This window comes from Carassius auratus, chromosome 18 (genome assembly GCF_003368295.1).
Source record: "Carassius auratus strain Wakin chromosome 18, ASM336829v1, whole genome shotgun sequence".
Taxonomy (NCBI): Eukaryota; Metazoa; Chordata; class Actinopteri; order Cypriniformes; family Cyprinidae; genus Carassius; species Carassius auratus.
Window position 1 is genome coordinate 990263 of NC_039260.1, and position 72089 is coordinate 1062351.

At 34.1% G+C, this 72089-nt stretch overlaps 5 protein-coding genes across 15 annotated transcripts; 3 read left to right on the top strand and 2 right to left on the bottom strand.

Annotated features, from left to right (window-relative positions):
- Positions 1 to 2967: 2967 nt before the first annotated feature.
- On the bottom strand, positions 2968 to 19063 carry LOC113118079 (calpain-5-like). Of its 3 annotated transcripts, none has more exons than XM_026286970.1 (13): positions 18952 to 19063; positions 17242 to 17414; positions 14884 to 15015; positions 13687 to 13895; positions 12244 to 12436; positions 10908 to 11101; positions 9858 to 9935; positions 8453 to 8648; positions 8262 to 8378; positions 7685 to 7881; positions 6497 to 6618; positions 5059 to 5195; positions 2968 to 4131 (listed from the first exon to the last, which is right to left on the bottom strand). In XM_026286970.1, the coding sequence occupies exons 2-13, from the start codon at positions 17404 to 17406 to the stop codon at positions 3952 to 3954; spliced, it is 1920 nt and encodes a 639-aa protein (XP_026142755.1). In that variant the 5' UTR covers positions 17407 to 17414; positions 18952 to 19063; the 3' UTR covers positions 2968 to 3951. The 3 variants fall into 3 exon arrangements, with proteins under 3 accessions (XP_026142755.1, XP_026142753.1, XP_026142754.1); XM_026286968.1 differs by having other exon boundaries at positions 17242 to 17480; XM_026286969.1 differs by lacking the exon at positions 18952 to 19063 and having other exon boundaries at positions 17242 to 17748.
- A 1232-nt stretch (positions 19064 to 20295) lies between these two features.
- Positions 20296 to 22723, top strand: LOC113118761 (uncharacterized). Of its 2 annotated transcripts, none has more exons than XM_026288178.1 (3): positions 20296 to 20370; positions 20558 to 20776; positions 21681 to 22723. In XM_026288178.1, the coding sequence occupies exons 1-3, from the start codon at positions 20298 to 20300 to the stop codon at positions 22568 to 22570; spliced, it is 1182 nt and encodes a 393-aa protein (XP_026143963.1). In that variant the 5' UTR covers positions 20296 to 20297; the 3' UTR covers positions 22571 to 22723. The 2 variants fall into 2 exon arrangements, with proteins under 2 accessions (XP_026143963.1, XP_026143964.1); XM_026288179.1 differs by having other exon boundaries at positions 21684 to 22723.
- A 993-nt stretch (positions 22724 to 23716) lies between these two features.
- On the bottom strand, positions 23717 to 27629 carry LOC113118080 (DCN1-like protein 5). The gene is made up of 9 exons (XM_026286972.1): positions 27523 to 27629; positions 26617 to 26804; positions 26443 to 26534; positions 25952 to 26022; positions 25763 to 25854; positions 25578 to 25686; positions 25336 to 25440; positions 24075 to 24177; positions 23717 to 23994 (listed from the first exon to the last, which is right to left on the bottom strand). Exons 2-9 carry the CDS (start codon positions 26685 to 26687, stop codon positions 23939 to 23941), a joined length of 699 nt encoding a protein of 232 aa, XP_026142757.1. The 5' UTR covers positions 26688 to 26804; positions 27523 to 27629; the 3' UTR covers positions 23717 to 23938.
- Positions 27630 to 28891: 1262 nt separating this feature from the next.
- LOC113118083 (stress-associated endoplasmic reticulum protein 1-like) lies at positions 28892 to 30421 on the top strand. The gene is made up of 3 exons (XM_026286980.1): positions 28892 to 29123; positions 29326 to 29401; positions 29946 to 30421. Exons 1-3 carry the CDS (start codon positions 29040 to 29042, stop codon positions 29984 to 29986), a joined length of 201 nt encoding a protein of 66 aa, XP_026142765.1. The 5' UTR covers positions 28892 to 29039; the 3' UTR covers positions 29987 to 30421.
- Positions 30422 to 32042: 1621 nt separating this feature from the next.
- LOC113118081 (leucine-rich repeat and calponin homology domain-containing protein 3-like) lies at positions 32043 to 58439 on the top strand. 8 transcript variants are annotated; one of them, XM_026286973.1, is made up of 21 exons: positions 32043 to 32409; positions 40675 to 40819; positions 41806 to 41932; positions 42026 to 42131; positions 42380 to 42516; positions 42656 to 42765; positions 43954 to 44047; positions 44148 to 44274; positions 44354 to 44499; positions 44580 to 44656; positions 45755 to 45800; positions 45888 to 46028; positions 47068 to 47115; positions 47242 to 47295; positions 47687 to 47767; positions 48823 to 48856; positions 48961 to 49041; positions 49632 to 49732; positions 52041 to 52178; positions 52254 to 52331; positions 52518 to 53094. In XM_026286973.1, exons 1-21 carry the CDS (start codon positions 32154 to 32156, stop codon positions 52713 to 52715), a joined length of 2325 nt encoding a protein of 774 aa, XP_026142758.1. In that variant the 5' UTR covers positions 32043 to 32153; the 3' UTR covers positions 52716 to 53094. The 8 variants fall into 8 exon arrangements, 7 of the variants coding, with proteins under 7 accessions (XP_026142758.1, XP_026142760.1, XP_026142763.1 ...); XM_026286978.1 differs by lacking the exon at positions 52518 to 53094 and adding an exon at positions 55563 to 55732 and having other exon boundaries at positions 32044 to 32409; XM_026286979.1 differs by lacking the exon at positions 52518 to 53094 and adding an exon at positions 55566 to 55732 and having other exon boundaries at positions 32044 to 32409.
- Positions 58440 to 72089: the final 13650 nt, after the last annotated feature.

The following is a 72089-nucleotide window of genomic DNA, read 5'->3' on the forward strand; positions in this document are numbered from 1 at the left end:
CTTATTAATAACAAATCTTATTTGTTGAACATGTAACACATTTAAGTCATGCATAAAGCCTAATTGTAAAGCTACTGTCAGACTGAAAATTTATTTTCTTGCCCCTGAATTTAAACTTGAAAAAAAACATTAATGGGTATATGAAGGTTTAAACTAAGTATTATTATTATTTTTTTAATGCATGGTTTACATACAGTAATTATTATTATTTTTTTTTTGCATGTTCATGAATTAATTTGGAATATGAAAAAAATATTATGCAATTCTTATTCGTTTTTAAAACACAAAAGCTGGGTTTTTAGGAGGGTCCAGTCTGAGTCAGAATATGGGTATCCTTCTTCCCTCTAACTTTGCTCTGTGTGTTGAACTCCATCCGTCCTGTCAGCAGCTGATGAGCGGAGGAATACGTCACTGTGCTGCCTGTTCCCTCTGATTATTACTTCTCAAGGTTTCTCCAGTCTTACGAGAGAATCTATTGAGCTCCCAGTGTTCATCTCTCACATATACAGCACCGCTGTGTGCTGTTTGACTGTGATGTCCGATCCTTTGCATGATGTGATACATTTGCCAAACCTTTACAATCAGAAAGACAGTAAAACATGATCTGAAAGGTTTTTTGAAAGTAGAAAAGTGCTCAATCAGCGTCTGATTATACAAGGTTTGTGATTAATGCGATCAAATTAAAGATGAAAGATGAGGGTTCGCATGTTTGGGTTTGCATCCTTGCTTTGTGCTCCATCAGAGGATGTCAATGTCAATGTCAATTTTATTTATATAGCACCATTTCCACAACACATGGTTGACCAATGTGCTTCACATAAAACACACACCACATTTGCACAGTAAAGAGTAAAAGTTAAAAATTAAATTTAACAATTAAAAAAGTACCACAGCCATTTAAAATAATAATAATAAATAAATAAAAAACTATAAATAAAATCATGGTAAAATACAGTGCTTCAGCCAGAAATAAAAGCTTTGTCAAACAGATAGGTTTTGAAAATGAACACAGAGGGAGCTAATCGAAAACGCACGATCGCCCCTGGACTTCAGCCTCGTCTTTGGTGTAAACAATAGTCTCTGGTTTGAAAGATTTTTCAAACCAGAAGATGGAAAGATTTTACTTTAGCAAGAAGCCGTAGTTGAAAAAAAGAAGATTTAACCACAGTATTAATCTGTCTATCAAATTTCATTTGCTCATCAAATACAACATCCAACTTTTTTACATGTTGCTTAACATACGGTGATAACTCACCCAAATTTGGAATTGTAGAAGTCACAGAAACAGAGGGTTTAAAAACAATCAATTCTGTTTTGCTCTCATTGAAATTTAAAAAGTTTAGAGACTAAAATTTCTTTACACCACTCAAATCAAGCAATAGTGCATTCATTCAGGATGCTAAACATTCCTGTCTGTAGAAAGCACAATGCCTAGTGATTTCTATTACTTTATCTTAATGTAACTTATGTCTGTAAATATGATTGTAAACTGATCTTAAATTATATTCTGATCAAGTTTTTTGTCTTTTTTTGTTACTCTATCATCAGCACTGGTAGCCTAAATAAAAATATTTTTTTTTCATACTCACTATATTCCTCGATACATAGTCTCAAAAATATATTTTGATATGTTACAATGACAGAATCACATCACAACATAAGTAAAGTGTTGTTCGTGTTTAAGCTTCATTCATGTAATAAACATTTGCTGCACTTTTTACAGGGACATTTAATGTTAATCAAATATTTGTGGAAATATCAGGAATGGCTGGTCACACACACACACACACACACACAGCTAGTATCTCACCAGCGATTAAGTGCGTTACTGATTAAATGTCACTGCATTCCACAGCATTTGATTTGAGATGAAGTTAGTTCTTTTTCAGTCTTGAGATATTCATTAATATGCAAACAAGAACTTGTAAAAACAGGGGAAACTATTGTAATAATTTACACTACCAGCAGTCAAAAGATTGGAATAAAAAATTGAGAGAAGTCTCTTATAATTGATCTCTCTTATTAGCCTCCAAGGCTGCATTTACAGTATTAAACCAACAATAGAGTAATCAGTAATATTGTGAAATATTTGTACTTTTTTATTGTAATATATTTTGAAATACTGTATAATTTTTTCTTGTGATCAAAGCTGAATTTTCTGAAACATTACTCAAATCATTCATAAATATAAAAAATCTGACTGTGTTAAAGCTGCGGTAGGAAACTTTTGACGCTCTAGCGGTTAATAAACAGAACTGCTTGCGTCTTGCTGAAGAACATCGTAGCCGGATCTACTTCTCTCTGTTTATGTCTATGAAGAATCACAAAGGTACTGGGTTACTCCGCCGCGGTACCCCCGAAGCAATCTAAAATAGTCCGAATATAAACACTTATTATAGGTGCACCCTAGTGATTCAGGACAAGCTAACATTAGCGATGGAGTTTCTGCAAATGGCAATAGGACACTGGGAGGAGCCAGAGGAGCTTGATTTATTCACAGATTATCTGTCTCATATTCTACTGTCAGGACATAATGACAGGTTTAATAAATATGTAAAAAATATATTTTTACAAAAGTAACCTACTGCAGCTTTAACTTTTAACCAATAGTGTAAATTGTCACAAATACGCAGAATGGCACAAATATTTAAGATGATGACATTAAAATAAAAAAATAAAAACGATTCCCACTTTTTGACAAATTAAATTCCATCACATTTCCAGTCATTCAAATTACAAATTACAAATAATAAAAATAAAAATAAATTAGACTTTCCAAAGCAGTAGATAAAATATTTTTAAAGCAGTAGATAAAATATTTTTGAACCAGGTATATCTAAAAAAAAAAAAAAAAAATTCAAATTATTACAAAAAGTTACAGTTGAAATATTCCAGGATTCTATAAACATGTGAAAACCACAAATAAAAGTAATTTAATGTGCGTCTGTAGAAATACAGGCAAATAACTGAACATTCAATTCAATTTTATTTCATTATGTGAAACAGTGATAAAAACAAAAAGATGCGTCACAGAATATGACCAGACTTCTTTGGCTATTTTACCCGTTCTGATAAGGCACATCTTCATCTGTAAACAACAGGCTTTACACACAAAGAAACAGAAACAGAACAAAACACAAAACACAAAACATTCAAAGTGATCGTAAATGGCACAGTTGTACTGAGATTCTCATATTCCCAGCTAAAAAGCATCTTGGCGTTTGCTAATCGGAAGAATAATGCAGATTTGGCTTGATGACATTTACATTTTTCAAGTTTGTTTTTCTCAAGGCAGAAAATGATTTTCACATTCATGTGATTATATACTGTGTAATATTTTTTGAGATAGAACTAAACCTGCTTCTTCTTCTTCCTCAGTTGATATACTGACACCTTGTGGCTAGAATTGGTCTTTACACAAGTGATGCTCAACATTTATATTCACTGTTCTAGCTCTGAAACTGATTTATACTCATCATGCATGTTAGAGACATAAATGAATCCTGGATTCAGATGAAAACACTGAATAAAGCTCCTCATCGTCTGAAGAAATGTTTCCTTTAACAATAGTCAAGATAAAATCAAGATAATAGCAGATATTTGAAAGAGAAAAACAGGAATGCCCTCCATATTTCAACATTTAGTGTAAACAGATTAAACAGAAGTAGTCCTTGACCCTCCATTTCAGATAAAAGTTTGAAATATGACAACAGACAGAATATAAAACTGAATTCATAACTACATACTTGAATAAAATATATATACTGCATGTTAAATCATAATGCATGTCCTAAACTACCTTGATTTATATATACTGTATATATATAATCTCAGAATTGATTGATTGATGAATCGTGATGCATTGATGTTTTGGCCCCAGCGCTGATAAAGAGCATGTAAGAATAAGTGTGTAAAGTACAGACACAGAGCATGGTCAAGAGCGTGGAGCGGTCAGATGTTGGTCAGGACGTCGCTGGTGGTCAGGCTCACCGACAGCAGACCTGGAACCTCGTTGTTCCGGTTGGTTTTGTCCCGCAGACGAAGCGTGTGAAGCGTCTGCAGGTCGGACAGATCGCCGCTCAGGACCACCTGACCCATGAACGAGTCCTTCACGAGGTTCCTGTTGTAGATCTGATGCACGGAGAGAGTAGATCAGCAGCGTTAGGGAAAGAACGTTCACTTTAAACGTAATGCATTACCATATTGCGTTGCTTGTGTTAGTTAGTTAGTTTTTATGGAAAGCGATGTGGTGTGTTACTTTGAAGTGACTTTTTAAATCTGGGCGGGAAATGCTTGTTTGATTTTAATATAAAAAAGTTCATGCAAAAGCCTTTTCACAACAAACTTCTCGTCTGTACAGTAGAGGGCACCTCTCAAACTAATGACATGAAAGTGCAACAGTATTCAGAAATAACAAAAATGAAACACAAATGTGACCCTGGAACGCAAACGCAGTCATAAGTAGCAAAATTGTATCGGTCAAAATTATCAATTTTTCTTTTATGCCAAAAATCATTAGGAAGTTAAGAACTTCATTTTTTTGCATCCCTCAGATTCCAGATTTTCAAATAGTTGTATCTCAGACAAATATTGTCCTCCGAACAAACCACACATCACTGGAGAGATCATTTATTCAGCTTCAGATGATGCATAAATCTCAATTTTTAAAAACAGTCACTTACTTGCTTATTATTATGCTTGTACTGGATCATCGAATGTCAGTAGCAAAGACATTGGTTAATAAAATGGGATTAAATACATAAATGATATTTGTCTTAATATATTTAATCATTGCCAGTTTGTATAATATTCAGAGTTTGTTTTTGTGCTGGTGAGATCTAAATAAATTCTAGAACTACAGTAAGGTCACGTTCACACACACCTGATTTCTTTCAACATGGCAACACCAGAGCTGTCACTCAATACATGGAAACAAAGTAACTGGTGTTATTTATTTTTATATTCCCTTCTAAATTAAAAAGTAATGTGTTACTTTACTAGTTACTTAAAAAAAGTTACTTGTACTATCATCCCTACTGATTCGTGAAAGAGCGGCACCTGAATGCGGATCGGCTCCTTCGGCTTCTTCCTGTAGAACACAGCCTTCACGTCGAAGTCGGGACTCGTTGTGTTTTTGTGCACCGGAGAGCGAACCTTCTGTCCCTCGCAGCTGATGATGACGTACGGATCGGACGCTGAAACAACGGAGACATTCAGTCCATCAGAAACTGCCATTTACTGGGACACATGAGATCTAAAGGAACTCATTTTCAATTTGTTGGTCTCATCGAAAAAAACTGAAATTCTTTAAAAAGCATTTATAAATGTTTTAAAAGTTGTTTGATTCATCCTTTTCTCCAATGTCCAGAAATGATCTATAAAAATACATTAGGGGATAAACAGCGAAGAAAGAAATACATTGATTAAAACATACGCTATTATTTGAAAGAAACTGACACTTTTATTCATTAAGGTTTAAATTGATAAAAAGTGACAGTAGAGACATTTCTAATGTTACAAAAGTTTTCTATCTTAAATCAATGCTGAACTTTCTATTCATCCGTGAATCCTGAAAAATAAAATGTATCACTGTTTCCACATAAATATTAAGCAAAAAAATATTGATAATAATCAGAAATGTTTCTTGAGCAGTAAATCATCATATTTTCATGATTTCTGAAGATCATGTGACACTGAAGACTGGAGGAATGATGCTGAAAATACAGCGGAGCATCACAGAAATACATTATATTTTAAAACATATTCACATAGAAAGCAGCTGTTTTAAATTATAATAATATTTTACTTTTTTACTGTATATAAATTTAATCTTAGCTAAACACAAGCAAATTATTTCCAAAACATTCAAATATCTTACTCACCCTAAACTCAGCAGTTTTTACTCTACCCACACATATTACACAAATATATCAAAGTTGTCCATTTTTTTTAGTTATTATAATTTTACATGGTAATTATAACACTTTTAAGAGTCATTAATGGTTGTAAATATTTTATCTATTTTTCTAAAATCTATAATACTGATATAATGCTTCAATAGAAACAATGCTTGAAAACATGTTCAAAAACATAATGAGATGTGCACTCAGGAAAAAAAAAGGTACAAAAGCAGTCACTGCGGCGGTACACCTTTGTACCTACACAATCCATAATTGGGTACCTTAAAGATATATATTAATACCTAAAGCGTACATATTAGTACATAAAAGGTACAAAAGTGTAACACCCCAGTGACAGCTTTTGTACCTTTTTTCCTGAGAGTGTGTTATAACAAACACATAATAAAGATGACTGTATATTCCTAAAGATTGGCCATTGCAAATCTCGAAGCAGATCGTTTTTATTTCCATGTTATAGCCTCAGATGTCTGTGGTGCATCATGAACATGTCAGATCAGACTGTTAGTGAAAACTAGCGGAGATCTCTGCTAGATGCTGTTCTCCTGAGCATCTCTGTGAGGGGTTTGTTGACTCACCTCCATCTGAGTCCTGAACCTGGAGTCCATCTGCTCTGTGGACATGCACCTGTGTGACCAGCTTGGGATATCCACAGCATCCTGTCCAGCAGGTGTGAGGCGGCTCGTCTGTCATCAGCTCCCTAAACACCACACAGTCAATACAGCATCACAAAAACACTACTATTATATATATATATAGTGCCACTGCTGTCAAACGATTAATCGCATCCAAAATAGAAGTTCTTCTATGTATATATAAATACACACACATGCATGACCATATTTAAGACAATTATAATGTGTAACCCTGCAGCACAGAAGAAGTCATCAGTAGCACAGGTGTATTTGTAGCAATTGTTTAGGTCAAAATCATAGATTTTATTTTATGCCAAAAATCATTAGGATATTAAGTAAGATCATGTTCCATGAAAATATTTCCATCTATAAATACATCAAAAATTAATGTTTAATTAGTGGTATGCATTGCTAATTTGAACAACTTTTAAAGATGATTTTCTCAATATTTCGATTTTTTTGCTCCCTCAGATTCCAGATTTTCAGATAATTGCATTTCAGCCAAAAATTGTCAGATTCTTTATTCAGTAAGGGTCATATGATGTGATTTCAAATTTTACTATCTTTTTGGAGTGTAACAAGCTCTTGGTGCATGAAGAAGATCTGTGAAGTTGCAAAGACTAAAGTCGCAAATCCAAAGAGATATTCTTTATCAAAGTTAAGACTCTGCCACGCCCCCTAAAACACCTCGTTTAGACACGCCCCCACATCTCTACATCACTGTGTGGAAATATTTCTGTAATGCCTCCCCAATGTTCACACAAAGAAAGAAGGCATGGTTTCAGAAACACAGTTAGAGAGTGTGTGTGAGAGAGAGAGAGAGTGTGTGTGTGTGTGTGTGTGTGTGTGAGAGAGAGAGAGAGAGAGAGAGAGAGAGGGTCACACATTGGAGTCAGCTGTCTTAACCGTCGGTGGCTTGTGAACTGAAACACATAAGATCTTCATCACTGTGTCTGTCACAAACTTTGGTTCCTCTTTCAAGCTTGAACTGATGGTAAAATTAAGGACATGTTAAAAGCCTCTACATTTATTTTGAGAGATGAAGCTCCTGATTTCGGAAAGGGGCGTTACATTTGGCCAATCAAATGCATCGTTTGACAGCACTAATAATATATATTTCTGATGTATTACTTGCAGGCAGCAGGTACATCTGTGAAGATGCGCAACAGGAAGTCTCTCTGCAGGCCGGGGTCAAAGGTCGTGGGAACAATGACGTAGCGGCCCTCCTTCAGGTCCTTGCGCAGAAACACGCTGCGGGAGTTAATGTAGATGGAGCTGCCCGCTGTTTTCTGGATGGTGTGCATGCGGTACGTCCGGTTGAGCTCCACCTTTCAGAAACACGTCTCACTTGAACCACATGCTGAATCAACACAATTCTGTGTGTGTCTGTTCTGCTGGATCATGTCACACATTTATTATCACTCAAACAGCAGAAAAGCACCACAAACACATGATTCCTGTCTGAATTTGAGTCCGATTACAACAGTTTGTTCAATTCTCTGCCCATTTTCACATGTAGGAATGATTCGGAACACATTAGTATGTCACAACATTAAATCAACACATTAAATAGTATTTTAACAATCTACACTCTTTTGACATTTGACTGCTTTTTATTTTCATAAGAGCATCTTTAATCCTATTTTTTTAACTTAGCATCATCAAATGATGTAATATTCGTCTTTTAGAGATTGGTTTGTGTACATACTCTTTGGATGTCAAAGCCGATGGCCACATTGTCTCCTTTGACATCTTTAGCTCTCTTGTCCTGCTGCTGAAGACAGATCAGAACCTCGTCCTCTGGCTTCGTCACATTGAACACATACTGAAGAACACAGAAACAGTCTTCAGTACACCTCTACACAGCACACACACACACACACACACTCACACACACACCTGTGGGTTCTGCAGGAACGTGGCTTTGTGGTTGATGCAGCCTCCTGATCGGTTTCTTAAAGGGTCGTCGTGGCGACACCAGGAGCCCCGCATCACTTCCTCCTCCCAGGTCTTGTGGATGCTCAGGTATGACGTGTTAATCATGCGGCACAGAATCAGGTCTGTGAAATACTTGCAGAAATCCTCAAAATCCATCCTGGAAAGAGAATGGACAGAAGAAGGATGGAAAAGAACGACCATCAGTAAAAAATTTAAATAAAAATAAAAATCAAATACAAACTGCACCATTTTAAGAAGAGTTTGATTCTGAAGTAAAATATTTCCATCAGATGTACTTCACATGCATATAACTCAACTATGGATGGATGGATGATGCATGGAAGTATGGATGGATGGATGGATGGATGGATGCATGGAAGTATGGATGTATGGATGGATGGATGGATGGATGCATGGAAGTATGGATGTATGGATGGATGAATGGATGAATGGATGGATTTATGGATATATGGATGGATTTATGGATGGATGATGGATGGATGGATGGATGGATGCATGGAAGTATGGATGTATGGATGGATGAATGGATGAATGGATGGATTTATGGATATGTGGATGGATTTATGGATGGATGATGGATGGATGGATATATGGATATATGGATGGATGGATGGATGGATATATGGATATATGGATGGATTTATGGATGGATGATGGATGGATGGATATATGGATGGATGGATGGATGGATATATGGATATATGGATGGATGAATGGATGAATGGATGAATGGATGGATTTATGGATGATGGATGGATGGATATATGGATATATGGATGGATGAATGGATGGATATATGGATATATGGATGGATGAATGGATGAATGGATGGATTTATGGATGATGGATGGATGGATATATGGATATATGGATGGATGGATGGATGGATGGATAGATGGATTTATGGATGGATGGATGGATATATGGATGGATGGATGCATGGATGGATGTATGGATGTATATATGTGTGGATGCATGGATGGATGGATTTATGTGTGGATATATGGGTGGATGCATGGATGTTTGGATGAAATTTATCGCTGGATGGATGGATGTATGTATGGATGGATGTATGGATGGATGTATGTATTGGTGGATGGATGGATATTTGTAAAGAGGATGATGTGGTTTTGAAATGAAGAATTAATTAACTGCTTTAACAAAAATGCAAGCCTTATATTTTAAACTATTTTTAATGCTGAAAATGCTAAATGTCAGAAATGGTTTGTATTTGATTGCATTATTTCTTTGTTAAACATTTTCTGATTGCCCTTTACAATTTCAATGCAAAAAAATAAATAAAAAAAAACTCTTGAAACAGAGCAGAAGCAGGGCAGAGTCTCACCAGAACTCGCCATCATCTTCCACAGTCACACCCAGCCTCTCTCGCTCACCCTTACTCACTCTCTTCCACTCCTCTGAGCTACAGACAGACAAAAGAAGAACAAAGATCAGAGTCTTTTAATTACATTTCTACTCCAAAAATGACATCAATAAAATGATAATAAAAAAATTATCTATCTATATATACACACACATTTAAAATAATGCAAGATTTTTCAAGAGTTTTATTGTCATATGTACTAGTACAATGAAATTCTTACTTTGTTTACTCCTCAGGAGAATGACAGGATAGAAGGGAAACAAACATAACTTACTAGGATTATACAAATTACATAAAAATACAGTAAAGTATAAACCAGAAAGAATAACAAAAAAAAAAACAATAATAGCTTAAAAAGGAATATACAATAAATATGCAATAAAGAACAATACAATTTTAAAAAAGCAACAATTAGGTGACCTTCAACCTAAGATAAAATTCATTTAAATACCTGTATCTAAGTGTCCCACCCAAACTCTAATGCATTTAGTAAAATTAAAACACTTCCACATCAATCCTGATTATTTTAATGAATTTTCCACATTAGCATCATACAAATAAGTCAATTAAAAAATATATTAGGCCTCTACTCAACAACTGTTCTTTGGTTGCAAACATTTGATCCTCAAACATTTAAATGTATTTTTGTGACTTGATGTTGTGTTTGTCCTGCAGTATGACCACAAAAACACATTCAGCATTTAAAAGTCACAATCTGTGGTTTGAAACAAAGACTTGCTGTGTCTGCACAGTTTTTAACACCAGAGAGTCATGCATCATGCTCATTAACATTTATACTTTAATGAAGCATGTTTAGCTCACAATCATTTCTCTTCCTAACTGTTTAGCACATTCACTGGAATTTTTAACTTCAGGCAAATGTTGTCCAGCAATTCAGAAAGTTGTTTCCACGATCACTTGAAGTGCTTCTGTGCCCTAAATCAAACTATTTATATGATGCATTTATATGATCTTTATAACCTTAATAACAGCTTCCAGATGTTCACAAACCTGTCGCTCCACGCTCCGTTCCACTCTCTCTCACCCCACGGGTTCCTCATGCGGATCATGGAGAGCTTCTCTGATTTGAAGAAGGCCAGCAGTCCGGTGCCCAGACGCACTTTACGCACATCAGTGACTGCATACGCGTGACCTTTGACCAGACCGCAGTCTAAACGGGCTTCTATGTCCGCCTGATTCGTGGCCTAGGGTAAAGAATCCAGATATGAACACATGAGGCTGGATAGATGACTAACCAATTAAAAATCCATCACCGATTCCAAATTACATGACAAAAACTGTAGGTATTATAGTAACATAATTCCTTACATTGCACATTATAAATGACCTATCTCATTTATTGCATTGGTTAAAATATGATTATCATGAACCATACTGATATAAAAAAAAAAGACTAATAAAGCAATGCGCCCCTAGAAGCCGTGGTTTACAGTGAATTTATAACAGCGAAGGGGCGTTGTTAGACACTAGGTAAAGTGGAACACACTTATCTGTTATAAATTCACTGTAAACCACGGCTTCACAGGGCTTACTGCTTTTATAAAACGATTATTCCATTTAGGTGGTAAGGTTTCAAAAACTAAAACGGAGCAAATAAAGTGTAATGATATATTAATAAACACAGTATTCTTCCACCGAACAATGTAGCTCCTCAGAAACAGTTGTGGTTGCTACAAAGTGGTTGCCGAGCAACACACAAACATAAACAAAGCTGCATGTTACTTTGTAATTTACAACAGCTTTGAACATGGCTCAGCCAATCAGAATCAAGGACCGGAACTCTCCGATTCATAAGAAGAACAATATTCATTCATTGTTAATGACAACATGAAGCGCATTAAACATTATATCAATGTTAACGTTTCTTAAACTGGGATTTTGAGAAACTGCAGGGGGTTCATGAGTTTAATGAAAAGCTATAATTAATTAAATCATAAAAATGTTTAATTAAAAAAAGTCATTATAAAATCAATCAAAACAAAACACTTACTAAATATATCTATATAATTAGTTTACCCACATGATACTTAAAATCTTCTTTTAAAATAATATTCATTGAGAGAAAACTTAATGAATTTGTGAATTCATTTTAATGTGTTTGAGCGACAAAAGCCTTCTAAAGACATGGAAAAATCAAACAGATATTGTCCTCCTAACAAACAATTAATCAATGGAAAGCTTGAGTTAAATTTGGAAAAATGGACCCTTATGACATGTTTGTGGTCCAGGGTCACAATTATTAGAATCTGATTACGTAATCCAGGTTAGGAGCCAGCTCTGGACCGAACTCATAGCTGCATGAAGCAGAGATGCATGCGAGGCTCACTCTGATGGAGCAGCTGATCAGGCCTCCTCTGTTGTGGACCTTCAGCACGCGCTCAAACAGCTGATTTCTGGCCTCCTGCTCCTGGATGAACTTCCCCTCCAGCAGATCCATGGGCTCCGAGACTCCACCGGTGAAGTCCACCAGAGCGTCGGCCGTGTTCCCGCCATCCAGAGCCTCATAACATCCACACAACCTGAAACATGACGGACACAGAGGAGTCAGAGGAATCAAGCTGCTCATTAATGCATGCTCATATTACACATATTCAAAATAAATATATGAAGTAGCGCTGTCAGGCGATTAATCGCGATCAATCGCATAATATATGTATGTGTGCTGTCTATATTTATTATGCATATATAAATACACACACACACATATGCATGGATATATTTCAGAAAAATAGGTTATGTTTATATATTAGATATATTTATAAATATAATGATATAAATATGTTAATATTTTCATCATATATACTGTATGTGCATGTAATGATATATGCATAATAAATATACACAGAATATATGCATATGCAAGCTATGCAAACAAAACGTTTATTTTTGAATGCAATTATTCGTGATTAATCATTTGACAGCGATAATATTTGATATATTTACATACATATTTATAAGTGACTATTAACCTTTTCTTTGGTATTAAATGGAAATTAATGAACCTAAACAAGATATTAAAACACACACACACACACACACACACACACACACACACACACACATATATATATATATATATATATATATATATATATATATATATATATATATTTATGAATTGTGTCATGACTTTGCATATAATATATATATATATATATATATATATATATATATATATATATATATATATATATATATATATATATATATATATATATATATATTTTTTTTTTTTTTTTTTTTTTTTTTTGCATATTCTTATTATCACTGAATTTGGTGCTGTAATAAATGTTTACATTTTAAATGTAAGTTAAATGAAAAACATTATTTGTAATTTGTTATAATTGGTTTCTTGGTGTCAATAAACATTTATTATTATTACTACTACTGTTATTATTATCAATGATGCAAACCATTTCTGCAGCTTAATATTTTTGTGTAAACTATGATTTATGTTTTTTTTCCCCTCTCAAGATTCTCATATGATTATAACATTAATTTTAAATAGCAATCTCATTTTATATATAATATACAGATGTCTTGTTACAAAACTTTATGCATGATTGTTTAAAGTAGTAATAATCATACTTTATATTGTTTAGAACACTAATAATAAAAACTGTTTCTTGAGCACCAAATCAGCAGATTTTATATTCTTTAAAAACAAATAAATATACTACATAATAATATACTATTTTATATTAAATAAGTGCACGCTCCACTCAATAAAGCATGATTTATTCAGTTTTTCTGTTGGCTGTGTAATTACTTGGCGTAGGCTTTCTCCACCAGTGCGCTCCAGAACTCGTTACTGTCGTTAGAGTGGCAGTAGATGAGCTTCCCGTTTGCGGTCGGCAGTCTGTCATCGATGACAACATCCACCCATTCTCCAAAACGCCAGAACCGAAAGTGAAAAATCCCAGCATAGCTCTCCGGCTTCTGCTCGTCCCATTCCTGGTCCTTCCAGTCTGGGATAACCTGTGAACACAGAAATACTGCTTTCGTTACATTACATCCGGTCAACCTCTGCTTCCTTCTTTCTATTGCATTAAAAACACGTCACCTCCAATCATCTGAAGATGTGAGATCGGTCCTCCACTCTGACCACGTGTAATATTCTCCAATGTAATGATAATTAACCCCGCGGGGCTGAGCAATGATGATGTTTCACTATCAGTGCTGGTCTAGACTGAGGCAGAATGATTTCCCAAGGCATATTTGTGACCCTGGAGCACAGTCAATTTTCCATTTTTAGAAATTAATATTTATACTGAATAAATAATCTTTCCATTAATGTATGGTTTTTTTAGGAGGACAATATTCGGCTGAGATGCAACTATTTGAAATCAGGAATCTGAGTTGTGACATTAAGAAAATCATCTTTAAAGTTGTTCAAATGAATTCTTAGCAATGCATATTACTCATGAAACATGAAGTTTTGTTATATTTACAGTAGGAAACTTACAAAATATCTAATGCAAACTAATGCATTTTGGCATACAAGATAAATTAATAATTTTGACTCATACAATGTTTTGTGTACAATGTATTTCTACAAATATTCCCCAGAGACTGGTTTTGTGCTCCAGGGTCACATATATAATGAACGCAGTCTCTTATGCTCTCCAAGGCTGCTTTTTAAAATTAAAATTACATAAAAAATGTGAAATATTATTCCAATTTTAATTAACAGTTGTCCATTGTAATATATTCTAAAATGCAATTTATTCCTGAGGTGCAAAACTGAATTTTCAGCAGCTGGTCTTCAGAGTCACATGATCTTTTTCAAACTTTCAACCATAAGCGTATATGCATCTGGCAGATTGTTTTTTTTAAAACCAAAGCAACTCACGTTACATTTCAGATGCACATTTTAACAGCTGAAGGATTTCCTGGGAAATGACCTTGGCATTGCTAACATCACAAAGAGTAGTAACTAGATAGCAGTTAAACAGCATTGACTCACCTTCTGCCACAGAGCTTCTCTGGAGGCCAGACTGGAGCAGGCCGCCACGAACCAGCAGTTTCCCAGCTGCCCCTGGTGCAGGTCATGAGCGCTGATCCCGTTCACAAACAAGTGTGGGTCTTCACACAGCTCCTGTCATACAGACAGACAAAGAGCATTCAGAACAGACCAGAACCACAGGGCCGTCCCGTGTAAATAAACCAGACGGGGATTTCTGTGTCACTGTGGCTCAACGGCTGCATAATGTTCATTTCAAACACTAGTCTAAGGGTTTACAGTTTTGCATTAAGTTTAAATGAAACAAACAAGGGGAAGCAGTTTTTTTCTGGTTAAAAGTCAGCATGACACTCAAGATATTAAAAAAAAAAAAAAAAAAAAATATATATATATATATATATATATATTGGTGAGCAACTCAATACTGAAATCATTATATTAAAGCCAACAAGCATTAAAATTATTGACAGCTGACTTGTTTTTATATGCATTCATTCTTACAGCCTGGTGAAATAGTTTTATCACAATGGTAATATATTTTTTTTATTAATAAGTTTATTTAATAATAATAATAATAACAACAACAACAATAATAATAATAGCATTGAAATTAATATTTTGTATTATAATAAAACTATGATAAATGATGAATTATTATTATATACAAATGTTAAATCAAAATATCAAGTATTAACATTGTAATAAAACAAATTCACTGTAAAGAAAAACAATTATGTTTAATTACAAGGGTAATTTTATACTTAATATTTATTATAATAATAAAAATAAATATTCATACATTGCATTACAATAGAAGAAAACATTATATTTATCATTAATCAATTATACTTAATGATACTTAATCAATTTTATGTTAGTTATATTGTTTTATTACAAGTGTAATATTTTATATTTTGTGTAATATTTTTTTTTCATATACAGTACTTAATATATATACAGTATATTTATATACCGTACACACACACACACACATATATGTGTGAGGAAGAGTGCTTCACGAGTGAAGTAAACACACAGGAGGTTTCTGATAGGCTGAAGATTACACTGCACTTGTTCAACTACATTTCAATCATGTCTGAACAGAACTCTGTCATTCAGGGAGTGTCCTGAATACATACAGCAATGCTCCCGAAACACAAACACTACTCTGTGTGACCTGTTTAGTGATGTTTACTACTCTCAAGCATTAAGCTCTGGGGTGTGATGCTTCTGTTTCTCAAAGACTGTGAGTTTGTAGAAGGAAGGTTTGCTGTTTCTTTACTATCAAAGTATTACTATCACAGACTATCAAAACCAAACTATCTACGGATGATACCAATCACTGTGCAAACACGGTTACATTAGCCAAGCTAAGCTTTTCTGACACTGATAATCCATTCAAGGGTTAATTAAAACCTCATGCATGTTTAACTAGTTAATGGATTGCCAAAAAGGTTTTCCCAGAGCCTTTAAAGCCCTGGGTTCAGTTTTAATCGCCAAAGATCTTTTAGGCTTGTTTTAGAGTGATGTGCTTCAGCTAAAACAGATAGAAGAAGAAAAAACACATTTCATATAAGTATGTGTCATGAAATTAGATAAAAATGTAAATAATAATAATAATAATAATAATTTAAAAATTCAAGTACAGAATTATCAGATTTGTAAAATAAATTGGATAATAAAATGTATTATTAAAATATTTATTAATTATTATTATTACATAAAATAGGCCAATATCAAGTTTAAAGTAAAAAAAAAAGTTCCTCAACTTTAAAGGTTAAATTATCACATTTATTAAATTTAATTTAATGATAAAATAAACTTAATACGATAAGGTAAATAAACCAAAATAAAGTTTCAACCTGTAATCCTGAACTTTATCATTATCAGATTTATGAAATAAATAAATTAGGAAATCAATAGATTTACTAAATAATAAAATAATAAAAATAGACCAATATCAAGTTTCATACTTTAACCCTGAACATTAAGCGTTAAATTATGAGATTTATGAAATAAATTGGATTATAAAAGATGTTTATTTATTTAAAAATAAAATAGGTAAACAAACCAATATCGAGTTTCATACTTCAGTCCTGAACTTTAAAAGTTTTTTTATGGATTATAAAATAAATTTAATACAATAGGTAAAAAAATAGCCTAATATACATTTTCATACTATAATTCAGAACTTAATGTGATAAATGATCAGATTCATGGAATAAATTGGATTCTAAAATAATTAGACTGATTTATTAATACGAATAGGAAAACAGACTGACACTTCCAGACAAAACTAGGCTAGATTACAAACAGAGTCTCATTATGTAACAAATGACTCCCGTTATCTTATAATCTGACCTTTGGCCTCTTCCAGGTGACTCTTCCGATGCGGTTTCCCTGAGTGAAGAGCGACTGGTCCACAGCGGGGAAGCTGGGGTCTTCAAACAGAGTCCTGTTCTGCTGGCACTGTTTCCTCAGAGCGGAGAAGAGCTGCTCTTCAAAGGGCTTCACCGTCGAGAACATCCCTCAGTCTGGAGATCGTAACGCAGGTTATTGAGCTGAGCGCTGGGATCGGTTTACTGTTACATCCCTCACTCCTGCACAAGGAGAGGAAATAGCCTATGGCTCTTATTCAGAACAAGAACTGAGTATATCATAGAGCAAAAAAGCCTAACGTCCAAACACCGTTTTGAATGTTGAGAAATGTAGCATTGGATGACTTTTTGCAGTGAATGGGTGCCGTCAGAATGAGAGTCTGATAAAAACATCCCAATAATCCACAGCACTCCAGTCCATCAGTGAACATCAGTTAACACCACACACCCGTCCATAGCGCAAGCAGACGAACACAATATAAACCCTTTCACAACACACAGACCTTCATTCTGGACTATCAGGATCTGGAGAATGAGTCAGCCGTGGCTTTGTGTTTTTACTCAGGGTGCGTCTTTAACTGCTGACATTTCTTTGAGCAGTTAGAAAGGTCTTAGAAAGCATCTGGAAACTTAAAATGATTAACTGTCATTGCACTATAAAATAAAACATCAAATCATGCGTCATCTGTTATAAAAACTCATACTGAAGCAACTTCAGTTTACCTGATTAACCAACTTTTTTTTTTTTTTATGTGAGCATCAAATATAATCATCAGGATTTTGATAAACATGCATTTCTTCATCCCTCAATCATCACTGTAATGTATATTACATGTGAGACATATTACTGGAGAATAGAATGAGGACGACTGATATTTGTTATATTATGTAAGTATCGCTATAGAGATCTTGTTGCTTTATATTACAAGCTAATAACAAAAAACATCATTTTAGGACATAAAAATCAGCATCAGCACCAAACTGCCTGTATTTTGCTAAGTTTGGGTCTCTGAAATGAACTGAGCTGTTTTTACTCCTTGAGCTCCATATTCTCACTATATCTGTATGAATCATAACATCATTAAGCATTAAATATGACACAAAACATTAAACACATATGAAAACTTTTAAAAAATATATGTCTAAAATTTAAATAACTCTTCAATTTGTATTATTCTCAAAAAAAAAAAAAGATTATTATATTAGTTGATATGTTAGAATTTACATGATTTTAGTAGATTTTTTTTTTTTTTTTTTTTGGTGAATGTAAAAAAAAACAGTTTATATGTCTGGTTATGTACAGTACAGATTGCAGCTAACTTATTGTTAGAGGGACAATATTTAGGCCATGTTTGAAATGTTTCACCTTCAATACAAAGAACTGAATATAATGTTACATTGTATCAAGGATTCCCGTGTGTTTCGCAAATTGTCTAGTTTACTTCATTCATGAGTTTTCCAGGCTTTTAAACAATTCTTTATATGCAAATTAGTCATAAATTTAGAACACTGTCAAATGTATCACCATATGACATTCATCACAGACTGTTACAATGTAACGCCTTCTTTCTCAACGTTCCACACACGCGCACACAAACTCAAAACATCAAAACAGGTGCGCTTTTGTTTTTGTTTTTACACATTTGAAAAAATACCCAGTAAATATGATCTGTAAAGATGCAAGAACATTTACCTGCAAAACCCTTCCTGCTTGAGGTATGAGCAGATGATGTTTCCTATGATTTACTGCTCCATACAGACACACACACACAGACACACAGACACACACACACGTCCACAGGTTTAAACACTGTGTGTTTAATTCCTCATGTTTCATGTTCTCTTTGCTCTGAGTCTGAGGGAGGGGCCTTCACCGCTCACAAACTCGTGGGTGTGTGTGTGTGTGTGTGTGTGTGTGTGTGTGTGGTCGTGTGTGTGTTTCTGCAACTCATCACAATTAACCAAAAGGGAAACACGGAGCTATCGAGCCACAGAAGTGGCGAAAAACACCGTTTCATGAGGATCGCTGTACAAATAGAACAAGCAGGTAGAATCGCGATTATTATAAAAATCTATTTAAAATAGGCGTGGCTCCCTGAAAGTTGTCTATATACAATTAAATAGTAATTATTGAATTAATAATAAGAATAACAAAATATTGTCTACACAGCTACTTAAGTAGGGCGAGTTTATCACGTGACACCTGTTACTTTTTGCAGCGCAGATCACGGTGGATCAATCAATTTTAATTGATTAAATTCCGGTGGTGAATTTACATTTGCGTTTCTGTTGCGAATTTTTTTAAACTTGGCAGGAGTCGTGATCTGCAACATCCATAAAAAGACCAGCAACTTATAAACTTTGAAACTAATTTAAAGTGGAAAAAAACGGATTTAGATCAATGAACTAGAATACACCTTTCTGTTTCCTTTTTTTTCATATGAAAAGGGAAAACAAGAAAGAAAAGTTGCAAGAAAGAAGATACAAATTACAAAATCTAAATCAGTGGTCCTCAGCTTGTGTTCCTTCAGGACACAAATCTTACATCTTAAATCACAGTTTTAAACTGTTGAACTAAAGTTACAAAATGTCTTTAAAATACAACAATCAAATGCATTAAAATGGCTCAAATAGTGGCCCAAACTATTAGTAACAATATAATTATGGATACATTTGTTTCCAAAATACATAAAGTATGTTCAGATGCACATCCTTTAACTGTAACAACAAAAAGGAAAGTTTCTTTGTACCCTTTTCAAAAGTCTGTTTGTAAAAAGTGTTTTAAAAAATGTAGAAGTAATTTTTTCATATACTCTTTTCAGCATTTAGCATTGGTTTTCTCTGCTATTTGGGTGGCAATGCACCACCAACTTTCAATATCGCCAAAAAATAACTTTGGTGTAATAATGTTACTAAGTACCCTAAAACTCACATTCTTCAACCATAAACCGCCACTAACTGTTATGATATAAACTCAAACATTTGCAAAACATCCACATGACAGTCTATAACTGAAGAGAAAAATGTTAATCTTTAAACATGGAGCACGAGATGAAATATAAGAGCTGTCATGTGAGGACTGTACTTTACTCCTCTCACAAACTTCAACACAGTGAGTTTTTGACTGTTGGAAATCTTCTGTTTTGACATACTGTGAACTTCAGATTTCTGTTTTGTGTTTTGTGAAGTTAATCCAGCTGGCCAGCTGTAAAACTCTGATCAAAGAGCAGTTTTTTTCAATGCAGTGGTAATAGCAATCAAGTTGAGTAAAAACACGCTGAACTTCTCATTTCTTCTAGACACCATGGAGCTGAGTATCAGTTCTCTGTTGGCTTTGATTCTCTTCTGGGATTCTCTGTGTGTCGAATCTGAAACTGCAGCACACAGAAACTCTCGAGAGTCGCTGCAGACTGTGATGAGCTCTCAAATAAAGCGTCTGCAGGTCAGACCGGAAAACTGTGTTCATATTCATCCAGGACAAAAGCTGACGCTCCGGTGCCGAAGTGAAGGAGATGAAGGTGAGCAGTACTACAAGACAGCAGTGTCTTTCTACAGCATGCTGGAAGAATATTATCCTATTCCATTTTCTTAACTATATGCTAATTTATATAATGCATTTTTTTTTTACATTATTACATTTTTCAGAATTTATGGAAAATGTATCCAAATTCATAAATAGATTACAAAATGCATTTTATTTATTTATTTATTTATTTTTTGCTTTGTTTTCTTATGCCTATTTATAGAAGATGATGAAATCAGACTTGTGGATAATTGTGAAAAATAAGGTATATAAAATAAATAGAAAATAAAACTATAAAGTGCATTTATGACCTGGTGTTATTTTAAAAACATTTTGTTTTACAGTTATATTATTTTTATTCTATTTGATGATATATTTCTCGATTTTTCTTACCTTTATATATTCAACTTTAATTTCTGTTGAAGTTTTAGTAACTTTGTTGTGTGTTTTGGTCTTTTTTTTAAAAACAGTTTTAGTTTAGTATTTTATTACATGAAGTTGAAAATAAGAAATGTTGCCTTGGCATAGCTTTTTTATATTTTATTTGATTCCACTGAAACTTTTTTATATACAAAAAGTATTTTCATGATGTTAAGTGCTTCCCTTCACTGACCCCTTGCTGAAAAACAACCCAGATTTAACTCTATTTTCAGTGTTTTAAGCCGCAGGTAAAACAATTATCAAACACGTCATTCCATTTTATTACACAGAACTTAATTTCTGAAATTATTTGCTTTGTTTTCTTGGTATATATGGTGAACTTGGTTTGTTACTGACATCTGGTGAAAATTTCAAGTCAACAGCACCTTTAGAAATATATTTCCTGGGAGAAATGGTGAGATGTTCAGTACTTGTTTTACCCGCTGTATTCAGTCGTGACTGTTGTATTCTTGTCTCAGCAGTGCTGGCGCAGTTTTGGCAGACACCTTTCGGTCTGTTTGACAGCTGTAACCACCAACACAAAGACCCAGTGGACACATGCAACGGCACTTTGCAGATTTCAAGAGCCACTTCCAGCCATGACGGACTCTATTACTGTGTCCATCTGGACAAGACGAGTAAAACAATCGTGCCTTACAGAGTTAACGTAGTCTCTCGTCAGAGGAAGACCAGGGAGGCTGGGGTTCACAGCGACACGGTGTCACAAAGCCTTTTCGCGGCGGCTGTGGCATCGTCAGTAATCGTGAGCTTTTTAGTAGCCTTCACACTTGGTGCATGCAGTAGATCCTACGTGATGAAGTGCCTTCAGACAATAAAGGCCCGCATGCCTCATACAAAAGACCACCACGATCACATCAACAGACAAACCACCAGAGCACAAACTGACACGGTGTTCTTCCATAAAAACCAAACCACTGGAGAAGACCAAGCTGTGGACATTGGTTTTGTTGATCGGGAACGCATGGATGTTGACAACGCAGATGCTATCGGAAATGTTATAAATGAGTCTCAGAGTTGTGAAGGGGAAGAACAAACCCCACAGTTGAGATCAGTTAGTCCACATCCCAAGAAGAAGATCCGCGTCATTAAAGTCTACAACTATGATGAAGAAGGGACTCAATACAGCCATATCAAAGACTCAGGGATGGAGGGAGAAGACGAGGTCAGGCCCAAACTGAGGACGAGGTCACTGACGAGACTCACTGCCATCATGAAACAGGCTGAAGCCATTGACATCAACCCAGACAGAGAGTCGACTGACGGCCAGACGGTTCAAGCAGACGCTGCTTCCCATGAGGACAGTGTTTCAGATTCAGCAGGAGACACTGGAGACTTACAAACAAGCTGAGGCACACATTTATTACATAATGGAAGACACCACTGAAGTCTAAACCTACCACTTGCTTTATTAAGTGTACATTTAAATTCAGCTATTGATGTGTGGTTTATTAGGAGGACAATATTTGGCTGAAATACAACTAAATATTGAGAAAATCATCTTTAATGTTGTCATAATTAAGTTCTTAGCGATGCATATTACTAATCAAAAATAAAGTTTTTATATATTTATGGTAGGAAATGTACTTCATATCTTCATGGAACATGGTTTTTATATCCTAATGATTTTTAACTCACTCATACAATATATTTTTAGCCGTTGCTACAAATATACCCCAGAGACTTAAGTTTTTTGCTTTCGTGCTCCAGAGACACACACATATATATTACATATATAAGCATCAAATTGTATGCTAAACATGCTTCATATAGGCAACATCACCGTTTCTATCAAAAGTAGTAACTGTGATGCATATATTTGGAAAATATACATAAAAAATGTTTGGGGTCAGTAAGACTTACTTTGAAAGAAATGAATACTTTTATCCAGCAAGGATGCATTAAATTGATAAAAAGTGCCAGTAAAAACATTTACAATGTTACAGACGGTTTTGATTTCAAAAGAATTATGTTTTTGGACTTTATTTTCATCTGTCAATCCTGAAAAATAAAACGTATCAGATTTTCCAGAAGAATATTTGATTGAAGATAATCAGAAATGTTTCTTAAGCAGCACATCAGTATATCAGAATGATTTCTGAAGATCATGTGACACTGAAGACTGGAGCAATTATGCTGAAAATACAGTTGCGCATCACATAAATAAATTACAGTTTAATATATATTCACTTAGAAAGCAGCAGGTTTAAAATGTAACAATATTTCAGAATTTTACTGTATTTTTAATTAAACAAATGCAGCAATAAGCAGCTGTTCAAAAACATTAACAGTCTCACTGGTTCCAAACGTTTGTGCTTTTGTAAAGTAAAGATTTTTATCCATTTAGATTTTAGCTGGAAATTGCTCTAACAGTGCTGTAAAAAGAAGAAAAATTGAATTACAACTGCTTTATTTATTTTCTTTCTCAAAACACTATAAACAAAGTAAAACTTTGAGAGAAAAAGAAAAGGAAAGGAAATGACAAACAGACTGAAAATTCATACAACACTCGCAACAGATCTGCTGCAACAAATTTAATACATAAGAAAAATATTTCCCCTTTCGTCTTGTGATTCCTCTGTGCCCTTTTCTTTTAAAGTAACACTGTAAGAGTCTCTGGGTTGTGATGGGGACATGCTGAAGCAGTCCTCGAGACGTCTGGGTCACACACCGAAAAACAACAAAACTCTGATGTGCTTGAATCCAGCGTCTGCTTGCGCTATAATGCAATTCTGACTTTATTCCACTCCACAAACTCATCCAGCATCACTGGCCCTGAAATCACACACACATCCGCAGCCGTTTAACTCAGACGCATCTCATGAGAGAAGATGAGAGGAATCCATCACACTTACAAGCTCCGTCTTCATCATAGTTGCTCAGGTCTGTGTTAACCGTGCGGCTGAACTCCAGGACGTTGCACCACTGGTCTTTATTCACGACTTTATACTTTGATTGCTGAGGAGATGTTTCTGTTAGTCACAGTACTTCAATGAATCTTATTAAACAACATACTCATTAATTCAGTGTGTTAAAATGCATTGTCTACACACACAAGTTCAGTTTGGCTTTATGAGAGTTTGACAGTGTTAGTGTTTCGCTTGCATTTTATGACAAAAAATTTGAGCAATATAAAGCAGGGCTCTCAAAAATTAAAGCATTCCCTGTGCATTTTTTTCTTTACACAGTAAAAATATTTAACACAGCATTTATTTCTTTCCCTGGCATGCCTTGACTAGTGTTATAGTAGATAATATGAAAAGGGTATCAAGCACGAAAAAATGCAAAAGAGAGGTAAATTCAGTTATAATTAATTATACTGTAATTTGAATGGCTATAATTAATGCATTTAATAGAGACGCCAAAAGCAGCATTGATAGCCTTCATTAATAATAGGCTGTTTAGTAAAAAGACGCAAACTTTATGTCGTTTCTAAAACAATTCGGAGATTCAATGTGAAATTAGGACAAAATAAACAACAGCATGCAATTAATCATGATTAATTCTCGAAAAATGTGCAATTAATTAGTTCGTTTTTTTAAATAATAAAAAAAAAAATCTGGACTTTTGTTTCATTTTTAAGGCCATAAAATAAGGCTATAACAAACATGTTAATTATAATTTTAATAGGTTGTAAATTTTGGGGCCATTAAACAGCAATCATAATACAGCTTAATGTGATAAACTTCAAATGGTGATGATTTAATTCAATAAATATGAGTGTTGCACGTTTAAATGCGCTGATGCATGCAGTCACGACATTTCAAAATAAAAGTCTCAGTATATTTCAAGCTTATTTAATTAAAAGTATAACACTTTTTACTGGTTATTATTGGTATTTTAGGTACACAAATGTATCAGGCATTTAATCCAACAGTCAAAAGCGATTTAAAGCAGACATTTAAAAAAAAATGAAAACTAATTAAAAAAGTATTGCGAAAGCCTTTTTGGTTGTAAAACATCTTTTTGTGTCTTTTCTAAAAATTAATTCTATTGTGCCCCTGAAGGTTTTTATATGTGCTCCAAAATTTTGCTAATTGCTTTCATTTTATTTTATTTTTTTCAACTAATTTGGAGCAGATATGACAATCTTGCTTTTAGAAAAAGACGACAAACCTCCAGAAACTGGTGGAAAACTGGGAACAGAGGCCACGTCCTTCCGAGGAGAAGTGCCAACATGGATTTTGCAGTGTCCATATCAAGACTGCGCTGATCTTTATCCTACATAATATATAAAACCAGATGAATATGATGGAAAAGCATACACAAGCAGAGAAAAAATTAACTGTAAATGCATCCGAAAAGTAATGTTTATCCTAAAAAAGGAGAAAATAAGTGCATGTTTGTCATCGTCTCACCCTGGCGAAGTCGAAGGCGTATCTGTAAATGTTCTTGAATAAAACCGGGTCGTTCAGCTGAGAGCGCATGTAATCCAGCTTGCCCTGTAATCTCTCAGTGCAGTCGCAACTGTACACACATCACAGGAGTTTAACAGCAGCACAATAAAAGACTTTCTCATGATGTGAGGCACGAAACCTCTTACTGTAGTGACGTCATCCCTTTCAGCCACTCTTCTTTGGTGAAAAATCCCATATTTGTTGCTTCAAGTGTCCAGGCTAAAACTAACATAACAATCTGAGGGGGTCACAGAAGAACAGTGCATGTTATTTCAATGGTTTTCTCTGATTTCGAAATAGAAGACCGTTCCTAACTTTAGATGCAAGTTGCTAACGTTTTCTGGCTCCACGCAGATGTCCTCACAGAACTTCTCCATGCTCTCCGGGCCGACGATATCATCTGAACCTACACGGATTCAAAACCACGACGATCACCAGATCAGCTCAAGAATCAGGACGAGTCTGTTTCTTCATCAGAAATGTAGCATTGCATCAGTGTCTCATCAATGGAGTGAATGGGTGCCGTCAGACTGAGAGTCCAAACAGCTGATAAAAACTGGAGGAAGTGTTATTATGGATTATTAATGAGTTAAAATCATCTTAATGCTGGATGTGTTTCATCTTTTGTCTTCTCCAGATGTTCACTGATGGACTGGAGTGCTGTGGATTATTGGGATGTTTTTATCAGACTCTCACTCTGACGGCACCCATCCACTGCAGAGCATCCATTGATGAGACACTGACGCAATGCTATATTTCTCCAAAGCTGATGATGAAAAATCATTTGACGTGAGTAATGCGAGTAAGGAAAGTATTGTTTATGTACCTGCATATTCATAAAACCAGGCGAGACATTTCTTGCTAGAGAACTGGTCATCTGTGTTAAGCAGCCGTCCTGGAGTTTGTGTCCGACAGTAACTGGATATTAAAGAGGTGATGACACAGCGACTGATGTATGAAAGAGTGAAAGATGCAGAGAGGAACTCACAAATATTTTTACCTGGTGATTTTGTTCTTTCTGATGCTTGGGTCTTCGGATCCGGACGACTTTCTTTTCTTTTTCACAGGCATAACTGAGGTTCAGTTGACTTGGGTTAGTCTTACTGAAGCCGACAGCTGCTTTCCGTCCCGTCCAGTTTAATATTTAAGGGTCAGTGAAGAGAAGGTCAGCATTCAGGTGTACAGACTCTAAACACAAGAAGAAAAACTAATTCATACTTGATGCAGGATACAAACAGAATTCATGCTCAAATTGTCTCTTTTCTTCTTAATGCTTCCTTCTTTACTAAAGGGAGATATATATATATATATATTTATATATATATATATATCACTATTTTTATTTCCAACACAAATCCTGATGACAATTTGACAATATATAAATAAAAATAAATGACTACAGCAGCACCGGAGCTTAAAATTCGAGCTAAAGGGGTTGTATTTTTATTTTCTTGTTTAGAAAAAAACTAGAACTATTGCCTATTATATATTATATATACACAATTTAAATAAATAAATAAATATATGGAATTTTTAAGAATCGAGTCTATACTAAATAAGGTAATGTTCAAAGTTACAGTTACATTTTTAAAATAAACAAAAGATAAAACAAACAAATAATACAATTTAGATGTTTAGCACAAATGTTTCATCTTTGTGATTCAAGTGTTTAATGTCAAAAGCCTAGAAGTCATCTTAACGTGTAAAACAAATACAAATACATTTATATGAAGAGAAAATGTACAAAAACTCCAGAAATAAACTCGTAGTTTGAGTAAAATTGAACACAAACACAGGAGTATCTACAACAGCACCTCACCGGCTCATCTAAATATCAAACATAAACATTTAATAACACTCTCTACAGGTATCAAACTCAGTTTAATCAAGTGTGCTCTCATCAAACCTGAAATATCTGCTGATTTCGGTTCGTCCTGGTGAGTTTATTTATCAACAACTTCAGCTTAAAAACCTGCGACTGCTTTGGAGAAACCAACACTTCCGGCTCTCCAGCAGACATAATAAAAGTCACGCCGTTTCAATTTCAACATTTTTATTAAATGCTATCTTGTGCTGTACGTCACATTGCACAGCAATATTGCTTTAGAGAATTTAGTGCTTATTATATTAACCATGTTCAAAGAAGCATAACAGGCTCTTGTTAATGAGTAGGTTCATTAAAAAAGTCATCTTAGTACATATTGATGACAAATCAAGGTTTAAAACTGGTGAGCAATGTGAAAACTGTTACAGTGAGTAGTTTACATTCCTAATTCAAGGTCTTCAAGCTCTTTCACGAGCTGGGCATCTTTCAGCATATTTTCAAGCTGGAAAAAAAGGGGAAAATTATCATAATATTTATAGAATAATAAATAACTTGTAATCATGCTGATGAGCTTTGCTGTGTTACATGATTCCTTGCATGACTTTGACGGCTGATCCTTGAGTTCATCGATGGCTTTGAGTTTCTGCCAGACACACTGAATTTAGCATATATAGAAATAAATAAATAAATAAAATAATTGAGAATAAATGACAACTTTGCAGAGTTATGTAACTTAGATTTTTTTTTTTTTTTTTTTGACAATTTAGGTATGTTAAATAAAGATATGTTGCCATAAACAAAACAAAATAAAAGTGAATGTACCATAAAAGTAGGTCAATTTTACTCTAAACTGGTCTATTCTAAGTCAAGAGTACATGACCATTTTATTTCTTTACCTCCAAGACATTTTTCTCACTGTAATTTTAAAAAAAGTGCATTTGTGAGTTTTAAAATGAGCTGAAGTAATGTTAATAAATGCTTTCACACAATTATCCTTCAGGAGGCGATCGATGGCGATGCTCCATTTAGCCTCATTCAAATCTAAAATATGTTTTCATGACATTTTTATACAAAAAAAAATTGAATATTCAAGTCTAGTCAGCTAACACACGTAAATAACTATTCGCCCCAAGAAACCTTTACAGAATTACTAAAAACATAAATTTTCCAGTAACCGAGAACAGCAGTGATTGGTCTAGCTTCGCCAGCGCTGATTAAAGTAACACTTCCCACGTGACCGCAACTCTGCGATAAAAGCGTTCTGGACACTTATTTATTTGTAAATAATGACACTGATTAACTTTAAAAGTCATAGACAATAAAACAATATATTGAGATTATTAAATACAATTAATTATAAAAAATAAATATGATTTTAGAGCCACCGACTGCTCAAGCCCCGCCCATTATCTTTGGACGCAGTTTTGATTTCGTTTCGAAGCGTCCACGTCGCGATGGGTGGAGTGAGTTTCTCATATGCACACGTAGACTAAATCAGTACATCAGTCAGAGATCACACGTTCAACTGATCTCAATCCTCCCGGACCTCTCTCGCTCCCACTTTTTCTTCTTTTTATTTAATAAAACCACAGTAAAGGATGGTGGCCAAGCAGAGGATTCGCATGGCGAATGAGAAACACAGCAAGAACATCACTCAGAGAGGCAACGTGTCCAAATCCACGGTAAGACCTTTACCATAGCCATTACTTTTTATTTATATGTTTTCCAAAAATAGGACTTTGTTTGCATTACATTAAACGCTTACTTCGTGCATTCATATAAGATTGTGCTTGGCAGCTGTTAATTCCCCATTGGATCATACTGACTTTCTTTAGTAGTGATATAGACATGTGTTAATAAACAAATGTTGATCTTTTTCTCTAGAGAGTCTCTCAAGAAGAGAAGGCAGTTGTGGGACCTTGGCTTCTAGCCTTGTTCGTCTTTGTAGTGTGTGGATCAGGTGAGTTTTATTATGAGTTTAATGCATTAAAGAGATCATTCTTTAAATTTACTGCTGACTTTTGCAATCAGCTTGCATCCAAAGCATGAATCGGAATCGCAAACGTGAACTTTATTTCATAACTCTGTGTTTAAAGGGACAAAGTGCATTTGTGATGCAGGCTGGTTTCAAACCCCATCCACAGAAACAAAAAATAAAATAAATGTTTAAATGTAAAATGTTCCTTGAGTAAGTCATGATTAAGATAGTGATGTAATAGAAAAAAAAAAACATCAGGGAAAAATCTGAACTGTGAGTGTTCACTTTAATTTAAATTTGGAGTTCTAATTGGCATCATGCATGCGCTAACCGTTGTGCATTTTATTAGAAAATAACATAAAATCTCTTTTACCTAGCATGGAATTAGTTATTTTATTTATGATGAACATGCAAAAACACTGAACAACTTAAAAAAAAAAAAAAAAAAGATTATGTAAATAAAAAAAATACTTTGCATTATGTGAGGATCAAATATTTGTTCTAATGTTGTTTTTGTAATCTACAGCGATATTCCAGATCATTCAGAGCATCAGGATGGGAATGTGAGCGGTCGTCAGCATTGTTACATCTGTTTGTTCTCTTCTCCCGGCTTTCCTGAAGATCACTTCATCATTCCTCTTTTCCTATTTAATCTTGATCTTTCATCACAACACAACAGTCTCCTGTGCCTTACTCAAGCTGGAGGAACATTATCTTCTGAAGCAATCCAATGTGGGACTTCTGTTATTATTGCTGCTAAATCCAAGGCAATAAACTCAAATGACTGAACTTTTTTTTCTGTGGAAAAAAAACATGTTTGTTTAAATGAAATGTTGCATTTGAATTTTCTATGTTGTAGGATTTGGACCAGTTCATGTTCATTTGGTCCTATGCACCTTTTGGTAGGATTTTTTTTTTCTTTGCCTTAAAGGAAATGAAGGTCCACATGTTCAGTTGTATGTGTAGAGAACATGAAAAATAATAAAGACTTTAAAAATGTCACCTTTTTGTCTTTAAAATACTTTGTGAAAGTCTGAGGGTCTGCAGATTTATTAAAGGGTCCATAGTCTGGTTAAAAATAAACATACAAGCTTTTAGCATAAAACATGTTATATATTTATATATATATTTAATATATATATATTTAAATTATTTATTAAAATGATTGAATTGAGTGGTTTCTGTAGTTTCTATATTTAACCAGTAGGGGGCAGTTTGTACATTTCCATTTTTGAATACTGATTTTTTAATGATGAAGTTTTTTTTATTAGAACTGCAGCAATTTTTTTTTCTTTAATTGGAATCATTTAAACAAACTTTTGAATCATGCATTTAACAATTAAACACTTTTGGGTGCATTTGAATTAGTTTAATCTCAGATTGACCATGCTATTTTCCTACTTAACAAGAAATTGTGAACACTTCGACATTAAAAATGTATGCATTAAAAGACATTATAATTTATACAAATGTGAACAAATACATAAAATAATAAAGAAATTACTTAATCTAAATCAAGATACATATAAATAAAAAAAATTATAACTGCAATTTAAAACAGAAGTGATATTAAGTCAACTGAAACATTAATGAGCAGAGGAAAGTCAATAAAAGCATCAACGGAATAATAATAAATAAAGATAATCCTTTTTTAATTTTATTAATTTTTTAAAATTAATAGATACCTGATTTATTTATAATATGAATATATTGATATAAAATTAATTTAAAATCTAAATCTATATAATCTATATGTAAATAAATAATGCTACGATTCTGTTTTGTAAAAACACTATTATTAAACGGAAACATTAATAAGATTCAAAATCAACAGAATCATTAAAAAAATTCTAATTGTTTCAAGAATGTCACATTAAACTGTATAAAAATATAAAAATAAAATAAAAATAATCTGTTTGCTTTAAAAATATATAATATAATAATATTTTTATTGTAATAAAGACAGAAGATAACATGAAAATATCCATAGAAATACACACACAGACACACACACACACACACACACACACACACACACATATATATATATATATATATATATATATATATATTTTTTTTTAAATAAATATAAATAAAAAGAGTTAAGAATCAGATTAATAAATATAAATTTTAAATGAATAAATAAAAATCAATACATGTATACGAAATAAACAAATGTGTAATAATTTATATAATATGTATAAAAAAATCAAATGAAAATGTTGAACTTAAAGCATATATTATTACAAAAATAATTAATAAGTATAAAATAGATATTGGCCTAAAATAACATTAACTTGTATATTTAAGTTAATTTATATCTTTACTCCCAAAATGATGCAAAGATGAAATAAAAATCAATTATACAAGTAAATAAGATTTTAATATTCGTCCTAAAATCTAAATATTATATTATTATAACTGATTTATTAAAAAAAAAATAGTAATATTACATTAACGGAAACAATAATAAGCAGAGGTAAGAACATTAACTCTCATCTGCACAATCATAAAAAAAAGAAAACAATTAAAATTCTAATTGTTTTAAGGATCTGTCACATTATTTATTCCTAGTTAGACAAAAAGATTTGAGACGTTTAAATCCACGCACGCAATGACGTGACCTCGCCGGTGAGTCTGTGATCTCCGCGCGCATCGCGCACGCGCACGCGCACTGCCACTGTCCGCGCTCGTGCGGGGCCCGTGACGATCCAGCGGGAGTGTTAGCTATGTAATGGCGGCTTCGGTGTTGCTCTCCGCGGAAAGCCCCGTGCCCTCGTTTACAGTCGGCCACCACGCCGGAGCTGCGGCGGCGGGAGCTGCTCATCACGGAATATCCATCGCTCCCGGAGCCGCGTCCTGGAGCCGCTCGCTGGACCGGGCGCTGGACGAGGCGGCGGCCACCGGAGCACTCACCCTCAGCGGCAGGAAGCTGAAGGAGTTCCCGCGGAGCGCCTCCGGACACGACCTCACCGACACCACACGCGCCGGTAACCGTCACATCCCGTCCCCCTTTAACCGTTATAACCGTTAAACCGTCCAGAAGCTCAGCTAGATCCGCGGGGTCGAGCTTAACTAGTTTACACGGTGTGTGTGACTGATGTAAACACACGGCTGCGTGTCTCAGCTCCTCATCGCTCATTTGTGTCCAAGAACCGACCGTTACAGAAATGAAGTTTGTGTAAAGTTGAGTTTAACTCATAATCTTCTCAGTCGTGGTTGTGTTGTGTTTTATATCTTTGACCTCTGTGTAGCTTATTTGAGACCCAAACATTAGGGTTTGATTGACAGGTTAAGAGGTTTATGATGTTGGTATTATTATTTCTCCTCTATGCCCCGCCTTCTGAAACGCGTCTATTTTTACAAAGCTCATCTTACGGAAAAAGCGCGGTGTGCTCTGATTGGCCAACGATCCAGTGCGTTGTGATTGGCTGAATGCCTCAAGAGTATGACGCAAATGTTCGATTTGGTGAACTGGTTCAACTGGTTAATTAAGAAGATCCTGTTAAATAGAAATCCGGACATCGCTAGATGAGACAAAACCAATAAAACCCACTACAAATGAGGCATTTGTTACATCCAGCTTGGACATAATTACTGATTATAATGACTTATACTGTCCTATTATGCATTGCGTATCATGCTGCTTAAACATAAAACCATGTCTGCATTTGAAACAACAAAGTAAAAGGTAGTAGAATAAAAAGTAAGCTTTCTTTCTTTGCATGAACATTTAGGCTGTGTTCTGCAAATCTTCCCACATAGTGATGTAGAGATGTGGGGGCGTGTTCAAAGAGGTGTTTTATAAAGATTAACTCTTTGGATTTTAAACTTTAGTCGTCGTCTTGCACCAAGAGCTTGTTGAATTCCAAAGAGAAAGGAGAAATTTAAATCACATCATATCACCCCTGTAAATTGTTTCATATTTGCGTGGAGAAGTTGTTTAATCATACGAGATCCATTCAAAGCTTTTTATTATAATATTGGCAGGATGCTGATGATCATGTGAATCAAGGGGTTTAGAGTGTTTTTAAAAGTTTTAGATGCTAACCCCCAAATATCCTCATCCAAGGGACCCCATCCTGAAAAGAAAAAGGCATGCAAAAACCCAATTTATACTGTGAATATTTACATTTACATTAAATGAGAGCAAAAGAAGCAATCAAAACCAACAAAATATGATAAACACACAATCTTTTTTCTTCTTTCTCTTTAAACTGCTCAAAACCTGTTTAAAAACCACCGATGTTGATCATAACCCTGTTAAGAGGTTTTAAAGTTATTAATGTAATTTATTACTATAGCAGATGAACAGATGCTTCATTTATTATACCAATCTATCTATTGCCTCTCTATTGATTTTCATTTCATTGCAAGAATCAGAAAAAGGAAAGCAGTGCATGAGAGCTGTATTGGACCCCATATGTTTCTAAAATATATTGTACTTTGCATAAAACTTCTTTAATGAGTCGTGTATACAGTAAAACCAGTCCAGGCTTTATAAACATCTGTCTGAAGGTGTTTACAGTGTTTTAAGTGTTAAATCCTGACTACCTGATTGATCGGCATGCAGATAGACCGGTTCATTACTTTTCTTGAGTTATGATAATACCACGATAAGCTTAATGCATCAATTTACTATTGCAAAGGCAAGATAGATGCAGAAACTTTAAAACATTTGTATTATTATTTACACATCAGCTACATAACACGAGGGTAATTGCATTGTGTAGACGCATAAGTAAGATGCATAACTCACAGCATCTTAAACCTTTATGTCTTGGGGAATAACGCTAGTTTTACTTTATTGTCCGTTGTACTTGTTCAAGAGCGGAAAGTGGAGTTTCTTAATGAAAGTTTGACTTCATTATTACAGCCCATATGTAAATAAGCCTTGGTCTAGTAAGTGTCACCCCAGAATTGTGTTTAACGGTCTGAAAATTGGAAATGGTCATCGTAGCTCAGGACTACAGCTCTGATCCTGAGAACACTTGGTGTATTGTGTCTGTGTCAATATTGATCGTCTGTGCAGTGCATGCTGGGATGCACACACATTTCTCTGATTTCGTTCTCATCCAAAGCCTGTACACAAAAATGCAGACTGTGGGAATGAACGGGTGAAATATAAAGGAAAGCTAACCCCAAAAATAGCTCTATTGCTTTGCTGTGAGTTTGTTATGGTTTGCTAATCACAGATTGTGAGTGCCATCGCTTTGTTCCTGCCAGATACTTTATGGGTTTTGTTTTTTTAGCGAGGTCATTTTAGGGTAATAATAACAGATTAACATCAGCTATAAGAGGTTTATCAATGATGACTTTTTTCTGTAAAGGCTATACTTATTAAACTTAGGAGAAGAAGTGACAGCTGTGATTTCCAGAGATTGAATAAACAGTGTTTTTGACATTTACATGAGGACCTCAGACGAGTCCAACCCTCTAGCAACATGTGTAACTACCGAATTTTCAATGTAGAAAAAACCCTGAACTATGCAGACTTTTACAAATTAATTAAAATGTATTTCATACTGTTTTCTTCCAAAATAGTTATTTTTTTAATACAGTACAGTAAAATCGAACAAATTGCCCTGTTAAAACTAATAAAATTTTCCTTCAGAGAAATAATGAACACATTTTGATGGCCACTTGTTCCAGTACATGCATCTCTACACATCTGAAATAAGACTCAAGAAAAGGCAAATAGATTATCTCTACATCTGTCTAAAAGAACAATTAAACATGTAACTTATAAGCTGTCTTTACACAGCTGAGTTAAGCCTGCTATTTGCCGGTTTAAAATGTAGTGTAAAGATGCAATGCTGCATAAAAGCCAGACTAAATAAAGCCTGCTCTGATCCAGTCTCAAAGTATACAGCTGTGATTGCTGTGTAAATGTATTCATGCAAGTAGAAAAAGACACACAGATGTCATTTCAGAAGCACTTCTCTGTAAATGTTGCATTACAGAGTTACACGGTAAATAATTACAGGTTTGTCATGAAGTAGTTTAACTTACCTTTTTTTTTTGGTTAAAATCCTAGCGTTTCTTACAGTGTGTGAAAGCTGCACTATAAAAAAAAATGCAGTGCTGGGTTTAATATGGGCAAACCCAGCAATTGGGTTGTTTTCAACCAGTGGGTTAAATCTTTAACCCAATATACTGGGCAGTAACCCAACCGCTGGGTCAAAACAACCCAATCTCTGGGTCTGTCCATACTTTACCCAGCGCTGGGCTGTATCTAACCCAGCATTTATTCTTTAGAGTGAAAGTAATTTTAATGAGTCACAGATCTGGATGCTCCAGCTGTGGTGTAATCTAAAAATGTGTCATTGAAATGATCTGTTGGCTGTTCGTAATGAATAATTCATAGTCAAGCAGCTATTGTTGAGTGTTTGGAAGTCTCTGCTGACTTGATGTGATATTTGACCTCAGATATTTCCTCGTATGATTGCTTTGTCTGCGTTGTCCTCTGAACTGTGCCTAATGTACAGGTGTCCTCCTCAGAAAGCCATCACAAGGCTCTCTGGACATCTGTCCGGTCAGTGACCGCAGCAGTGGAGACCCGGTCGTCCTCGCTGACTGATTAATTAACCTCAAACCTGTGCTGTATTTAGTGGGATGTGCTGTTATTGTTAGTTTTGTCAGTTCAAGATGATGGAAGTAAATATTTAGATCTTGCAGTCTTTGGAGATCGATGGAGGTTTGGCTGTGGATTTTAGACTCAGTTCTATTGATAATAGAATTATTTGACGTTTCTGGTTCATTAGAACTCTTAAGGATTATTTTATTGTGATGGTTTCAACTTCTGAAAGACTCCTGTGGAACTCTTGTATATTTAAGTTATTTTGAGTTATGTAATTATTTATTTGTTGGTTATTTGATTATAGGCTATTAATTTATTTTCACATTTTTGTTATTCATTTATTGTTTATTTTTATTTTTTCTTTGATGGTCCTTGTATGAGAGGAGATTTAATGGAACCTCATTGAGTTTTAGATTTTTAAAAGATCAACAGCTTTTTTTTCCTTTTTTTTTGTAGATTAACAAACCTTTTACGACTGAATCAAGAAATCTGTAGAACACTTTTGGGTCCGGTTTCATCTTAAAATGTTAAAATGTAAATGTGATGTTCTTTTCTTTTTCTGTTTAACTTCTTTCCTTCTCTCTCTCTCTCTCTCTTTCTTTGTTTCATTGTTTCTCTCTTTCTTTTACACAGTTCTTTGTGAATTTCCTTCAGCACAAAATAAAGCAAATATTGCATGTTAATATTCCATTGTAACTTGTAATGCCAAATATTGTCAAAGAGGAAAAAACTTTTTACCAAATCTCTAAAAGTTGAGTAACTATTACATGTACTATATACCGAAAATACTTTTTTATGTTACTGTAATGACGGCGTGGGACTAAGATGTGCTGAATACAGTCATGTGTCAAAAATGAATTGAATGAAGTTTAGTTTTTCTTTGATTGTTGTTGGATTTTGGTGCTGAAATGTTCTCTTCAGTCCTCACTCTGGACTGAGGTCATGTCAGTTTACTTGTGAAGAGTCAGAGACAGAGCAATCACACACTTTCCCACGCCATGCTTTGTTTTGAACAGAAGCTCTTGGTGTTATATAAGCTGGCAGGTCAAGTTCAGCTGAAGACCTCTTGGTTGCAACATGATGAGCACTGTCTTCTGCTCTCAAACAGATCTCAGACAGAAGAATGAGCTCGTCTTCATTCTGCAGGACATTTGTTGTCTTCATGGTGACTTGATGTGTCCATGACAGAAAGTGCAACTAAAAAAACAAGAAACTGCATTAAACTTACAGGTTGTTGCTTAGTGCATTGTTCACGTAATTTGTAGGAACTGTTATATTTTGTCTAGTTTAGTGTGTATTTATTCTGGGCTGGGTGATATATTGAATCTTCATGATATGCATTGAACAACAATTTAAAGCAGCATTACACTTATTGTTTTTATCCTTAAACCCTTTTTATACCCTATATATATATATATATATATATATATATATATATATATATATATATATATATCTATATATATATACACAGTACAGACCAAAAGTTTGGAAACATTAATATTTTTAATGTTTTTGAAAGAAGTTTCTTCTGCTCATCAAGCCTGCATTTATTTGATCAGAAATACAGAAAAAACAGTAATATTGTGAAATATTATTACAACTTAAAATAATAGTTTTCTATTTGAATATACTTTAAAAAAATAATTTATTCCTGTGATGCAGCGCTGTATTTTCAGCATCATTTCTCCATCCTTCAGTGTCACATGTAACATCAGTCGATCACATGATCATTTAGAAATCATTCTAATATTCTGTTTTATTATGAGTGTTGGAAACAGTTCTGCTGTCTGATATATTTGATCAATAAAAGGTTAAAAAGAACTGCATTTATTTAAAAAAAAATTTTTTTTTTTATAATAATATATATTCTAATAATATATTTTCTTTACTATCACTTTTTATCAATTTAACACATCCTTGCTGAATAAAAGTATTGATTTTATTAAAAAAAAAGAAAGAAAAAAAATTACTGACCCCAAATTACTGACCAGTAGTGTAAATCGTTAAAAAACAAAATAACAATATGCTTCATAAACAGAAGAAACTTCTTTCAAAAACATTAAAAATAGTAATGTTTCCAAACTTTTAGTCTGTACTGTGTATATATAAAGATTAACTGTTTAGGGTTCTAACTGTATTTTACTTTGAATCAGCTTGGCATCTGTAGCTGTTTCAATGTGATGGTTGTTCTGACTAGAGAATAAAAGTATTCTTTCATTTTAGACTAGAAATAAAAGTAGTCTTCTATTTGGTGTTATTATGCAGTGTGTTTTATTGAAAAGGTTTATGAGAGAGATATTGGTTCTAGAAGGAATCCTTCGAGGGAGATGCAGGATTGAAGATGATTGCAGTGAGTCTCGTCTCGAGGCCAGAACTGATGACTGTTGTGCACAAGCACGGAGGAAGTGAAGTCATCTGGATATTACGGTCTATATTTGACCGAGGACACGAGTCAGGCTGAAATACTGTCTGGCGCTGGTCACTAATAAAGGAAATATAAACCAAAAACGAGAAGAAGAGATGCACATTACATCGCCGTTGCTCTGATGTTGCATAATACTTGTGCTCAAACATCTGCTTGCTTTATTGTAACAGTGTGTGTGTGTGTTTTGGGTTCTCCGTAATGGATCGCTGCTGTGTTATAGGAAGCAGACGTTACAGTCAGAAGCACTTCCTGTGTTCCCCGTCCGGGATCTCACTGTTATAAACATCATCCGTACATCCACACACCTCCACAAACAACACACACAGGCTGCAGATCTGATTACACTCAGGTTGTGTTGCTACACACTGATCTGTAGGTTTTATGTAATATACATCTCAATATTTATCTATTTGCTCGCTTTCTTATATCCTTTGTGCCAGTTAGTATATTCAGATGAATTAAAATGTTCATAATGTTTTTAAATACACATTTGTGTCATAGTGTTTTTGCTATATTAGTATATTAAGAAAATGTAAATGTTTAGAAAAAAAAAATATAAGTGTATTTAGAGAGAACTGACAAAATTATTAAAAAAATACACATTTTTCTTATTTTTATATTTTAGTTTTTTTTTCCTGTTGAAGTTTTTATTGTTTCTATCTAGCCATTTTTGCTATTAGTATATTCAGAAAATATAAATGTATTCAAATTTTATTATTCTTTTTTTTTTTTTTGAAAACGCTGATATTTAATATTTTTTTTAATGCATGTTCATCTTTTCTCATTGATTTTATGTTGTGGTTTTTGCTATTAACATTATCAGAAAATGGTCATATTTTCAGAAATACAGACGCAATATTGTTAGAAGTTTTTAATCTTATTAAAAGTGTTTTAAAATGTACACACAATTTTTTTTAAACATGAAGTGTATTTACATTTATGCTATATAATATTCATAAAATGTGAATAGATTCATAAAATGACAAAAAAGGTCAGAATCTATTAAAATAAAATTCTCATTTGCTTTATATTGTCGTTTGTGCTATATTTGTATATTAAATAAAAAATCTAAGTAAAATGTATTTATAAAATACATACATAATAATTTTAAAGGCTTTAAAAAAAAAATATTTTTCATTGTATTTCTATGGTCGGTTTTGTTGTTGAACATCAGACACTGTAGAAGTGAAATGCAAAAAAATAAATAAAGTGAATGTTAAGATTAGACTGTTCTCAGAACAAACTTTTTCAGGTAAGCTCGTCCCTCTGAATCCTCTCAGTGTAGAAATGAGTTTTGAAGCACCAGTGAAGTTATACTGCCTCTCTCATGTAATCCAGAACAGAGGAATGGACATTTATCTCACTCCTAGAGTCATGGGGTCCCTCGTGTGCGTGTTTGTCCTCTGGGTTTAAACTCTGTGTGTGTGTGTGTGTGTGTGCTTGCATGCAATTATATAAAGAGTTTATTGAATGTCTGATGAAATCCAAGCAAGAATTCTGGCTTAGGTCAGACAAAGATCCTACATCTTTATTTTGGATGGCACTCTGTTTACCCCTAAAAATGTACTAAAGGGTTAAACTAAGTAATATGAGATTATGAATCTGATATGGAGTTATTGTGGGATTGAAAGTGGTCTGGAGCAAGTGAGAAATGAAGTATCAAGCATCTGTATATGCACCAGAAGTGCTGTTATTATATTTAGATTTAAAATCTAATGCATGTATTGTGGCTGCATCTAATTGATACCTTTATGTATGCATTTTGTTATTTGCTCATGCATTTTTTATTTATTTCAAATTAAATATAAGCGTGCATACACTCAGTTTCTTCTGCATTGATTTGAGCATGCATTTTGTATTTCAAATGAATTAAATATAAGAGTGCATTGATTTGAGCATGCATTTTGTATTTCAAATAAAAATTTGACAGCCTTAATTGTGCATATGTTTCACTGGCTGTTTGGAAAGCAATCATATGTCATACTAAGGAGAACCAAACTTGAATTCTGCATATAAAGTACTGTGCAAGCAAACATTCAGAAGGGTCAGGGACTTGTTCCTGCTGGCTGCTAGCTGACAGGTGGATAGACCTGGATAATGAGTGTGCAATGGAAATGTCAGTTTTTCCCCGCTGTATCATTATGTATCTAGCCAAGAGCTCATCAAACACGCTTATACATGACCGGTGTGCAGGCGTCCTGGATGCCAGACGTGTGTTTCTCATCGTCTCTTTCTCTGTGCTCTCAGATCTATCACGAAACAGACTGACAGAGCTGCCGGTGGAGGTGTGCATGTTTGTGTCGCTGGAGAGTTTGAACCTGTACCAGAACTGTCTGCGTTCACTACCAGAGAGTCTGATAAACCTGCAGTCGCTCACCTACCTAAACATCAGGTCAGATACACAGACACAGCATATAACATAACGCTGGAATATATCTGACCATTTCAAATGTTACCACAGCTGACGGCCAGCGGTGTTTTAACACAGAGTCCATTTGTTCTTACAATTCATGATTTGAGATTTAAAGGGATAGTTCACACAAAAATGAAAATTGCCAAACTTTGTCAGAATCCAGTAGAGAAATACAGATGTGTGCTCTTTTGATGAAGACCACTATTTTTAACTGTTATTGTATGTGATGTTTTGAATCAGCTTTTAGTTTTCATTTCAATTTAACTTTTTTTATATATATTTTAAAATGTTAAGTAATTGTACTTCTTTTTTTTCAGTTAGTTTTCAAAATAAATGTATTAATTTTAGTTTGAGTTGAAGTTTTTCATCTAGTAATTGTATAATATTTGTTTACATTTAAATTACATTTAATGTGGTTAACATTATTATTATTAACATTTAAAAAAAAAAAATTAAATACATATTTAGGATATTTTGATGCCTAAATCTTGAGGAGAGTTTGCTTTTACTATTCTGAGTAATCCGGTCATGTTTTGCTTTTGCTTGGTGGCAAATAAAATACATTTTTTTTTAATAAAATACAGCATCAATACAGTAAAATAAAAATAAAATGTAATATATAAAGTATTAAATAAAATTTTCATCTAATATTTATATTTTTTATTTCATTTAATAGCTATCGTTAGGGTTGCAAAGGGGTGGAAAATGTCCAGTAAATTTCCAGAAACTTTTCAAAATTCCAAAAAATCCTGGAATCTTTCCAAAATATTCCACCTTTTTTTAACCCTAGTTTTAGTCCACCACAGCAACACTGTTATCAGCATGAAATCATTCAGAGCTCTTTAGTAGCTGCTTTGCCCTTTCCAAGTTACTCAAGTGAAAGTACCACTCATATTTCCTTCAATCTAGTAAAACATCCTGCGAACAGTTTCTGATTCTCTTGGTTTTTTGTTTTCTCCTTGCAGTCGGAACCAGTTGTCCACTCTCCCCGCTCATGTGTGCCGTCTGCCGCTCAAAGTCTTGATCGCCTGCAATAACAAGCTGGTCTCGCTGCCGGAGGATCTGGGCAGACTCAGACAGCTCACAGAACTGGTGTGTGGAGCAGCGCTCTGCACTCGTCTTCACATGTGATGCACTCTCTCTGATGCACATCACTCATCAGTTCTCTCTCTCTCTCTCTTCAAGGACGTCAGCTGTAATGAGATCCAGACGCTTCCTCCACAGATCGGTCAGCTGGATGCTCTGCGCGACCTCAACATCCGCAGAAACCACCTCGTTCGCCTGCCTCCAGGTCAGAAACTCAAGCACCTGCACCTGAACGAAACGAGTGATGTTTGTGTGTTGATGTGTTGTGCAATATAGTATAATATAAGAATGCATATACCCAGTTTATTCTGCAATGATTTGAGCATGCATTTTGTATTTCAAATTAAATACAAGTGTGCATACGCTCAGTTTCTTCTGCAATGATTTGAGCATGCATTTTGTATTTCAAATTAAATGTAAGAGTGCATATACTCAGAGTCTTCAGTTTTTCAGAGTTGGCTGAGCTGCCGTTGGTCCGGCTTGATTTTTCCTGTAACAAGATAACGACAATCCCAGTATGCTACCGCAATCTCAGACACCTCCAGAGCATCATTCTGGACAACAATCCTCTCCAGAGCCCACCTGCACAGGTGAAACACATTCCTGATTTGATCCAAGAAACACGTCACTTTATAATAGTAAAAGTATTTTTTTATTACCTTCAAGAAATGTTCTCCGCTTAATCAGAATCTTGGTTATCGGTGTGTTTTTTTCCATTTTTTTTTCCAGATCTGTATAAAGGGAAAGATTCATATATTTAAATATCTGAACATGGATGCATGTAAAGCAGCATCAGACCTTCCAGACTACGACAGAAGACCAGTGCCTTTCGGATCCTGGTAAGAACTGGCTTCCTATCTCTGGGTTCTGTGAGCATAAACTCCTCCTTGGCTTTCGCTCTCGCACCCACATTCATTTGAGCCGGTGTTTATCGGCCGTATCTCAGAGGACACGCAGAGCAGATGAGAAGGGAAGGGAAGGGATAGCACACAGGCAGAATGAAAGCTTGGTATGAAGGTATGAAGAGAGAAGAGATTGCAGCTAAACCGGATGACGGTAGATGAGATGATGGAGAGATCAAACTTCTCAACAGGAAATTTGACTGAAACTTATATGTGGATCTTGTATACAAGGAGCCACAGTGGTTCTTAAGATGTTTTGTGGTAAAAGCATAATCTTTATAAGGATACATACAGTAAGTGGTTACAGATTATAATACCTCAAATGTTGCTGTTATTTTTCTGATAAACTAGGTTATTATTTGTGTTGGCAAAAATTTATAAAATACAAAATAAATTATAAAAAAAAAGCTAAATAAATGGGCGAAAAAAACATCAACTTGAGGCCAGATAATCTAAAACTTGAGCTAAAGTAAAATAAAATACATAATATAATAAAAAATAAAATAAAAGGTTAAAAATATCAACTTGAGGCCAGGAAATACAATAAATAAAATAAAATAAAATGTTTAAAAAATCAACTTAAGGCCAGGAAATACATATAAAAATAAAAATAAAAATTCAATTCAATTCAATTCAATTAAATGTTTAAAAAATCAACTTGAGGCCAGATAATCTAAAACTTGAGCTAAAGTAAAATAAAATACATAATATAATAAAAAATAAAATAAAAGGTTAAAAATATCAACTTAAGGCCAGGAAATACATATTATAAAATAAATAAAAAAATAAAAAAATAAAATAAAACCAACTTGAGGCCAGGAAATCAAGGACTTGAGATAAAGTAAAATAAAAATTAAATAAATGGGGAAAAAATGCACAGACTTGTGAGCAGTAAATCAAAGACTTTGAGATAAAGTAAAATAAAATACAATAAAATTACATTTAAAATTAATTAAAAGGAGAAAATACCACAGAATTACATAGGAGGAGGGACCCAAGTCATATCTAGACACCAGACAATTTGAGAAAAAAACATTTTCCCTTCATCTCTTGTAGGATGATATGGTCAGACCTTCAGCAGACTGTTTCTTTGTTTCTTTTTTCTCTGATCTGTCTGTCTCTCAGTGCAGAGGATTTGTATTCTGGCCGACCGTACGGCGCTCTGGACTCCGGCTTCAACAGTGTGGACAGCGGAGACAAACGGTGGTCTGGAAATGAGGCAAGTGCTATTCTGATCACTCGATCATCAATCCGCTCCATCCATAATGCATTTCATTGTCCTTTTCTGCCTGTTCCCCATCATCTATCCTTTCTTAAAGCCTTCAGACGAGTTGTCAGACTTGTCGTTGAGAGTGGCGGAAATCACCAGAGAGCAAAAACAGAGACGAGATCGAGAAAGAGAGCGTGAGGATCATCGGACAGGGTCTCACATGACCAATGGCACATGTAAGATCTAGTGCGAGTCTTCCAGTAATAAGATCTACAGGATTTCAGTTTTAAATCACCTTGTCGTCTCTTTCTAAAGTGGAAGCAGAGCTTGAACAGATAGACTTCATTGACAGCTGTACAGGGGATGATGAGGAGGAGGATGGGCGGAGCCGTAAAGGGGCGGAGCCTGTCAGCCTCAGCTCACAGTTCATGGCCTACATTGAAAGACGGATCACTAGAGAGGTTTGCATTACTGATGAATCTCTGATCACATGCATTTAGTTGTAAACATGGGAATAATGACAGCTTGACTTTGTTTCTAGGGTTCACCCGTGAAGACCAGCCCGTCCAGAGACTTCAGAACTGATGATCCCAGACGCCAAACCTCCTTACACAACCGGTGTTGAACTAATTCAACTTTTTTAAATGTTAACTACAATGTATAATATACATTTGCTCTCCTCCATAAGCATGTCTGTTTCCCCTCTGCTTTGACTAGCTGGAAAATCATGAATTCAATCATTAGTAATATGATTTATTGCTTTACCAGTTTTTACCAATAGGTGGCACTGTTGTCAAATTGATGTGGCTTTGTTAGTGTTAGGTGAAAATGACACACATGAAGTTTGGTGTCAATTTGTCAAAGCTTTGCAGAGATACAGTATCAGATGCGGTTTGGCACCATGCCATCAAATTCATTTACGCGGTAAACGAAGATGATTTGGGTCGAAATTTGTAAAAATTGGATCAGCGCTCTAGAAGGAGTTCGAAAAAGTAGTTTTTCAGCGTAATTTGTATAACTGTTCTCAGCGTGATATAAAGAATCTGTCAAGACTAGGATTAGTATAACTAATCAAAAGCTATTTGGATTTTTTGCAATTTCATTATAATGAATAACCACAAGGTGGCGCCACCACAAAACTTTTTAAGCACCAGGTTTCGTAATGATATGCCAAAGAGTTAATAAAACACAGCATTTTTGACAACATTATTAATGCTTGACATGGGGAAATTGGGTAATGTATGACTGAATCTGAAGAGAAAAATCTTATTTTTAATTTTTTGAGGCCAAACTGTTCATAAATTATAAGCAAAAATGCATGCAAACTATGCATGAAACCTTGTATTCCATAAATGTTTTTCATCATAATTTAAAAATGATCTGATCTAAGGGATTAGAAAAAAAAAAAATTTAGATTCTAAACTTTAGTTGTTAGAATAAACATTAGTGCAAATTTGGCCAGTTGGTGGCGCTAGAAGGTTTGACTTAGAGACTCCAAACTTACTGTGGTTAATGTTGAGACTGTCCTATACCTTCATGCCAAATTTGATAACTTTCCCGCAAGGAATTTTATGGACCAACATAGACTTCCAAAGAAGAACGCTAACTATTACAATGGGTGCCACGACATCGAGTCTTAGCCGCTAAACAATTAAGAATTAGAAATCAAACAAAGAAGTTAAATATCTAACAGTTGTTTAATTGTTGTCTCTTCAGTGGTGGGTCAGAACCAGCGGTCACATCTTCATACGCTCATAATCAGGTGAGAGTCCCTGTGCGTTCAGACCTCATCATGCAGTCACTGAAATTTACTCGGAAGTTTACCGAATTTATTCTGGTGGTGTGTCAGCGCTCCGCTGGTGCGGCGTCGTGTTCTGGCGTCGGTGTGGAGAGAGTGAGACGGGAAGCTCAGCTGGCGGCTCTGCGGTACGAGGAGGAGAGACACAAAACAAGATTAGTGCAAAGAGACGGCGTCATGAACTACGTCAAGGTACACACACTCATACACACGATTATTAACGCATTCGCAGAAAAAGTGCTGCAAACTCTTTCAATTAGAAAAACATTGCTCGAGTATGATTAGAAACACAATGAATCGGTAAAAGCAATTCATAGCTTTGAGTTTACCTGTTCGGTGTGATGATGTTTAATATCCCCAGCTAAATGTTTGTTAGCAAATGCTTATCTAAAACAATAAAAAATGGGTATTACTGAGGAAGATTCATCATTTACTCATCAGTTACTCATCGTCAAGATGTTTCAAGCTTATATGAGTTTCTTTCTTCTGAAAGAAGATGGTCTGGATAATGTTGGTAAGCAAACAGTTGACGGCACCCATTGACTTCTATAGTATGGGAAAAAAATACTATGGAAGTCAATGGGTACCGTCAACTGTTTGCTTACCAACATTATTCAAAATATCTTATTTTGTGTTCAACAGAAGAAAGAAGCTCATATATGCTCCGAACAACTTGAGGATGAGTAAAAGATTAACGTTTTAAATTTTGGGTGCACTATCCCTTTAAGTCTCGTCTACTAAAAGCTTTCCAATAGTTATCTAAATGTGACACTGGAGCACAAAAAAATACATTGTATTGATCAAAATTGATTTTTCTTTTACGCCAAAATAAATTCGGATATTTAGTAAAGATAATGTTCCATGAAGATATTTTGTAAATTTCCTATCGTAAATATATCAAAACTTAATTTTTGATTAGTAATATGCATTGCTAAGAACTTCATTTAGAACTTCAAACAGTCGTAACGCATCTAAATATTGTTGTATTCTAACATACATCAATAGAAAGATTATCTAATCAGCTTTCAGATTATGTATAAATCTCAATTTCGCCAAATTTACTCCCATGACTAGTTTTGTGCTCCAGGCTCACAGATATAAAGGCATTTAGTATAACGACATCACGATGCTCTGAAGGGCGAAAATGGATCTTTAGCGTCCAAATCCCAATCAAAACTCTCCTATATATGTTCTAGAGATAGGAACTTGATTTTCTGTCTTGTGTTTTCAGCACAAGTCGTCTCCGAGCCCTACGACGCTCAGTCCGACAGACAGTGAGGTGAGTGTCTCCTTCACATTCACACAGTCACTTCCTCCCATCCATCACTTCATCCTGCTGTGTGTGTGTGTGTGTGTGTGTGTGAGTGTGTGGCGCTGTAGTCATGTACACACTGTCCCACCCCAGACTCTGTACCCCTCCAGACGGTCCACTCACACCGATGACTCCGCCCTCTTCCTGGTAAGAGCCAATCAGCTCAGATCATGCTTCATCCTCTGCACATCCTCTAATTTCTCGTGTGTGTTCACTTCTCTATTGCGCTTTTATAACTTTGCATAATGCATTAACATGATTAAAGGTTATTTATAAGCTGTTTAAAGTTGCACTCAGTAATTAAAAAAGCTGTTTGTGGCTCTTGTGGCTAGAAAAAGCGGTTTTGTTAAGATATGACCAGCCTTATCTTCAAACTGATAGTTAGTACTATCTAATTATTATTAAAAATTGCTGAGTTCATCTTTAATATTAGATCTGCTTCTCCCGGCGAGCATCTTTAACACGCCTGCCCTGCTTTTTTTTGCTTCTCTTCCTGTCTCTCTCTCTTTTTCTCTCTGTCGTGTTGGTTCTGTGTCAGAGTGAGTTTGAGCCCCTTCTGATATTTGAGATAGACACAGACACCAACACTATAAAGAAGAGGCCAGACCCTCACAAACAGGTGAAACACACAGACATGTTTACTAGCTGTCTATAGAGAGACCTGCAGTACCATTCACTGCTGTTGATTAATGAGGATTCACAATTAGTGTGGCTCATGATTAAGGTTAGGTGCGTTAAGAACCCAAAAAACCTTTGTATTAAACTCTTGCATGTTGCAAAGCTACTCACACATTTTCATTATTAGTTTGTTTGGAGACCGGAGATGATCTGCATCACTAGATGCAATAAGCTTAATATGGATGTTGTTGTTTTTTGTTGACAATTTCTTTCTCAAATATTGTTTTAAGCTAGTAAATTAAATAATAATATAATGTGTTTGTTTGTTTGTAATTCGTAGATGATCCACCACCGTTACTTTTTTACTAATACAAATAATCTTATAACAAATATTGTCAATATTAATAATTTTTTTTATTTTGTTTGCAGAGATGATTTACCTATATTTTATTTCTGTACATGAAAATACATTTATAATGGATTTTTCTGTATGATTTTACTCTCGAAAATTATTTTAGGCTTGCTTGTAAATGTAAATAATCATTTTTAGTTATTTGTTTATTTGTAGCCTGGAGAAGCTCCACCTCCATCACTTTGTTTCTATAAATGCAAATAATTTTATTCTGCAGATTTACTTACATTTTAACAATGAACATTATTATTACAACAGTGTTATTTTTTATTTTATTTAAGCTGATTATGCATCCTGAAAGAAAACCTTTAACATTTAAGCGTTTTTCCTTCAGCATTTTCAGTAACAAACTTTCTCTGTTTATTTCCTCCTAATTCACTTTATCTGATGCAAATAAGCTTATTGTGGATGATTTTTTTTTCATAAATCCACTACACAAAGACCCTGCCTTTGCATCTGATCTAACTCTGTGACAGAAGTGTGCAGAACGCAATAAATAATGAGTTTAATCCTAACCATCCACTACTGTGCCAAGCATTGAATAACAAAAGATCTGTTTTCAGCTACCTGGTTCATGTTTTTGTGTCTGACTGTGATTTCATGAGCAGTATTTCTATTTCATATATTTCTCTGTCCTTCTGTAGCAAGGGGAAGATTATGGCTCGCTGTCTCCCTCCGGTATGTGTTTGTTTAAATCAGGCTTTATCTTCCTCTTTCCTTCTGTTTTGTCATTTCATTCTTTGCCCCCACATCACATTGTGATTTTTTTGCTGGTCTTGCAGCCCTCCAAACCCTGACGTACCCCATCCAGAGACCTGAGAGTTATCTTTTCCAGCTCGGACAGAGAGAGGAGAAGAAAAAAGGTTTGTGTGTTTGACGCAGTCAATTGCTGCATGTGCGACTTTCATGATGCATGCACTAAAAGTGTTCTTCTAAAGAAGAGATCTGACTACTTTAGAGTACAAATGTTTAAGCATGTAATGATACTCACTTTATAGCAAGAGTTTGGACAGGAGCCTTTTCTGTTCTTATTTAAAAATTGTGTTTTTATCTCTGTTGCAACAGTTTTGAAGGTGTGTCTAAAATGAGTGGTTTGCTATGTAAAGTGCATGAATCGCTGTCAGTATATATTTTAATGTTTTGTTATATTTCTGAAGCATTGCGTGTTATCAGTTACATAATAGGAATACAAGTCACTGAAAAAGAGGCAGCGTTGTTATTGTTAATTTAGTTATTTACTGTATGTAGTTATTTAGTTAGTATTATTTTGTTCATTTAAATTAAAAACAAAAATTAACAAAATGAGTAAAGCTGAAAATATAAAAATAGCTTTAATTATAATGCTATAATAGTGTATAAATAGTCATTATAATCTCACTGAAGAGTGGGTAGTCACTGTACTGCTCTGTTACACGCGTCAATCATTGCTACTTGTTCATGTAATTATATGCAGGAGAATCAGGCACACAGAAGGCGGAGCCAGAGGAAGCCACGCCCACACATAGCCCCACCCCCAAGGGAGAGGAGGCAATACTAATAGAGCAGCTGAGAAGGGTGCGTCAAACAAACTGCTGTTACATTTATTTATTTATTTATTTATTTTACACTACCAGTCAAAGGTTTTTCAACATTAAGAATTTAATGTTTTTTTTAAAGAAGTCTCTCACCAAGCCTGCATTTATTTGATCCAAAGTAAGGCAAAAAATACTGAAAAAAATTGAAATATTTTTTTCTATTAAAAATAACTTTTCTATTTGAATATATTTTAAAATGTAATTTATTCCTGTGATTTCAAAGCTGAATTTTGAGCATCATTTCTCCAGTCACATCATCCTTCAGAACTCATTCTAAAATTCACATTTACTGCTCAAAAAGCATTTATTTATTATTATTATATAATTTTTCAGGTTTCTTTGAATACAAAGTTCAGAACAACAGCATACAGTATTGTTCAAAATAATAGCAGTACAATGTGACTAACCAGAATAATCAAGGTTTTTAGTATATTTTTTATTGCTACGTGGCAAACAAGTTACCAGTAGGTTCAGTAGATTGTCAGAAAACAAACAAGACCCAGCATTCATGATATGCACGCTCTTAAGGCTGTGCAATTGGGCAATTAGTTGAATTAGTTGAAAGGGGTGTGTTCAAAAAAATAGCAGTGTCTACCTTTGACTGTACAAACTCAAAACTATTTTGTACAAACATTTTTTTTTTCTGGGATTTAGCAATCCTGTGAATCACTAAACTAATATTTAGTTGTATGACCACAGTTTTTTAAAACTGCTTGACATCTGTGTGGCATGGAGTCAACCAACTTGTGGCACCTCTCAGCTGTTATTCCACTCCATGATTCTTTAACAACATTCCACAATTCATTCACATTTCTTGGTTTTGCTTCAGAAACAGCATTTTTGATATCACCCCACAAGTTCTCAATTGGATTAAGGTCTGGAGATTGGGCTGGCCACTCCATAACATTAATTTTGTTGGTTTGGAACCAAGACTTTGCCCGTTTACTAGTGTGTTTTGGGTCATTGTCTTGTTGAAACAACCATTTCAAGGGCATGTCCTCTTCAGCATAGGGCAACATGACCTCTTCAAGTATTTTAACATATGCAAACTGATCCATGATCCCTGGTATGCGATAAATAGGCCCAACACCATAGTAGGAGAAACATGCCCATATCATGATGCTTGCACCTCCATGCTTCACTGTCTTCACTGTGTACTGTGGCTTGAATTCAGAGTTTGGGGGTCGTCTCCTGTGGCCCTTGGACCCAAAAAGAACAATTTTACTCTCATCAGTCCACAAAATGTTCCTCCATTTCTCTTTAGGCCAGTTGATGTGTTCTTTGGCAAATTGTAACCTCTTCTGCACATGCCTTTTTTTTAACAGAGGGACTTTGCGGGGGATTCTTGAAAATAGATTAGCTTCACACAGACGTCTTCTAACTGTCACAGTACTTACAGGTAACTCCAGACTGTCTTTGATCATCCTGGAGGTGATCATTGGCTGAGCCTTTGCCATTCTGGTTATTCTTCTATCCATTTTGATGGTTGTCTTCCGTTTTCTTCCACGTCTCTCTGGTTTTGCTCTCCATTTTAAGGCATTGGAGATCATTTTAGCTGAACAGCCTATCATTTTTTGCACCTCTTTATAGGTTTTCCCCTCTCTAATCAACTTTTTAATCAAAGTACGCTGTTCTTCTGAACAATGTCTTGAACGACCCATTTTCCTCAGCTTTCAAATGCATGTTCAACAAGTGTTGGCTTCATCCTTAAATAGGGGCCACCTGATTCACACCTGTTTCTTCACAAAATTGATGACCTCAGTGATTGAATGCCACACTGCTATTTTTTTGAACACACCCCTTTCAACTAATTCAACTAATTGCCCAATTGCACAGCCTTAAGAGCGTGCATATCATGAATGCTGGGTCTCATTTGTTTTCTGAGAATCTACTGAACCTACTGGTAACTTGTTTGCCATGTAGCAATAAAAAAATATACGAAAAACCTTGATTATTCTGGTTAGTCACATTGTACTGCTATTATTTTGAACAATACTGTATATATGAAATACAAATCTTTTGTGACATAAATTTCTTTATCGTCACTTTTGATCAAATTAAAGCATCGATGCTTTAAAAAATATCTATTTTTTATAATATCTATATTTTCAAACAGAAAGCAGTTATTTTTAATAGTAAAAATATTACTGCTTTTACTGTATTTTGGCTCAAATAAATGCAGCTTGGTGAGCAGAAGAGAATTCTTTAAAAACATAAATCTTACTGTCTTGACTGATAGTGTGTGTGTGTGTGTTTTCTGCTGTAAGTCTTGTTTTGTAACCCTGTAGAACATCGAGTGTCGACTCAAGGTGTCTTTACCCAGTGATCTTGGGGCAGCTTTGACTGACGGGGTCGTCTTGTGCCATCTGGCCAATCACGTGCGTCCCCGATCCATACCGAGCATCCATGTGCCCTCGCCAGCAGTGGTGAGAGACTCTGCCTTCACTTGAGTTAGCTTTCGTGCACGGATTGCATCGGTTTCATGTCTTCTGTCTTCCCAGCCTAAACTGACGATGGCCAAGTGTCGACGAAATGTGGAGAACTTCCTCGAGGCCTGCCGCAGAATTGGAGTTCCTCAGGTATTCTTAAAAACCAAAAAACTACTGTTTCATATTTGTTTTAAAACTAGCATCTCTTGCTGTTTCCTCTAGTGCTAACTCTCTCTCTCTCTCTCTCCCTCCATTCCCTTCCAATTTAAAACCATCATCCCCTCATGTGTTTAATTTGAACGCTCGTTTTCCTCCTCGTCTGGTCTCTGCGGGCAGGATAGTTTGTGTTCAGTGGGTGATGTCCTAAAAGGGGAGGCGGCTTGTGTGTTTAGGCTGGTTGAGGCCTTGCTCTCTCTGGCCCCGCCTCCCTTTCACTCCGCCCCTTCTTCCCAGCTGGCTGGATTTGCCCTTTTCTACCTGTCAATCATGTCGCTGCTATGTGCTCTCTACTGCCACCTGGTGCCAATTCCTTAAAACACACTTCCATGTTGCTCACTGCACTGAAATAGCCAGTTGTTTGTCTTTGTGCACAATTAAACAATAGCTGGCGTTTTACGCACACAGATGTTGCATTAATAGTGTTTTCTAGTGCACATAATCAATACTTCACTAAGCTCCGCCCCTCTGCGTCAAGTTAGACACGCTTTATAAAATAGCATTGATGCAAATACTATTACAATTTGGTTAAATGGTATTAATACGTGCACTGGAAAGAATGTACCGTTTCTTTAAATGAAATTATCTGCACTACTGTTTCTGTTTGAAGTCAGGAAGATTTTTTTTATATTTTGGGAAAGAAGTTGTTTCTTCTGTTCACCAAGGCTGCATTTGTTTGATCAAAAATACAGTAAAAATAGTGAAATATTATTACAACTTAAAATATCTGTTTTCTATGTGAATACATATTAAGCAGTAATTTATTTCTGTGATGCTCTGCTCTATTTTCAGCATCATTCCTCCAGTCTTCAGTCACATGATCTTCAGAAATCATTCTGATGATTCAATAAACATTTCTGATTATCATCAATGTTGAAAACAGTTCTGCTGCTCAATATTTTTGTGGAAACTGTGATTTGATTTATTTTTCAGAATACTCTGATGAACAGCATTTATTTTTAATTAGAAATCTTTGGAACGTTATACATTTTTACTGTCACTTTTGACCAATTTAATGCATCCTTGATGAATAAAAGTAGGAATTAGAATGAAACAAAAGATAAGATATGATTGGTCAGTGATGTTCTAAGGCGGGGCTTAGCAGAGAAGCATGTGAGAGTGTTTGTGAGTGTGTAGAGAGCAGATGTCCATAGCAAAAATCAAAGCTCCATCGAAAAGCACAAAAGTTGGGTGGATTCGCCCGTTCAGCCTTAAACAAGACGACAGAACAAGCTGCTGAGCCCTTTATTGAGCATCAGTACAGCTGCACATTTCCCCAAAGTGTGCTGAAGTGTGTGATCACTCCCTGAGGCGTTGAGTTTCCGAGGGTTTGCCTGAATAAAAAGAAAGAAAGAGTGGAGGATGCCAAACCATAAACTCCCTGTTTTATCCCTTTGTGCCTTACTGTCTTCAACCTCACACTTAACACAATTAGTTCACCCAGAAACAACAATTCCTGACCTGCTTGTCATTCTGTGTGAGCTGCTTCCCTCCATGAAACACAAACAGAGAAATTTAGGTGCCTGCCTTCTCTGGTTTGGCTCCAGGATATTGCATAAAATCAAAAATAATGATTAAATTAAATCATTAAGCTTGCGGACAAATATTGCTGGGGCTTAGAATAATTATAATCCTTATTAAAAGAAATAAAAAAAATGTTGCTCATCAGTTAAGTTTGTTTATATTAAACTAATTTCTTCGGTTAAAAACAATGAATTATTTAATTTAATATTATATTTGTTACAGTGCAGCACAATAATATTAATATTTATTAATTTACCAGATGTTTTCATCCAAAGTGACTTGTTTTATAATATTTTTATGATTTATTTATAATAATATTGTTGCTGTGTTATTAAATGCAGTGCTTAAAAAAAATTTTCATGTTAACACAACTCTGCTTGTGTTTCATTGAGTGAATATTGATATGTGGAAAAAAGCAGCTGGGACTTTCTGTTAAATATCTCCTTTGGTGCAGAAAGTAAATCATACACATTTGAAATGATTTAATAACGTCAGAATTGGACTTTTTGGCTGAACTAACGCTTTAAATCGTTAGGAAACCTCTTATTCCTGCAGTTCTCCAGCGTGTCGTCAGTCGTCCGGTTCATGGCTGTTGTTCACGAACATCTATACAGTGTGATATCTTCCTAACACACTTAAGAAACACAGAGTGTGTGAGCATTTGTCTGTCAGATTTGTGTGCCATGCTTTTCTACAATAAATCTACACTCATGTATCCGCTGTAGATGTGTGTTTCATCACTAGTTCAGTTGTGCGTTGAGTCTGATATATGGCACTCATTTTTTCAGGATGATTTACTTCGTTAAGATCATTAACTCAAAGCATGTGTAATAAAGCCTCTATTAATACTTCAGTTCATTTATAGTCACAGACGAGTTAACGCTGCGTTCTTGCTTTTTCCTCTTCTTCTCTTCATTGTCATGATTATACTTAAAGTTCTTCCTTAGTTGTACTTTATCTGCTTTAAGTTTCTCCATTTTATAGTTCCCCCAAAAATGTACATTTGCTAAAAAAACGTGTTGAGGCTCAGGCCAGCCGATATGCAGATGAGTTTCTTTCTTCATTAGATATGTAGCATTGCATCAGTGTCTCATCAACGGATGCTCTGCAGTGAATGGGTGCCGTCAGAATGAGAGTCTGATAAAAACATCACAATAATCCACAGCACTCCAGTCCATCAGTGAACATCTGGAGAAGACAAAAGATGAGACAAACTGTGGTTCTCATTCTGACGGCACCCATTCACTGCAGAGCATCCATTGATGAGACACTGATGCAATGCTACATTTCTACAAACCTGATGAAGAAACAAACTCATCCTGATCTTAGTTTTAATTTTGGGGTGAACTATTCCTTTGATCCTTTCATTTTTTTTAAGTTGTGTCAGTTTTATGATTTGTTTCTCCATTGACCCTTTTCATCCTTTTTTGTTTTTTTCGCCCCTGCTCTGTGTGTGTTTGTGTGTACGTCTGTTTGTGTGCATCTGTGTATGTGTGTGTACATTTGTGTGTTTGTCTGTGTGTGTTTGTCTGTCTATGTTTCTGTGTGTGTGTGTGTGTGTGCATCTGCGTGTTTGTGCGTGTGTGTGTGTGTGTGTGAATCTGCGTGTTTGTGTGTGCATCTGCGTGTGTTTGTGTGTGGGAGTGTGTGTGTGTGTGTGTGTGAACGCAGAACCAGCTGTGTCTCCCGCTGCACATCCTGGAAGAGCGAGGTGTGTCTCAGGTGGCCGGGACGGTCCGTGCGCTCCTGGATCTGGCTCCTCCGAAACACACGGCGTCCCCGAGCACGACCCCCACCAGCCCCAGCTCCACCTCTCCACTCGCTCTGTAGACATCTCATCCCTGCAGGACCTCAGATCTCTGAGACTCCTTTCTGTTCTCGAGCACCTCACGAACGGTTCTGTAAGGGTAACACACACACACACACACACACACACACACACTCCCTGCTCTGTGAACACACACACTCTTCAGACCCCGACCAGCCTCAGACAACAGAGAAGAGACGACTGACCAACACACGTGTCCACAGACTGCTTTAAAACTAGATTTCATTTTAACAGTTAGTTTAACACCTTAATATCTCTATTATGGGTGGTGTTTATTCTTATTTTGTAATATTATTATTATTATTATTATTATTATTATTATTATTATTATTATTGAGTTGGCCAAAACTACCCAAGCTTGTGTATCCGAGAGTTACATTGACTGGTGTTTTAATCTCACAAAACCTGCCGGTCACATTTCAACCTGAAATAAAATTAAGATATTATACTTGCAGAAATTGAAAAACATTTTTAGGGCCTTTAAGATTTTTGTGACATTATTTTCATGACGTGAGAAACATGCTCTCATTGAAAAAAACTAAATAAATTATCACAATGCAGAAATGTAACGCAAAGTAAATTTTGCATTACTTATTTATATATATATATATATATATAAATGCAGAATTTACTTTGCATTATAAATGTAGTTCTTTGCATTATATAAAGTATTGAAACACATGTTTTTGTGAAAATTTTCATGACATGCAAATCAGATTCCCATCATCACGATGCAAACTTACAATGATATATTATTTAAATTGTAAAGTATTTAAATGTATTAAATTAGCTATTGTACATTTGTACATTTATTTCATTCGTATCGCTGTAGCTTTACTGTATTACAGTGATGAGCATAACTATTGATTAATGAGAATTGCAAAAAAAATTACCATAAATTATCCAAATGCATCATACTAATAAGCATTATTGTTCATGAAAATGATGTCATAATGCAAAAAAATAGATAGCAGCAGGTCACTGACTGAAAGACACTAATTCACACTAATTCTGTCACGAGTCGAGTTTTAGTGTGGAGCCACAGGGGACACTTTAAGTGAAGAAAACTTCAAACTTTAAGAGCTACCTTGTAAAACTGAGAGGTATATTAGTGCTAGAACGAGGTTTAACATGATGGGCACAATAAAACTAAATCTGATATATGTAAAGATGTTTGAAACAGTAAATGAATGAAACACTTATTCTAGTTTAACAGCCTTGGAGCTGATTTCTGTTGCTGTCATGGGTTTATATGTAACTGGTCTTGCATGCAAGGGATTCTGGGTGTTGGGAGTTTGGACTGAAATGGGACGGCAGTGTAAAAATGTTTTTTTATTGTATTTACCTTTTTTATTCAGATTGGTATGTGACCACCATTGCATGGCTTTGCTTATGATTTGTCTACCAATACAACACACATCTAATCCGTTGTTTAGAGGTGTGTGTGTGTGTGTGTGTGTGTGTGTGTGTGTGTGTGTGAGCCTGAGAAGCACAGATGTCTTTCCAGAGACAGTTCCACAGTTACTGAAAGCATGACCAGGTCATTTCACAAATGTGTATATATATATTTATATATATATTAATTTTTCATAACAATTAAGCACATGTTTACTATAGAATCATATATTATTTACATAATGACAATTTTAAAACAAGTATAGTTAATTGCATTATAATGTGGTGAGAAAATATTTTATTATTTAATTTTTTGGCATTATTAATGCTGTTTTTTTTATTAAAATAAAAGAAAATACGTTTTTCATTATAATGGCAACAATTTTTTTATTTTTACATTTTCTCTGCATTATAATGCTAAGAAAAATATTATTTAAAATAAAAAGAACATTTGAAAACATTTATTTTAAATAACCGTCTTTGCATAATAAGTATATAGTAAGGTAAAAAAAAAAACATGTTTTAAACAGAGCTAGTCTTCGTTTGAATCAAGACCTCTCCACGTGTATAACGCAAAGAAAATAAACATGTTTTTAAATGTTATTTTTTTACTTTTTTATATTAGTATTTAATATTAGGTCTTATTTTTCATAATATTTTCTTCATCATATAATATTTTGTATCAATTGTAAAACCTGTTGCAAAAATGTGCTTATTTATTATGATAAAAAAAAAAAATGGCCTACTTTTTCTTTATGCAAAATATTCTTTTTAAATGTTTCTAATTTTTATGTTGAAGCGTGACCTGGATATGTTTTCATGAGATTCCCCCTCAGAGTCATGAAGATAAAGCAGCTTTTATCAAACTTCCTCATCTGTAATATGACAAAAACTCATTAAAGTTAGAGTCATTAAAGTTTCTATTTTAACTTGCTTTTTTAGAGACTGATGAGTTTTTACAAGGGAAGTTCCAAGCGGGAGAAAGAGGTTTTGTATAGTTGTTCTAGAGTGTTTTTCTCTCTGACTCCGCACAGATCATGTGGTTTCTTCTGCAGGGTTTGTCTCTGCGTGTCTGTACAGTAAATAAATACATTCCATACGTTTACAAGTATGAACCACGAGCACCTCCTGTGTGCTTCAGACGTTTGCCCGGACATGAGCTGCGTATTTTCACTGCCGTTTAGTTTCTGAACACTTCTCCCTGCAGAACATTTTGTAAAGTTTTTACTTTTGGAATAAAGATGGTCTGAACATTTGGATTTGTGAAACACGTGAATAAAAAAAGTTCCCATTTGTGCAGTCTTTCATTTATTTGCAAACTTCTGATTTGGATGCAACGGTGAGATCTGTTTAACACATTTTGATCAGCGTCTCTTTATTCTCATGCAATAGTTTAAAAGCAAATCAGCATTTCATCCTAAAAATGTGCATGCATGGATACAAAAGTTTTATAATTCTTGACTAGATTCTGTACTTCTGTTAGATTGCTGGACATTTTATTCCAGAATGGTTTTTTTTATCTTCAGAAGATAATGGTGAGTATTTAGAGTTAACACACAACTCCTTCTGTCACCATGGCAACACCAGAGCTGTCACTCAACACATGAGAAACAATGTAACAGTGTTACTTATTCAAAAGAGTGACTCAGATATGAAAAACATAACTTAATTGAAAAAAAACAACCATCATCATTTCTGTATATATTCTCTTACAGAAAAGCATCTGTTTCTTAACAGTGATTATATTTATATTAATTTGACATCGAACAAAGAAATAGACAAAGAAATACATAATATAATAACAACTTGTTGATTATTTTATGATTAGTTTGATAAATTGAAAAGGTAAAAGTAAATATATATATATATATATATATATATATATATATATATATATACTTCCAAAAACATATTGCTGTTAATGTGTATTATGGGATATTTGGTTGTTTTTCAGTCATTATAAATAATTCTGAAATGGCAGAATAGGGAAAAAAAAAAGCATGATTAAATTTTTTTTACAACCTGATATTTCTGAAAATATATATATTATAATATAATATTAAAATAACTATTCACTCAGCAATTGCTAATAAAAATAAAAAAGGCCTATATGATAAAGATAAGACATGATATTATTTTAAATAATAAAATCTAAAGATTTTAATTTTGGGACATTTAAGTCCAAACTTGTGTTTATTAGAAGCAGTATCATCAGCTTTGCCAGTAGCCTAGTTCTTTTTAGTTAGTCCTTTACTAACAGACTTTTTGTTACTTGTGTAATATTCTCATTCAGGTCAATATCATAAAAGCCAACTTTTTCTTCTTCGTTTGTAACTAAATGCTTGAAAAACAATAACATTTGTCATCTTAGATAGATTACAAAAACACAGCAGTCCAGAGAAAGTGCCAAGTCCTTTAGAAAAAGCTGTTGTTTTATTTCTTTTGAGTTTGTCGAGAACTCCACAATGCTTTTCATTTCAAATTTGAATCTTAAGAAGAAAAAAAGAGTTTAGCATTTAGAAAATGTACATTTATGAATACTATTTAACTTGCCAGAAAATAAGATTGATTAAATTAGTATCATCTTTTTCACATTAATGGATACCAAAAATTACATTTCACAAAAAAAAAAAAAAAAAAAGAAAAAAAAAGAGATCAGTCATTATTGAGCACTTATCTGGGTAAAATCTGTGAATCAACTTAAATGCACTTTCTCTCGTTTTGTAGTAATACAGTGTTTGTGAGGTAAAGACCGAACTTTCTTTCAGGGAATATCAATTACAAAAACCATTCCAAATAAGAGATTACATACGGCACAGAAATAGACTGCAACTGAAACAAAACTAAACCAGTTTATTTATTTTTGTTAAATGGTGTTGTAATATCACGTGTGTCCGGTAGAGGTCAGAAGCGTCCTTCAGATGAGCTTGCTCTGAATCTGCACCTGAAGGGCTTCATCAGTGAAGATTGAGAACGATTACATTATTATACCATTTCACAAGATGAATATGCACATTAGGAGTGGATTTGGGTTACTGTACTTCATCCGTCTTTGTTTTTGCTCATCAAATCAACCTTTTCCCCTCACGAACAAATGCATGCCAGCAGGCCGCATCTTTCCCCCCCAAATGTGATGCATGGCTTTATCACTAATTACGAAATATGCAAATGAAGGCAGGCTCAATGACAACTGTTTTGACAAATAGACTCCCTAAGGCCTTAATTGATGATATCACACAGGAGAGTGTTTCTAGAGAGAACTGCAGAAAAACCACACCTCGATTTCTTTTCTTGCTGAGATTTATTTTGTGCAAGATTAGGATCCAGATTAGGAATTTGATTCAAGTAGGACTTTTGCTTTCCTGTGATTACTTTTTTTCTGTTGGCACAGGATCAGCTTGTGCTTTTATAAATGAAAGAAAGATCTGCTAAAAAGCTGTACTTTGAATGCAATTAAGTCACTTTGGATAAAGGTGTCTTTTAATTGCATATAACAAATCATTAGCTTCAAAATATTGTTTGGTTAAATATGAGACTGTATTCTGATGTCTATACCAGACGTTAATGGTTGTCATAATGCATTCTGGGATTGCTTTCTCTGTGAGCTGCACAGCCTTAAAAGAACAGGTTTATGAGCATTAACGGTCTGTGATGAAGTGGATGCTGGAGATGTTCTCATGCAATTGTTATAGTATTGTCACTAACTGAATATAAAATCACAGTTAAAAAAAAAAAAAAGTGTGCACACATCAAACTGCATTGACTCTCTTTGTTTCGCTCTCTTTCATCAGACTTGTTGAAGAGAAACTTGTTTTTTTCTTCACATGTGCTTCAGACAATAGACACTGAAGCTGAAATCAGAATTACGGCCGCAATTATACTGTTTTTTATCAGTAAGGTGCATATCATTTATGTTAACCAACATTTTATATTACGACATTCTGTTCAAGTCACTGTATACACTTATTTTGTTGCATTTTTTTTCTCTACATTAAAGATGTATTTGAATTGCTTTAAACATTTCCATCAATTTGGGTTCCACAGTTTTGGCAAATAAACTTATAAAACTTTATAATTTGTCAGACATACTAATAAACCAAATGTGGTTTAAATGCACAATTACCAGGTTTATACATTTATACATCAATAAATCCATTGTGAAAATGAATATTTAAATCAAATAAATTGCTGAAGTTGCATATATGTAGGAATGACAAAGTTTATTAGTTAAAAAAATGTCAAATGGATGGAAATGTCATATGCACGTCAAATAGATAAAAATTAGGCATTAATAATTTACAATAAAATTTATTTTTTTGCAAAAAAAAAAAAAAAAAATCCTAAACTATTTCTTATTTTAAAAAACTATGTTGCAATGCATATTATTTATTAATCCAGTGATTTAAATATTGAATTCATGATTTCATTCATGAAACAGCTGGTGTGGTGAATCACATCAGTTCTGATTGATGAAGCAGTGAACTAGCTCAGTTCCTGGATCTCTCTTTGACACATTTCAGCCAAAGAGACTGCAACACACTGCACTGACTGAACTCAGGCTTTCTGGGTTCGATCCTCAGACCGTAGGGTTTGCACCCCACGCTGTGTTTGCGTGAGGAAACAGTGTCAGTGCTTTCTCTCTATACGGCTAACTGCTGATGCTCTGGGAACTCTAGGTTGACTAACATTAGACGTAGTGCACTGTGTGGTGTCTCAGCATCAAAGTGGAGACGGCAACAAGTCTGTGAATATCATTTGAGAAACGAAGATTTATTTGCTGACATTTGTGAATCGACCGTCTGGATGAAGTGTTCTGCTCTTTAATTTCTAGAGCAATGCAGAAAAGGCATGTACGTTTCACAGCTGGATGTCGTAGGAGAAACTTTAGGCTCCAGAAAGAACTTTTTATTTACAGTGACTTTTGTTCCAGTTTTTTTTTTTTTTTTTGTCATTTAAAATGTCAAATTATATATATATTTTTTATTAATATATTTATATGTTAGTAGTTTAATTGTGTTTTTTTTTTTTTTTTTTTTTTTTTTAGTAGGTTTTTTAAATATTTTATTTTATTATTAAGTTATTAATTTTCTTCAGATAGGGACGGATACAAATAACACAGATATACTTTGACAGTCATCTGATGCATGTATCATAATGTTTTTAGCTAAAGCTAATTCACAACACTTGTGCCTTGTAGGGATTTTTTGATTAAAATACAGTTTAACATTAATATTAATAAAAGAACAGGAAAGAAAAAGGATAAAAATTAAAAATAATAAAGAAGGACTAAAAGTATACAGAAAGGGCAAAGTCAAAAGACTAAATATGAGAACAACATTGTTCCTGAATTAACCACAGTTTGAAGGTGGCTAATGTCTGGATACATTTTAGATGATCATTTTATTTCATTTAATTTTTATTTTATTTTCAAATAAAAATCTATATATACCGTACAGACCAAAAGTTCGGACACACCTTCTCATTCAAAGAGTTTTCTTTATTTTCATGATTATGAAAATTGTAGATAAATTAGCAGTGCTTCGTTTATCTGATCAAATGTACAGTAAAAATCTGAAATATTACAATGTAAAATAACAAATATTTACACAGAAAATAGCTAATGTAATTATTGATCAAAACTGAATTTTCTTTGAATTCTGTAAAAGTCCCATGGGTTTTACAAATAATAAAAAGCAATTGCTTTCAACTGTTTTCAATGGAAGGCTGTTCCTGCCACAAAATAAAATAATTAAGAAGATAATTAATTAAAAATAATTAATTTACTTTATATATATATAATTGATTTCATGGCAGAAACAAAAAAGCAGAATCTTGCAAATTACCCCCCCAAATTATAAAAAAAAGAAAAATGGAACTTGCTACGTTTTATCTTACAATTTCGACTTTCTTTTTCTTCTCCTCAGATTTGCAAGATATAAACTTGGAATTTTGAGAAAAAAGTCAGAATTGCGTGATTCATTTCTTTTAATCCTGCGGCAAAAACAAGCCTCCATAGTTTTCAACAATGATCATCTTTTTCTTCATATCAGTTCATTTGTCCCTAAATGTAAAAACACAACGTGTTAATGTAACTACTTTGAGTAGCTTGTAGTTTAAAGCTGAAGTGTGTCATTTCTGTGCGGCTGATATCACCAAAAAAAAAAAAAAAACCTTTCACAAATAATTGTTTTCAGACAGGTTTCCCGAACAGTCCTACATTAAACTCCATGTCATTGTTTGAGGTGAATTGACTTCTAATTCTCTCATTGTCACATTAAACTATGCATAGCCGGTAGTTTGTCAAGATTCAGTTTTAAAGTGTTTTCTCTGACACTGCGAACATATTAAAATCTAGCCTTAACCTTGAGTTTTTATAAGAGTTTAACATTTCAACCAGAAAGGTGTTTCACCTCTGCTGCTTTAAACTGACCTTAATTTGATGCTGTGTGCAAATGAATGCTAATGGACATGAATATGCATTCTTTTATTCATGCAGCACCTGCCGTGCTTTAAAGCTTCATCTCATTGGCTTCTTCAAGGTTTTCACAGCACAGTTACATGATCTTGGTATGTTTCGAGTCTCATGGTGTCGTAATGACAGTGATACAACAGATGCTCATGTTCAGTCCACAATATAAATATATACACAGCGCACCAACTCTTCAATAGATATAAAATTATCCTACTGATGCATTCAGTTGATCAAAAGTGAAGACATTTATAATGTTACAACAAATTATATTTCAAATAAATGCTGTTCCCAACTGATTTCAACACTGATAATAATCAGAAATGTTTCTTGAATCATTATTCTGATTTCTGAAGATCATGTGACACTGAAGACTGGAGGAATGATGCTGAAAATACAGCGGAGCATCTCAGAAATAAATTACACTTTAACACAGATTCACATAGAAAACAGATATTTTAAGTTATAATAATATTTTAAGCAGAATATATTATTTTCAACATTTTAAACAAATCTTTACGGTCCCCAACATTTTAACAGTAGTGTGAAAACAAAAATGTAGTCTTTATTCACACACATTTTCATTAAGGAAAGTACATGTTTTAAAAGTAATGTACTAATAAAGTATGCATTATGTTTATGCAACGATGAATGAATGAAAAAATAACACAATTAAATCTTTCTATCTGTCTGTCTGTCTCTTGTGTTTGCGCGGGCACACACACACACATATATATATATATATATATGAGTGTGTGTGTGTGTGTGTATACAGTATACTATATATATAGGTCTATATTGCTAGGAGAGTGTGTACTTTAATGTTTCAGATGATAGATAGATAGATAGAAACAATTGAGGTCTACACTATTCATCAGATATTAAAACTAAACCTGCGTGTTTTGCCAGTATTTCACTTCATTTGTGACTAAATATTCCCTCAGTGGTATTAAAATCTGAAATGAGCTTCACTGTGTTGAGCAGCTGATGATTCCCATGAGAAAATATCTTAATAAACACATGAATAATGACTTCATGAAAATGCAGATAAGTTTATGTGAGTGTTAGGGGTTAGATGATAGAAAATAGTTTTTAAATGCATATTAATCTCTGTCAGAATGTGTGTGTGTGTGTGTGTGTAAAAACGTAGTAGGTGAGGTAAAGTGCACACTGTTATATGAACAACAAAATGTTAAATGTTCATGATTATCTTTGAGATTTGCTGATGTTCATTCCTGAGAATATTTATTCAGTCAAATGACTGCTGTTTAAACAGTCACTGTTCATGAGCCAAATTAATATTTGTCCAGCTCTGCCCAACAGAAATAAATATTCTGCATGCCATTTCCATAATTCATGTTTTTTTCTGTTTTTTTAGTATCGCTTATTCTACTTTTGTGTGATGCACATGGAAATAGACGGTAATAACAGGAGTGATCTGAATCATTCTCGTTCTCTTATCTTTCCAGCTTCAGAACTGATTAAAAAATGAATGTCCAGACCCAGTTCTGTCTCCACCGCTCTCACGGTTTCATTAACTGGGTCATGTAAAAAAAGATCAGCCCTCTCTCTTTGCATTCATTCAACTGGTGGTTCCCTATTTCTTAAGTGTGTAGTATGCAGTGTATACCGTGCATAGTAGGGAAATATTTAGCATGCATGGGCTTAAGCAGAGAACTAAGGCATCCTGTATAGTTTAAGGCATTAAAATAATTTTTTGTGCGATATTGTGTGATATTGCATGTAATTGCATTCGTTTATCATCTCAGAAATATAAATGTATAGTGCTTGTGGATGAAGACATCACCAGAGAGTGACACAGCATTAATCTCCCCTAATAAGACAACACATGCAGTGTGAAGGGTCGAGTGTGTTATTTCCAGGAGAGGATCTCAAACACACTGAAGGTCGACTGATTGATCCGTACCGTATCTAAGTATAAACATTGATTAAAAGCACAGAACAACTCTCTTTCAGAAACCTGTCCTCATTTGTCCTTCTATTGATGCTTCATCCTCATCCAGGAGTCTGTCTGTCTGTCCATCCATCTGTAGGACTGTAACCTCAATTACTTTTACACAAACAGTAAGTTTAAAACTAGGGTAGTGTTTGAAACGGCATATTATCATGCTACTTATCAGTTTCCAGTATGAATACTGTGTGGCCTATGCAAATTTCCCATATGCATGGAAAACACAGATGGTGTTCTTTACTAAATCTGCTAAATACAACTCTCCAGAATGGCACACTACCATGCAGCTGCTTCGATACTGCAGTATGCAAACTGTTAATAAAATGTGAATTTTCTGTATGCATGGAATTACATGAAATCTAACGCATGAGTAAACTGGAGGCGATTATAAATATAACACTTTTATATACATGTTACTGTAAACTACAAACTACTGCTGTTAGTAGCAAGTAAGCTGTACTTTAATCTTTCCGACGAGTTTCTGATCAAGTCGAATGAATTCAACATCATCTTTACAGCGCTTTTACAAGCTATTTTTGGTAATTCAGACTTTTTCATGTTTGTCTCATAAATCTGACTTTTTTCCCCTCAGAATTGTGAGATATAAACTTGCAATTTTCACTTATCAAGTTGTTGTGAGGGGGAAAAAAAACAGATATTTTCTTGTTTTGTATCCCACAATTCTGACTTTACAGCTAAAAAAAAATAGTAGAAAAAATGTCAGAATTGCAATTTTTTTTATTTAGACTTGCATTTTTTTTTTTAAGTTTATACCTCATGAATCTCATAAAGAAATCTTAATAAAAAGTTATTATTAATTATTCTTCTTTAAAAAGCAAAAAAAAAAAAAAAAAAAAAAAAAAAAAAATATATATATATATATATATATATATATATATATATATATATATATATGTATATATATATATATATATATATATATATATATATATATATATATATATATATAATCGAGCAAAAACTAATTTTCATACCCAGTTTCCATTATTACTAGTATTATAGTATTTTTACGTTATTAGTAGACGGACAACAATCTTATGTACGTTTTTAATCGCAATTGTGCTGGACATTGCAGAATGAATTTTAATAAATGTGTTACTTTTTATTTATTTGAGTTTGATTAGCTTTCCAGTCCTTATCCTCCTTACATACTATAATATTTTTCTAAAAATGTCGAACAATATGATTGTATGTAACCTCATAGGCCTCTCATATACATTTACAGACCTATCTGCATTTTTCTTCTTAAATTCTTAGGTCAAAAATGACTGTTTGTTTCCATCTTGTCTTCATTTCAGATTTAGATTTGAGTGCATTTGGATCTGAGGGAATTTGTGAGAGTTTAGTTAGTTGGGTTTAAGATTTCTTGACCGAAATAACTTAAATTAATTGCTAGAAGGTGTAGCAAGTGAAAAGTTATAAATATCTGCTAACAATTATTGCTAATAAATTGCTTTTAGTATCTTGTAATAAGGAGGCAGTCAGTCATTATTTTGGGAAGCTGTACTTACTTGTGTATATTGTTGTGGTAGCTTTCAACACCCACCAGGTAGTTATGGTTTGGTGCAATAAAATAAAATAAAATAAAATAAAATAAAAAATTAAATGAAAAATAAAATAAAATAAAATAAAATAAAATAAAATAAAATAAAATAAAATAAAATTAAATTAAATTAAATTAAATTAAATTAAATTAAATTAAATTAAATTAAATTAAATTAAATTAAATTAAATTAAATTAAATTAAATTAAATTAAATACATGCCTTATCTATATAGAAATTTCCCGAGAACCACATATACGTTAGTAGTTATGGTTTGGTGCAATAAAAAAAATAAAAAAAATAAAATAAAAAAATAAAAATAAAAATAAAATAAAATAAAATAAAATAAAATAAAATAAAATAAAATAAAATAAAATAAAATATATGCCTTATTTCTATAGAAATTGCCAGAGAACCACAAATATGAGTGTGTGAGTTTGAAAACATGCATATAGTTGTTGGTTTAGTTTAGTTTATAGGACCAATTATTCTTCAAGATTAATGAACAGATTAGTTAAGGAAGCTAAATCATTAAGTGCAATCAGATCCTGAATCATTAAACCCTGACAATTCCCATCCCTAGTTAGTATGCTGCCTTAGTAGACACCTGCATGTCTTCAGCACAGCTTTGGAACAGAGCTACACACACTATCACATCAGAGTGTGTGCACACACTGCAGGGCAGATGATCCTTTCTACTGTCCTCACAGTGTGTGTGTGTGAGTATGTGTGTCTGATCCACTGTTGATTAATTACACGGGCTGGTGTGGTGCCTCAGCGGGAAGCTCACCCCAACACAAACCTCCAGAAACTGCGGTAACACACATAAGAGCCAGTTTCTGCTCTCACACACACACATGTTCATTATATAGAACAGTGTCTCTTCTCTGCTCGGCTCTATAGGTGCAAAAGAAGAGAAGAGATGTGAAACAGTGTGCAGTTATTACCTGGGGGCTTCGTGTTAGTGCTGCTGGAGCCTGACGCCTCGTTACAGAGTGAACTGAGTCTCAAGAGCTCTGACTATATGACCGTATCCCCTCTCTCTCTGTGTGTGTGTGTGTGTGTGTGTGTGGATTCACAGGATTCGACTGCTGCGTTAAGCCTCAAACACTAAAATATGGATGCAGATGCTTCTAGCTATGCAAGCAACACATTTTGAGATGTGTCAGGCTTGTTTTAATCTGGTCGTATAGGATACATATATTTATCGTGGCGACGTGTTAACACTTTCTTTCTCTCTTTTCCCCTTTCTTTTGTTTTTCCTCTTTTCTTTTGATCTGCAAAGATCAAGTGTGTCTGGATTTTGATGCGAGAGACAACAGGAGATGCACTTTTGTACTAGTTTAGATCACTAGTTAGTGTCCGTGTATTTCTGCACAAACGAAGGCTCCTTTGAGGCAGTTTGGATCCACACACACTGTGTTTCTACACAATAAAATCTTCAGCCATTTAAAGTGGAAGATAAACTCCATCCTCGGCATTCAGCAATACCCATAGAGGTCCCAGAATCCAAAGCAATCACGGTTGTGATGTTATGTTGGATCATAAGAAAATGATATTCACAGTTTCAATAAAAGCAGAAGATGAAATCCCCAGTGGAACGGTGCTCTGGTCTGAAGCGCCAGTAAAGGCCTCGGTTACAGCGCATTTGTTCTGCGTGTGCCATCTGAAGCTTTATCTCCAGAACTAACTCGAGCTCGGGATGTCGGCTGATTTTCGTTTAGACGTGTTTTGGGGATTCGGGTTTGCAGCCATCTGCCTTTGGCTGGAAAATTCATTCTCCCAACCTGATCGTTTTGGGGAACAGACAGAACGTGTCTGGCACGGTGGATGTGGTTTACAGAAGCTAAACCAAAGCCACACATCCCTGCGTTTTGCATTATAAGCTGTTTTAAACTTTAGCGCATTATTAGGTTTGGTAAACTACCTGCTGTAAGACAAAATGGTTGTAAATTGGAGGTCTGTGTAAGGGTTTGTTCACTAAGAATTAAATTTTGTATCATTTACTGTACAGAACACTCTCTTATATCATTTATTTTTCTACTAAAGGAACATATTTAGCAAAATTTTCATGATAGCATGCAGTGAACAAGTGCATTTAATATACAAAAGTGACAAAAACACCATAAAAAACATATTAGTGAATCCTTTAACAAACAAAATTTATATTCAGGACTGTATATATATATATATATTTGCAAAATTTTATTGGTAATGTTTTATTTTAACATTAAAAATACAATAAGTTAAAAACTAAGATTTTTGGACTTTTTCAGACTTTTTAGTAAAAAAATTTGATTCACATTTGTGTTAAAAATGTTTTCATTTATTTCAACGTGTGACGAAGTATTTGTGAAATTTACTATCAATTTCTGATTGAAAATTGTTACTCCACAAATGTTTCATTGCGTAATACTAAATGAATTCAGGAATTCTATTGGTTCTAATTGGCCAACTACAATATTAAATGCTTTTGTGTTGTGTTATTCACACAAAGTGATCAATACTTGAAAGCCTTGGATATAAACAGGTTTCCCAGACTACTTTTATAGTAATACAATGATGAAATGACCCCCACACACACTTTTATAATGCCTCACAGTGAAAGATCATTAAATGAGAAGTCATTAAGGGACACAGATGTGTGTCTGTATTCAAGCAGCTCTCTTTCTTGCATCTTCTCGTTCTTCACTCCTCTTGAACTCCTTCACTTCAGGCCTTCATTATAGCCCTCTTCATCATGCATCCTCCTCCTCATCCTCTCTGTCTGCGGTGCAATGGCTCTGGTTTGATGATCAGCGATCTGTGTGTTTTTGTGAGATTGAAGAGAGAGATTATTATTCAGTTCTATATAATAAAACATCTTCAATTCCCCAGTTTCTCATCTAAACCTTGATTTTCACAGATTCACAGTGGGCATCAGCGATTGATGTGTACATACTGTGATATTAATTTAGGATATTTGGACAACAAGTCTTTTAATGAACCCAGGAGAGAATATAATTGTTTATTAATTTGATTGTTGATGCAATTGGTAATAGCAGTCTTTTTTAAATCTACTGCCATGATTCCCAAGAAAATATCTGTAAATGAAACTTAAATGTATAATTACACTGTAACAATAAAGTACCCCCCCCCTTTATAAACAGTCTGAAACTTTATAACTTTATAAACAGGTAAACTTTCCCTTTAAAAAGTCTTAAAGTTTGGACTTATTATTAAGATTAAGAAATGCTTTAGAAGTGTTGTTCATTGTTAGTTCATGCAACTAATGTAGTCAACTACTGTTAACAAATGAGACCTATTGTAAAGTGTTATATTATAACTTATTTGTAATACTTTTATGTTACAGCATTGATAAATAAAGCATTTATTAATTGTGTGTTATTTAATAAAAATGCATTGTTTTGTTTATGTTTTGCATTAACACATTTTGACAGATACAAGTTGATTTAAAAATGATGAGCTGGAGTTAACGTTAATGAAGATTAATAAAAGCTGTATAAGTGTTGTTTATTGTTGGTTCACATTAACTAATGTAGTTTATTACTATGATATGCATTATGTTCTAACCATGAAATAAGTTTGTATTACATGAAATAGCTTTAATTACACAAATCAAAACTGATAAAAAAAACAAACATATTTTTAGGGTATTTAGGGAAACATTTCTGAACAGTGTACCACAATAGAAAATTTATAGCTTTTCTATTAAATTAAAAAAAGATTTTTTTTAATTGAAATGAAATGGAAAATATTGCCATATTTATTTGCCATATTGTCATTTTATTGTTCATGCATGAATTCTACTTAACTACAATAAACACTTAAAAAAATAACTGCAATCTTAAAAATATATATATAAACTGGGTTGCAAAAGGTCAGAAAGCCGAATTATGTTGACAGAAATTAGTTGCATTGTTGTATAAAAATAAAAAAAACACTGTTTTATTTTTTTGGTGCAATTTTCTTTAAAATATGATTTTTCTTACCCCATAAAAAGTAAAAAAAAAAACACTTCATTTTGATAGCTTTTCAGTAAACAAGAAAATATCTTATATTTCTATATGTATATTTTTGTTGTTGCCAATTTCAAATCAACTCTTGATATTAAAGAGCATGATATTGCTCAATCTGCAGATTAAGTGTTGAATGAAAACCAAATATATATTGTGAAGACAAAAGTCTTAAAGTCCTTGAAGAAGCATCTGAACTTCAAAAAATATTGCAAGTTTTGATTGCGGCACTTCATAGTAAATTCATCTTTAATAGTCCATTAATTGTTTCACCCAGTACATTCTCTTTTGTTTTCTGAGGACGAAAATCATTATTGATCGTGTAGTAATTATGTCTGGTTTACCACTACACAAATATCTGCCAGTGGGATAAAAAAAAAAAAAAAAAAAAAAAAAAAAAAAATATATATATATATATATATATATATATATATATATATATATATATATATATATATATATATATATATATATATATATATATATATATATATAGATATATAATTCACTTTTTGTCTTATATCATTTTGCTTCTTAAAGGGATAGTTTACCCAGAAATGAAAATTCTGTCATTATTTACTCACCCTTAAGTTGCTCCAAACACAAAAGAAGATTTTTAGAAAAATGTTGGTAACAAAAAGTTGACGGTACCCATTAACTTCTATAGTATTTTTAGCCACACTATAGTAAGTCTGTGGCTACAACAACAAGCTGAACAAATGGAGGGTGAGTAAATGATAGAATTATTATTTTTGGTTGAACCATCCCTTTAAGAAAATCTAAAGAGACACAGACAAACCAGATGAGCTGAAGGAGCCAGATTGATTATTGTTGAGTGATGTTGGAGCTACAGTGAACATCAAGTTTAGATGAAGATAAGAGAGCGTGTCGTGAGTGACACAGGACCAATAACACGTGAGATGA

Coding starts and splice junctions, on each gene's coding strand:
- LOC113118081 (XM_026286973.1), top strand. CDS start 32,154: ATGGCGGCTTCGGTGTTGCTCTCCGCGGAAAGCCCCGTGCCCTCGTTT. Junction 44,275..44,353: donor TCACATGACCAATGGCACAT/GTAAGATCTAGT, acceptor CTCTTTCTAAAG/TGGAAGCAGAGCTTGAACAG. Junction 45,801..45,887: donor CTTCATACGCTCATAATCAG/GTGAGAGTCCCT, acceptor GTGGTGTGTCAG/CGCTCCGCTGGTGCGGCGTC.
- LOC113118761 (XM_026288178.1), top strand. CDS start 20,298: ATGGAGCACGAGATGAAATATAAGAGCTGTCATGTGAGGACTGTACTT. Junction 20,371..20,557: donor CTCTCACAAACTTCAACACA/GTGAGTTTTTGA, acceptor CATTTCTTCTAG/ACACCATGGAGCTGAGTATC. Junction 20,777..21,680: donor CCGAAGTGAAGGAGATGAAG/GTGAGCAGTACT, acceptor TTCTTGTCTCAG/CAGTGCTGGCGCAGTTTTGG.
- LOC113118080 (XM_026286972.1), bottom strand. CDS start 26,687: ATGCCTGTGAAAAAGAAAAGAAAGTCGTCCGGATCCGAAGACCCAAGC. Junction 26,023..26,442: donor CTGGTTTTATGAATATGCAG/GTACATAAACAA, acceptor GAATCCGTGTAG/GTTCAGATGATATCGTCGGC. Junction 25,441..25,577: donor ACGCCTTCGACTTCGCCAGG/GTGAGACGATGA, acceptor TATATTATGTAG/GATAAAGATCAGCGCAGTCT.
- LOC113118079 (XM_026286970.1), bottom strand. CDS start 17,406: ATGTTCTCGACGGTGAAGCCCTTTGAAGAGCAGCTCTTCTCCGCTCTG. Junction 13,896..14,883: donor GAGAAGCTCTGTGGCAGAAG/GTGAGTCAATGC, acceptor CTGTGTTCACAG/GTTATCCCAGACTGGAAGGA. Junction 9,936..10,907: donor AACGGAGCGTGGAGCGACAG/GTTTGTGAACAT, acceptor GTCTGTCTGTAG/CTCAGAGGAGTGGAAGAGAG.
- LOC113118083 (XM_026286980.1), top strand. CDS start 29,040: ATGGTGGCCAAGCAGAGGATTCGCATGGCGAATGAGAAACACAGCAAG. Junction 29,124..29,325: donor GCAACGTGTCCAAATCCACG/GTAAGACCTTTA, acceptor CTTTTTCTCTAG/AGAGTCTCTCAAGAAGAGAA. Junction 29,402..29,945: donor CTTTGTAGTGTGTGGATCAG/GTGAGTTTTATT, acceptor TGTAATCTACAG/CGATATTCCAGATCATTCAG.